The 71662-nt window shown below is 39.4% G+C and overlaps 3 protein-coding genes across 3 annotated transcripts; 2 read left to right on the plus strand and 1 right to left on the minus strand.

Moving 5' to 3' along the window:
* Window positions 1-7119: 7119 nt before the first annotated feature.
* Window positions 7120-19708, plus strand: CTSO (cathepsin O). The gene is made up of 8 exons (XM_042808376.1): window positions 7120-7424; window positions 8459-8564; window positions 11094-11227; window positions 12416-12583; window positions 14041-14162; window positions 15346-15509; window positions 15964-16056; window positions 17773-19708. Exons 1-8 carry the CDS (start codon window positions 7185-7187, stop codon window positions 17805-17807), a joined length of 1062 nt encoding a protein of 353 aa, XP_042664310.1. The 5' UTR covers window positions 7120-7184; the 3' UTR covers window positions 17808-19708.
* A 595-nt stretch (window positions 19709-20303) lies between these two features.
* On the minus strand, window positions 20304-32242 carry TDO2 (tryptophan 2,3-dioxygenase). The gene is made up of 12 exons (XM_009963170.3): window positions 32199-32242; window positions 31720-31825; window positions 30531-30621; window positions 29607-29677; window positions 27708-27835; window positions 25796-25982; window positions 24304-24411; window positions 23259-23370; window positions 23077-23134; window positions 22470-22549; window positions 21777-21867; window positions 20304-20557 (listed from the first exon to the last, which is right to left on the minus strand). Exons 1-12 carry the CDS (start codon window positions 32231-32233, stop codon window positions 20404-20406), a joined length of 1221 nt encoding a protein of 406 aa, XP_009961472.1. The 5' UTR covers window positions 32234-32242; the 3' UTR covers window positions 20304-20403.
* Window positions 32243-43105: 10863 nt separating this feature from the next.
* On the plus strand, window positions 43106-59944 carry ASIC5 (acid sensing ion channel subunit family member 5). Its single transcript, XM_009963169.2, has 10 exons — window positions 43106-43145; window positions 46796-47102; window positions 49056-49287; window positions 50447-50566; window positions 51548-51697; window positions 52255-52402; window positions 53963-54019; window positions 56151-56319; window positions 59019-59110; window positions 59745-59944. Exons 1-10 carry the CDS (start codon window positions 43106-43108, stop codon window positions 59942-59944), a joined length of 1515 nt encoding a protein of 504 aa, XP_009961471.2.
* The last annotated feature ends 11718 nt before the right edge of the window (window positions 59945-71662 follow it).

Below are 71662 nucleotides of genomic sequence, written 5' to 3' on the forward strand. Positions count from 1 at the left end.
TTCTTCTTAAATAGCAAAATCAGTTCTTACAACTGAACAGCAAATAGCCCAGAATAAGGAAGGGATTCCAGTGGAAAAAACAATCATTGAGTCAAAGAAATAAAAGCCAAGGGTCCTTATCTGTCATCCAGTTAATTTCCTTGCCCTTTAGTAAGTGAACTTTTTCCAACATATCATTTATACATATCCAGTGGGTATCTTCTTCATTAGCAGCTCCATGCTTTAACTGCATTCTATTTTAACTTAGAAAATTCATTAAGTCTTCAATATTGATTAATACTTACTGTCTGATCTGAACACGTTCATATATACAAATGCACATACACAGCCTAACCAAAGCGTGTAGAAGGCTTCATAATCAGGAAAAAAGCCAACAAGCAAACAGATACTAGAATACACAGTAATGGTTAAAATGGACAGCAGTAAAATGGATCAAAAATGTCAATAGCTCAAGCATTGCTTTTCTAATTGGACACTGCACGCAAACTGTCATGAGACAAAGATGGAAATTCCCTAGGTGTGTCTGCACCTCCATCCGGGATCAGAGGACTAAAATACCAGGACAATGACACAGCACTGATATGCTGGCTGCAGATGACAGCCATGGCAGGTTATGTGCCCCCAGTGGTAACAAAAGAGGAAAACAAGGGCACAGTCCTATTTCTCACTTTTCCCCTAAATCTGTCTTCCTGCATACTAATCCTCCCATTCCCAACAGACAGCTGGGTCCTACTTACATGAGCCACAAGACCAGCAAAGCTCTACACCTCTAGCAGCACGTATGGCAAGAGTTACAAGGCAGGGGTGAATTTCGCATAAGCAGCAGTAGGAAAGACAGGACAGTCACTCCTCTTGCATAAAAGCCTGCTGTTAGAACAAAGCCTAAAGCAACAAAAAGTTAACCTTCCACCAAAACTTTAAACTATAAAAATTGTATGTCTTCCTGCAAGAGTTGTACTTTATCCCAGACTTTAACAGCATGTGGCACATAAACAACAAAATCTAAGCAAAACTGAAGTCAGCCACTGGTGCAAAACAGACCCTGTACTTCTGTGCACAGGTTAGTCATGGACACAGACCTCATGCTTCACGTGCAAATTTGAGATTGATTTTACATTGCTGACATTCCCACAAAGAGCACTGGAAATCTACAGATATAAAGCACTATGGGGGCAAGGTATGATTTCAACAGTATTATAATCATAGCAGTAAGAGTCACAACTGATTCACATCAATGTGACTGGAAAACCAGTACTTTTAATTTCCACAGTAAAGCAAAAGTGGAAAGCATCGTATATGGAACAGAAAGAATATAAGGTTGGGATGACTCAACAGCATTTTTGAGTTATAATCACCAGTGGAGAAAGTCAGTAGCCAGATCCTCTAAAAATGAGGGAAAAAAATGTATGTAGGACAGAAATATCTGCATCCCTGACTGGTATTACTTTCTTCCATTCTGTTCCTCCTTTTTAACTTTAAATTTAAATTTGGCAAGTTCTCCTACTCTCTTGCTAGATTCCTCTACCAACAAAGTCAATGATGAATTTGTGAAGGATGTATAAATAAATTAACTGGAGGATTTACAGAAATTTGCAAAGTAGATTCTGCAAAATGGCATTACTTCTACTTATGAGCACTTTCTCCACCTCCCATAAACAAACAGTTTGATGGAAGAAATAAGAACAACTAAAGTGAATAAATGCTTATCAATGCTTCTGCCTTTAAACCAGGCTGCACCCAATGTTGCCTGAATTCTTCCTGAAAAGCTGGCTAAGAATACCTAACATCGAAGTATTACACACATTGGCAACTGGGACTGTCAGTGACGACAGAGAAAATCAGAAGTGGCACAGTCACCATCTTAAAAGCCAGTTCGCTGCTCCCTAAAACTGTCAAGACTTCTTACTTCAGTCTCACTCAGAATAGGTATTGCTCCTCACCACATCTTTCTGCATTTTCAAGTTTTGATTCACCATTTGATTTGAATTATTAGCTCGGCTCCCAGGCTACTTCATTCATAATTCACTCCCTAATGACAAGACTGAGGAAAAAAAAAAAAATTAAAAGAGCTAGAGACTTACTGGTGCTTAGGATATTCAGCTGAGATACAGAAGAGTCAGGTTTGAGAAGCAGGTCCTACAGTTATTTCATTATTTGCAACGGAAGATAGCTCTACCAGGAGAGATTTCATGGTCAACACAGGTATTTATCACAATCTAGCTAAGTCAACTCTTTGCACAGCTTGGTTATTCCTGCAAACCCAACTACTACGATGTGTAATTTTCTCTGCTTCTCACAAACTTCAAAATCTACCTTGGGGCTCTGAAAAGACAACTTCTGAATGTTAGCTACAGCAACACTGCAAATTTACCCTTGCACTGGCTTAAACAGAACCAGATTTCATCCCAAAACTCTCACTTGCTTTGCTTACATTTAGTATCTGTTACCAGTGCAACTATATCTAACTAGTAGCAAACAACATCTCTGCAAGGTCTTAAAATGAACAAACCCTTTGACTTGAAATAATTTTTCCCAACGAGTCTTTTTAAGAAAAGGCACTCAGCTCCATCTGCTGACAGATTTAGATTATTTCTCTCTGAGACTGAGGACTGCACAATACAAAGGGATTCATCTTCCATTTGTTAAGCACCTTATATGGCTGCAAAAGTCCAAACTGCCGCTATGTAGATACCTCTCAAAGTGAAATGCATCCCTCTTCCCCACAGTAACACATCTTGTTACTGCCCTTAGCAGCAGCAGTACCCATCCTTGGAAGACCCACCTCCAACTCAGAAGTGATTTATTGTATTTCGCCCTTGTTTGCTATGATAATTATAAACATAGAGGCCAAAGTGCACTGAATCTAGGCTGTCTAACAAGACTCAATTAACAATTTCAAACACCTATGCAAAAATGACTGTGAAAACAAACAAAAAAAAAAGCCAGTCTACTAAATATTGATATGCTCTCTCACTCTGAACCTGTAATCCTACAAAAATCTACCCACTAATTACACTCTTATGAGTTACAAGTAATTTTAAAAATGGGTGTTTTGCACCTGATGAGAAAAAAAAATTCTCTTAAGAAAGGAGTATTTTCTTTTAAAGAAAATATCTTACAATGAGTGTACAGGTTCTTAAATATATATTCATTATTGCTTCTTCCTTTAGTATTCATTGTTTGGGCTCATGATATACTTCTGATGAACAGCCAGAACAGTAAGGAGATATGTAAAATGCCATTAAAACATATTTAAAATAAGCATTTGCAATTATAAAACTCTAAATTGGAGTTTCTGGAAAAAAAATCTTTCAACAAAAAAGGCACATACATGCATAAAAAGATTTTAATCACCTGTCTGAGGTGACCTGTGTAACTAATATATTGCTTACCTGTGTCAATGAAGGAATAAGAATTTATCTCAATAAAATCTTATAAAAAAAACAACAAAAAACCAAACAACCCAAACACCACAAACTTTATACTCTATCCCTTTTTATAGGCCTGATTCTGATATTATTTTTACAAGTGTATTTTCTTTTATCTTAATGACGCGAAGCCAGATTTACACTGGTGTAATTCAAAACAGAGCAGGGACTGCCTGCCTGTAGACAGAGCTGTCTCTATGTACTTTGGTGGGATTTTGTTCATCCAAGCACAAGTATAAAATGCTTTAATAGCACGACAGTTTAGTGGAAAAATAAAGCATTCTGAAACACTCTGGCTATCAGTCACCTACCTTTTGCTGTTTGTTACATTTCTCTTCTCCCCAAGCCAGTCACCAGAGGAGACACTGACTTTTCTAACACTCTCTCCTCTAGAACAAGATAAATTGACACATTTACTTAGTGCACACAAGAGGACAAATCCAGGAGAAACACACTTTTTCCTCTCTCTATGGTGTACAGAATTTTTAATGCAGATCAATCTGGGATATATCTATTTTCCCAGAAGAGCAGAACATTTTTGGGCTGTTTGTTTGTTTGTTTATTTGGGGTTTATTTATTTTAATAAAAAAAATATTTAAACTGCATTGGTGGCAACTACCTTTCCAGAAGTCCTTTGCTGCCCTCATGTGCTTCACAGCAAAAGTAACTCTTGAAGTCTACATACAAAATAAAATAGCTTCTCTGAGCAAGACAACAGCTTCTTCTGTTATGAAAAAAGCATAGTACATGGAATAAATAACCGAAAAAATAACTACAAGTTTATCTCTTTCTTCTAGTAAAGGTAAGTTGACTAGTTTAGAATTGAACAATTATATATTAAAAATATGAAAATGTATGCGGTTTGAGATAATCATCATTTCCAAGCAATAGATTTCAAAGCTAGCAAGGCTAAAAAAAGCTGAACAACATTGAAAGTTGATGATGTTAGCCTGGTGGCAAATCTGAAATGCTTTATTTCAAAACTTACTTTTTATTAAAGCTAATTTCAGCATCTTTCTGCTGCTTACACTGCCTGGCAAAGCAACTTCTTTCCTGTCCCATTACACTATACAGTGCAGAATAAAATCATGCAACTGTTGCATTAAGGCTTCCATTACCCTCACAATCTGTACATCCAAAGCTACGGTTCCCGTGTCAAGCTTTTCTTCGACACTCCCACCAGCCACTGCCCTGCACTCCTCCTGATGGTCTTGCCCTGACATACACTTTTTCCCCGAGTCATGGTTTGATGGTTTTTGCACTCAGAATTTGGCTGCTGAGGGTCAGACTGTCCTTAAAAAGGTTTCACTGTTCATTTCTCATTACTGTCTTTATCCTATCCAGTCTCTATGCTGATCCCAGACCTCATTATGTCAATACAAGTTTGTAATAAGTTGTAATAACATCTCTTACGCCAATTCTGGGTTTACAATACTAAAATACATGAGAATAACCACTAAAATCTGCTCTGTTAACAAGCTCTTTCATACTCTGGCTATAAACCATAAATAGCCCTCCTGCATCAAACCTAGTGACAGTTCATCCAATCCCCTGACAGACATTCCAGGGGATGGGGAAGGCAAAAGCAGAGCTGGAACATGATCCCCACAGGTTTGTCCAACCCTGGACATTAACTATTTGGTGAGATCAGATCATAAACTTTTATTTATACTACCAGGCTGTTCCTGAACAGCCACGACTTTTATCATTAATCTAGATACCACCATGCCTTTAACCTGCCTCAACTTCTCAGTAATGGCAGCATGTTAAATTTCTCTCTTTTCTACAGAAAAATGTAGAACTCCAGGCTAGAAAGCAGAATAATTAGTTTTTCCTTCCACCAGTAAGAAAAACTACCTACATGACAAATGTTCTGCAAATAAACACAAGTGCTCCTTCATCAGTGGGGTGGACAGGAGGGGAATGTTGTCATCTCATTACTGAAGTACTGATTTTTGTTCTCTCTTACCCTGACATAACAACTCTGGGATTGTAGTCTCACTCCAGAAAATCTTTTTGCCACTGCTGTTTAGGTGCTCATTTTAACAAAACTAGAAAATGCAGCACAAGCACTGCCAACATCAAAATACTTTTGCCATTCTAGTCACAGAAAAGAGCGAAAGGCCATTTTATGTGAAGGGGGGTGTAAGTTTAAATGCTTACATGTAACACAGAGGACTCTGTAGTGCTGCTGATAAAAGTTATTTAAATCTTTGTCCAGTCCCCACTGGGGAGATGTCAGACATCAGTCAAGCACTCAAATTGCTGAAGCTACCTGTTCCTTCCCTGTCCCTCCCAAACTGGAGCTACAATCCCAGAGAGGAACACCACCTCTACAAAAAGCTGGTTGGTTCTCAGAAGTCAGCAAGCCCAGGCATTTGAACTGGGGTGACAGGGCACACAGAGGCACAGCTCACAGAGTCAGAGCCCACCAGTGGGAGACCCTGACCCACCCTCTACCCACCTCAGCTGTTAGTTTAATCCTTTGTCCTTTACTTGCCAGCTCTGCATATACCTACCGATCTAGAAATTAGCAATATACGATCTCTTGCGTTTCATACAGTATAATTTCTCCTTCAAATTCATATTAGCAGGTAAAATGCTGCATGCCACAAAAAAAAAAAAAAAAAAAGGCAAAAAAACCCCCATGCACTGTCACAGTTTTGCACCTCACCCTTCAGGAAGCACACACTTCAACACAGTTTGCTGTTACACAACCCAGTGACAGCAGCAAAACTTCGCATCCTTTAACTTAAAAATTTCAGCATGATGAAAGCCTCATGTTTCCCAAACACAAGACTGCAAGGTTTGCTACTGGTGCCATGGGACAGGACAGTTGTGCTTTCACACTGTGGTAACAAGCTGGTGAGGGAAAGAGCAACAGACACAACTGAAACATAAAGTTTAAACATAGAAATATTCTATTTACAAACAATGAGTGTGTAAAAACATCTGAGTATGGCTATTAACAAAAAAGACTGTTAACTCATACTTGCATAATGGAAAGTTTTAGATGCCAAACGCTAACCTGCTTGCTCCAGTATCAGCACAACTAGTCTCTAAGGAAATGGAGCTACGATAAGCACACAGAGGTTTGCTTCAGATATTTTCTTTCAGAATAACTTAACCACCCTGGACCCTGGCTGTGCAGCTCATGATGTCTCTTCTCTCCCCACCAACTCCTTCCCATACTAAACCCCATCAAGTGTGTTTCTGCTGCCCCAAGGAAGCAACCGCACCTTCTCTTTCCTACTCGCAGCCCCGTTTGCGGGCACCAACTAACTTTCCTCTCAGTGAAGGCCCGGCATTAACTTTTAACCTCGCCCCTTAACTGAACGCTCAGCACCTCTTCGTTCGCAGCCCGGCGGCGCACCTCCCACGCTGAAACACACCGCCTCGAACGTGGGCTTTTTTTTGGCGCTGCCGGGCACCGCGAAGCGCAGCAAAAACGGCGGCGGGACACCCGGAGGCGGAGGCAGCCGCGGCCCCGGCCCCGCCGCCGCCGCCAGCCCGCCGAGGCCCGGGCGGCCACCATTTCACGCCCCGCCTGGCCCCGGGGGGAGCCGGGCCCCGGGCCGCCCTGCCCCCAGACCCGCTGTAGCAGGAAGCGGGGGGGGGGGGGGGCAGCCGCCAGGCAGAGGCGGGAGGCAAAGGAGGTTTGAGCACCCGCTTTTCCCCACGAAAACAGCCCCCGCTCTTCCACACCAACACAGCCCACGCGGCGTGGGCGTGCGCCCCCCCAGGCCCCACCCCGCCATGACATGGCGGCGAGGGGAGGGGCGGCGGCCGGGGACCCGGCGGGGAAGCGGCCCCGCGGCGCGGCGCGGCCGGGCGATGGGGCTGCTGGCGCTGGCAGTTCTCTGCGGGCTGCTGCGGGCGGGCAGCGCCGCCCTCCCGGCGCCCGCGGGCACCCGGCCTGGGGAGAGGGGCGGCGGTGCGGGCCGCCCTCCGTGGGACGCGGGCGGCCAAGAGAAAGAAGAGGCGGCGGCCCTCCGGGTAAGCGCCCCCGCCCGCACTTACACTCGCGTCCGCACCGGGCCCCGCTGCCGCCGTGGGAGGAGGGGAGGTGGCGGGGCGCGGCTCGGCCGCCGCTGGCCGGGTGAGAGGTGGGGGAAGGCGGCGCGGCAGAGCACTTCAGCCCGGAGCACCGAAACGCGCCTCCGGCATCCTTTGCCGTTCCGTTTTCCTCGGCCCTGCCCGCTCGGCTTTCCCTCAGGTTGCCGCGGTCGGGGGCCGCGGCTTCCCTCCCCTTCCCCGCGCCTGGCGCCAGGTGTCAGCCTCGGGCCGGGGCCGGGGCCGGTGCCCAGCGCGGGGTTCGGCCTTCCCGCCCCTCCCGGCCCCGTGTGCGGCTGCCGGAGCCGCTTCCCGGGGAGACGGGGCGGCCCCCTGGCCGCGGCAGTGCCCCCCCTCCCCGGGCCGGGCCGGGCCGGGGGTGCCGGGGAGTGTTCGCAGGAAGCGCGGGAGGTGGAGTTGAGGTTTTTTTTTATTCTTCACGTCGAACTCTGTCAGCAGCAGAAGTTGGGGGGCGGGGTGTCAGATTGTCTGGCTTTTGTAGGTCAAAACCATGTTTTTCAGAGATCTAGGATTCCCGATAATTTAAAGTTAGGTTTTCTTAGTATCTTTTAGGCCATTATACTGTTCTTTTGCTTTATAAGGACGTAAAGCGAGATGAGGTTAACTCTTATCTGAAGACACTTTTACTTATCTGTGAACCACAAGGTTTGTTGTGCTGTCAAAGAAGGGCATCAGATGAGATTGGCACAGTGTGTTCTCAGCCTGCCTGTTTTGTCTGTCTCCTATCATTTCTTACCCTCTAAGCACATAACAAATGCTTTTTCAATATCTTTCTTGGAGCTGAAGTTAGTCTAATGGCTTTCATACTGGTTTGCTGGGAATCCACAATGAATCTGAGGTGAACAGTTGTCGTGTTACCTAAGTTCATGCTCACTGTTGCTAACTTTCTGCTCTTGTGATTTTGGCACTACTGCTAACTCAATAATGTCCACAATATATTTTCTTTTTTCCTTCAGGAAAGTGCTAAAAGAATTAGATTACTGAATTCACCATCAAAAGATAATACAACTGCTTTCTATGGAATAAATCAGTTTTCTCACCTGTTTCCTGAAGAGTTCAAAGGTACATTTGCTGGCTGCTGCTAATGCCTTTGCTGTTATTTTTCTTATTCTTTCCTAGAATCTTGTGTCTTTGATATTTACAGATTCTTCCAGTGCTGATAGTCAGCTAGTTTACAATGTCTGGTAACAAACTGTAAGTACTTCTGAAGGACACAACAATCTTCTTCATGTTTCTCTAGTCTTGCAAGGTTGAATAGCCTAGACCCTGAATATAATTTAGTATACAGACTTCTCTTTCGTCCTTTGCTTCTCTTTCTTTCGTCCTTTGCTTCTCTTTCTTTCGTCCTTTGCTTCTCTTTCTTTCGTCCTTTGCTTCTCTTTCTTTCCTCCTTTGCTTCTCTTTCTTTCCTCCTTTGCTTCTCTTTCTTTCCTCCTTTGCTTCTCTTTCTTTCCTCCTTTGCTTCTCTTTCTTTCCTCCTTTGCTTCTCTTTCTTTCCTCCTTTGCTTCTCTTTCTTTCCTCCTTTGCTTCTCTTTCTTTCGTCCTTTGCTTCTCTTTCTTTCGTCCTTTGCTTCTCTTTCTTTCCTCCTTTGCTTCTCTTTCTTTCGTCCTTTGCTTCTCTTTCTTTCGTCCTTTGCTTCTCTTTCTTTCGTCCTTTGCTTCTCTTTCTTTCGTCCTTTGCTTCTCTTTCTTTCGTCCTTTGCTTCTCTTTCTTTCGTCCTTTGCTTCTCTTTCTTTCGTCCTTTGCTTCTCTTTCTTTCGTCCTTTGCTTCTCTTTCTTTCGTCCTTTGCTTCTCTTTCTTTCGTCCTTTGCTTCTCTTTCTTTCGTCCTTTGCTTCTCTTTCTTTCGTCCTTTGCTTCTCTTTCTTTCGTCCTTTGCTTCTCTTTCTTTCCTCCTTTGCTTCTCTTTCTTTCCTCCTTTGCTTCTCTTTCTTTCCTCCTTTGCTTCTCTTTCTTTCCTCCTTTGCTTCTCTTTCTTTCCTCCTTTGCTTCTCTTTCTTTCCTCCTTTGCTTCTCTTTCTTTCGTCCTTTGCTTCTCTTTCTTTCGTCCTTTGCTTCTCTTTCTTTCGTCCTTTGCTTCTCTTTCTTTCGTCCTTTGCTTCTCTTTCTTTCGTCCTTTGCTTCTCTTTCTTTCGTCCTTTGCTTCTCTTTCTTTCGTCCTTTGCTTCTCTTTCTTTCGTCCTTTGCTTCTCTTTCTTTCGTCCTTTGCTTCTCTTTCTTTCGTCCTTTGCTTCTCTTTCTTTCCTCCTTTGCTTCTCTTTCTTTCCTCCTTTGCTTCTCTTTCTTTCCTCCTTTGCTTCTCTTTCTTTCCTCCTTTGCTTCTCTTTCTTTCCTCCTTTGCTTCTCTTTCTTTCCTCCTTTGCTTCTCTTTCTTTCCTCCTTTGCTTCTCTTTCTTTCGTCCTTTGCTTCTCTTTCTTTCGTCCTTTGCTTCTCTTTCTTTCGTCCTTTGCTTCTCTTTCTTTCGTCCTTTGCTTCTCTTTCTTTCCTCCTTTGCTTCTCTTTCTTTCCTCCTTTGCTTCTCTTTCTTTCCTCCTTTGCTTCTCTTTCTTTCCTCCTTTGCTTCTCTTTCTTTCCTCCTTTGCTTCTCTTTCTTTCCTCCTTTGCTTCTCTTTCTTTCCTCCTTTGCTTCTCTTTCTTTCCTCCTTTGCTTCTCTTTCTTTCCTCCTTTGCTTCTCTTTCTTTCCTCCTTTGCTTCTCTTTCTTTCCTCCTTTGCTTCTCTTTCTTTCCTCCTTTGCTTCTCTTTCTTTCGTCCTTTGCTTCTCTTTCTTTCGTCCTTTGCTTCTCTTTCTTTCCTCCTTTGCTTCTCTTTCTTTCCTCCTTTGCTTCTCTTTCTTTCCTCCTTTGCTCTCACTGGGCCTTAAAGCCTTCTTCAGTCGCAACAGTTTTAAAACTGGAAAATACACGAGGTTCTTGATTACTCTAAATTCCTATTCCCTACCCCAAGACAAAATTTATTATAATCCAAGCAGTGCTTGGAGGTCCTTGGCTGTACAATGATAGCTATGACTTTCAGGAGCAGTATGACATGCTTAATTTATTTTTTTACTAAGAAAATCTGTCTGATACCTAACCTAACTTTCCCTTCTTGCCGTTCAAGTCTACTGTTATATGTTCTACTCATTAGGGGATTTCACACCCTTTTTATGTTTGAATAATCAAGCAGCTTTTTTTAGTGAAAAACTAGCAATTTGTAGTGTTTCAGAATCTTTATATTATTCTCCTCGTATTTTCCCCCTTTTACCTGATTAAAAGTAATATTTTCTCAGTAAGTAAAATGTTGTGAAAATTTTCAAACAAAACTTGTTATATGGAGTGATTATTGAGCAGCTTTAGTAAATCTTCATGCTTTGTAGCCACATTCTCTACATGGAATGTTTCTGTTCTTTCTGGAACTGTATGAATGTTTGCATTCATTCTGAAGAATAATGATGATTTTAAAATACATCAGTTTCCTATGGATTTGAGAATGAGGTGCAATCTCATGATTGTAACTACAGATCAAAGTTACCTCTATGGTTTCTAGTAAAACAGTTGTTTGTGGGGCTTTTTTAGTTAGTAGATTTATAGATATTTGTATTCTGTGTTTAGCTATTTACTTAAGAAGCATACCTCACAAACTTCCCAGATACATAAAAGTGCCAAAGGGAAAGGAGAAACCTTTGCCGAAGAAGTTTGACTGGAGGGACAAGAAAGTAATTGCAGAAGTGAGAAATCAGCAAACAGTAAGTCCTGGTGTTTTCCTTTCCTGGTTCTCAAGCCCTGCTCAGAGACAGTTCCAGCAGGTACGTCGCAGAGCACAGTGAAGGTTTGGGAAGGGACCAGCACTGCCTCAAGACTCCTTGGAGCTCTGGCACAAGTATGACTGGCTGAACACGTGCAAAGTCACGTAGCATTTTCTGCAAATTGGGATTAGACTTAAAAGCATGAGATGTAAAAGTTGTTAATTCAGAAACCGTGCAATTATAAACCGTGTGTAGTTTTTTGATCTAGCTAACTAAACCTGCAAATATTTTGCACTGTGTGTATTTTTCTGAAGAGACTGATCTAAGTTCAGTACCAGAACTTATCTGCCCAGTTCACCTGGACGGATATAGATCCTTCACTGTTGTTTTCTTTCATGATTGAATGTCCTTGGGTAGTCAACACCCATATCTTTGCCAGTGAACACATCAGAGGATGCATTCATGATAGGAAGATAACCAGACCCACATGATTACAGTGTGTCCCAAAGTGGTTATGGTCACTGGTAGGAAACAAACAAGCTGTTAAATCCCCAATGTCTTTCCTTTCTGTGCTTCACATAGTATAACCTGGATCTTGCCTAGGGATAAATTCTGCTTCTTATTTTAAATGGCACAGTTTAAAGAGCCTAGAACTGCAGTATAGATTCTGTTACTAAGAATTTTTCTGTTACTTTTAACCTCAGTTTACTGTTTCTTAAACTGTAATTAATATATTTCTATAAAATTCTTCAGACTCTAGAAAGTGGTAGACTGTCTGCTAGAGTGCATCCTTTTTAAAAACTCACTAATATGGTTAAAAAACAATTTCATCCTGAGCCTCAATACTTGTTTAAGAAAATAGATACCTCACAGTAAAAAACATCCTCAGACCTATCTTAAAGGGCAAAAAGCAATCAGGAAGGAATCCTTAAAATAAGATAACCATAATGCATTTCTAGCTTTCAGAGTGCAGTACAGGGGAAAAAAAACAGCTCAATATTTTAAATGGCTGATTAAATTTATTTGTTATTGCCTTAAAAACGAAGTTCAAGGATCATGTAGGAAAGGAAGAGCTTTAGAAGACCCTTCTGCCTTTTTTTTTTTTTTTTTTTTTTTTTAATATTCATATCAGGCTTCAAAAACAAAGCTGACTTTGTCTTCCTCCCATTTCCCTTCTCTTTGTACCAGTGTGGAGGCTGCTGGGCTTTCAGCGTTGTGGGTGGTATAGAGTCTGCCTATGCAATTAAAGGAAATAACCTGGAAGAACTCAGCGTGCAGCAGGTTATTGACTGTTCATACAATAATTACGGCTGCAATGGGGGATCCACTGTTAGTGCTTTGAGCTGGCTGAACCAGGTTTGAAACTTTTCATAAATCTCAAACGCTTCCTTAGCTTTCATATTAACAGTGTACAGCTCATGTGATCTTTTTTTTATGTGTGTGGGCGTATATATCTATGTATATTTATTTAGACTGGAATCGAGAGAGTTGGTTCAAGCAGAATTAAAACTTGATTGGAATTTTATGGTCTGTCTATGTTCTTGTGAATGTAACAAGTCAACCCACAGAGGTTGAAAATAATGTTCCTTGAAAGCTGTAGTATTTCCACTAAACTCAACTGGAATTGTAGACATACAGTACCAGTGTAGGAGGAGCTGTTTATCCACGTGTCATTCTGTGGACTTGAGCGTCCAGTTTTAATCACCAGCATCTGGGGAAAAGGAGGAATGTTGGGATTTTCTACTTTCAAATTTCTATGGTTTCTGTTGCAAACACTGTAAAATCATGGATGAGTGTGGAGAACCTCAGAATAAAATTAGCTGCATTTACCTTTGTTTCACTTGCAACCCAAAACAATGAAAATGCAGAGATAGTTTCTACTTTAGCATAACTAACACATTTAATTCATGAAAAATACGAAATGTTTGTTAATAATATATGTAAGCAGAAACATTTTAATATCTTGGAAATAAAAAGTATTCTTAGACAACAGTTTGATTTATAAGAATGTAAGAAGAATCCCTTAGTTTTTTTAAGTTTTAAAAACCTGATTGTCCTTTTTAAGAAACTCTGTAATTCTAGCCCTGAAGATTCATGTAACCTCAGCTAATAACAGTCTAGATAACTTGTTAAAGTTTGCATTTGGAGAAGAGCAGAGGATATTCATCTGGATTCCTCTGAAGCAAAATTCCCTCTTGTTCGGCAACAGAGGGGACTACACCTGAATTAGACTGGAGAAGACACTGTCGTAGACATATTGTACTGCAGAAGATAAGAAAAGTATAAAAGGCTGATGCAATAGCTTTGTAGCTGGACTTTGAACTGTGTGGCAGCAATGATAATATATAATAATATAGTATATAATAATTAGCATGAGAACTTGATGCTAATGGCATAATTTGACTTAATTTCAGTATTTTATATAACTGTTCTTGGGATATTTGTGGTTCTTCAACTGTCCTAAGGAGAGGATCATTTTGTGTGTGTGAATGTCGTTTGAAGAGAATGAATAGCCATTCATTAAGTGAATGCATAGTCTCTGTGTCTTGAAATTGATGAGACTGCTCATGAGGCTAGTTTAAACCAGAGATACATCTTAAATTTCATTCATTATTTAAAGGCTTCTGACGGTTTCTCCACAAACAAGGAAACTAGAGGTAGTCAATACCTTATTTCCCAACATGCCATCCTTATTTCTAATCTCACCAAGAACACACTGAATTCTGAGTGAGTTCTGTGATCGTTTTCAGTGTGTTTTGAGCTGCATAGTGTTAAAGTCAAATGCATTAAATTCTCATTCATTTATCTTGCAGACTAAAGTAAAACTCGTGAGAGATTCTGAATATACTTTTAAAGCTCAAACAGGACTATGCCATTATTTTGGTCACTCAGATTTTGGAGTTTCAATAACAGGATTTGCTGCATATGACTTCAGGTAGCTGCTATTGATTCTTTTTATTTGCTGTACTTTTCCTTCTGTGTTCAGTAACTGTGGAGTGAGCTAAAGCCAATAGTGCATTGACCAGCCAAAGGTTATGAGGTTGATTGCATCAGTTCTGTAGCTGTGTACTGGATAAGAACTAATACATAAAGTTTTTGAGAGGTAAAACTTGCCACAATGAATCCATTCAACCCTGCCATTTCTACGCCTGTTCAAATTAGAAAGCTCAAGTCTGTGTCCTGAAATTAGGTCTGTTAAATTGGCTCTGTTTAAACTGGAACATTGAGTCAGTTACAATTTTTAATACATGCTAAGCAAATGTTATACTGCCTAAGTACCAGAAACGGTAAATCCTACCAATAGTAATTGGAATTTGTTGAAAAAATTAGGAAGTATTCAGTTACTTTGGTATTCATCTATTTACATACCCACCTGCATCTTCGTCCAGTCCATGGCTTTACAAACAGTGCTGTCAACTGAATTTTGTAAAGACAACTGGTAGCTTTTTAGGTTTCTGTACCAAGAAAGTTTCTAATTTTTTTTCAGTACAGCACAGCTGCGTACTGAACTTAAGAAATATAATTCTGATTAGGAATTAAATTACTGCCAGATAAGTAACTAAACAATTACAGCTTTGCCAGTCTGCGTTTGCCATTCAGTTATTGCACATACCATGCAGTGATAAAGATTTCCTGTTTCAGTGCATCACATAAGTAAAACTATATGAGGATGCTAATGGTAAATGTCTGATGGCGGTAATGTCCTGTGTTCTGGTATGTTTGAAATGTGTATTTTAGTGTATCATTGTGTATGATGTAAGAGGTACTCCTCTATGTTTGAAAAATGGGAAATAATAATACAGGCTAATGGTTTGTCCAGAGCTGGTTTTAGGAGAGCAGAGCAATGTATAAAAGGTACATAGTGCTCACCATTGCCCCCTGAGTTGACCCAGAAACCTGCTTCTTCTTAATAGCATCATGTCTTTGTATATTTTTATTACTGTGTTGTAGTATATGAAATACTTAATTATTGATGTATGTGATGTGGTGTATAGAACTCAGAGGAAACAGTTTAATTATTTGATTTTTAAATTGTACTTAAGAAGTAGATTGCCACCTCAGATTGCTTTGGTGTCCTAACTGAAGTAACCTGCCATTCTCACTCACTCCTTTCACAGCGGTCAAGAAGAAGAAATGATGAGGATGCTCGTTAACTGGGGCCCTTTGGCGGTGACAGTAGATGCAGTTAGCTGGCAGGATTATCTTGGTGGGATCATACAATATCACTGCTCCAGTGGAAGAGCAAATCATGCTGTTCTTATCACTGGTTTTGACAGAACAGGTGCGTTTCCATCAACTGAACTTCAGCCCAGTAGGTTTGGGGTTTTTTCTCTTACTTTCAACTTGACTCCTGTGGGGCAAGTGATTGAAATCCAGATCTGGGTGTTCTGTTGAGAGCTGTTTGGTTGGGTGTCTCGTCAGTTCTGGGAGTGCAGCCTGATCCCAGGAGAAAAACACTTCTTGTCTGTGCTCCTTTGGTTCTGTGGGACTTCATCTCCTTGTAAAGTGAAGAGTAAGACTATCTGTGTCTTTGTGCTAGCAGAGGATAGATCTAGTCTGTTCAACACTGGGATATTAGTTCTGTCCTCTATGTGAGTAGGTTTCACTGTTCTGTATCACCAAACCATCCGAAACTATGAGATAATAAAATGGTAACTAGCTCTATAGAGTGTTAGAAGTTTTTTAGGCTTTCCAAGTCTCATGTTGTTGTCTGTTTGTGAAAATTTCTCTTCCAGGTAGTATCCCATACTGGATCGTGCAGAACTCTTGGGGGCCTACTTGGGGAGTAGATGGCTATGTTCGTGTGAAGATAGGTGGCAACGTCTGTGGTAAGTCTGACAAAAAATAATTGAAGTTCTAAAGGCCACATGCTGGGATACATTTCTCCATGTAAGTAAAGTGATATAATGGGATCCTCAGAGAGGAAACACAAATCATTGCTATGTTTTAAAAGAGGTTAGATGAGTCCAGGTAGAAAAATAAATAAAGCAGTTGCTAGTTCAACCAAGTCATATAGTTGAATGATTGAAAAATACCATGCAAAGGTAGAGCTATATAAGGCATAACAAATAAAACATTGTTGTACCTTACCATGTAGAGGTAATGGTATCGTAAAGTATATAGTCATGTATCATGGTTCTAGGTTAGTGCCCTTGTGGTACTTACTGTAGGTAAAACAGCTGCTGTCCTTGTCTGGTGGATGCGATTATCTCTGTGCTCAGTTTAGCAAACAAATATGGAAAGTGGATCTGCCTCTGCTTGGGAATTGTGTAACCTGCTTGTGGCTTTTCTTGTACAATAGAGGCCTGTACTTTCAGTGCCACTTCCATCTGCTGGCCTCTTAACCATTTGCATGAGATTTTCCTTGGTGTTTGTGGCGGTTTTTTTGTAATGTTAAATACCCAGTTTCTTCTGAGTTGCTGGATGTGGAGGTACAGCAGGGGAAGCTCCTGTTTATCAGCAAAGATTGCTGAGCCGAATTGCTGGGATTGGACTCCTAGATAGTAAGTGCTGTATGTCCGTTGAATTTTTGTCTGTTAGATTAACACTGGAGGCCTTCTGTTGGCTTTCCCTTCCATGTGTGCTTTACAGTAGCTCTCAGTCATTGGAAAAGGCGTTAGATGATGTAAATCATCTGCAAATAAGAACAGATAATAATCAGTTTGCTTGCAGTCAGTAAAGATCGGAACATTGTATCCAATCGTAGCTTTTCCATGTTGCTGCAACTTTTGTTGTTCTATAAATGAACTATTTGGAAAGAGAAATTTAGAAGTAGTGATAATTAAAGTAAGTCAGTTGTAGAGGTGATCGGGAAGAACAGGTGTGTCTTTTCAAAGTCCATTCTCTCAAAAAGCGGGATCTTTCACATTTTTTCTGTCATGCCCCACAAGAACAATCCAGCAAAGGCCAGTAGTTGCTTTCCTTCCCCCACAGATGTTGTCTTCTCATTTAGAGGGACCCTTACTCCCTCAAAAGTGGTGTCAGAGCCATCACCCTTTGATACCTTCACAGGCTGTAGTCACATTTGGCTGTTAGTGCTGAAAGGAATACAATACAAAATGAACTGAGCACGAATAAAAGCCTAGTTTGTTCTGTGTTTGTATGTGTATGAGTGTTCAGAAATGTGTCTTGCAATGAATTTGTGCTCTCTAGTCTATTGGTGAGCTTACTAAGCTGCACAGCTTCATATTGTCTGTACATTGCTAATGCATATGATTAAAAGGGAAGAGGATATTGGGATTCAGATTGCTTTTCAGCACCCAGATGGGACCAATGCTGAATCCTCTGACAGGGTCTAAAGTTTTGAACATGAAAGCAGAGGAAGGAAGAGAGTAGATCTCCACTATAAACAGTGTGAGGCAAGGAAGAAACAAAAGGGTTGCAGATGATTCCCTGCCTCCTCGCCCCCCCCAGCAGTTCACATAGTCATGGTGTGGAAGAGAGAGGGCATTATATGAATAAGTATTTTGGGAACTTATTTTCTGGCAAGTCTCCATTTCTAATATTTATTAACAATTTTGTTGTTGTTGTTGTTTCATTTGTAGGTATAGCAGATACAGTTTCATCAGTATTCGTTTGACACTGACCGGCCAAAGACCACAAGTATCATTTGGACACACAGTGTATATGAAGATTTACTTCAAAACAACATCTTCTAAAATAAGAAGTTGCTGTAAGGGCAATTCCTGCTTTTAGGCAGTACAGGAATGGGTTGGCTGGAGTTTTTAAAAATGTTTTTATTTGGAATGTGTGTTATGCATCCAATCTGTCATGGAATAAGAAGACTCAGAATCAACTGCAGAGAACCTGAAAAAGAAGTTACAAAGATGGACTGAAACTGCGAGTGTGAGCTCTATCCAGGTGTTGACTACTACTCCACAAAGAAATCTTACAAAGAAGTGATGACAAACGACAAGGAATTTGGATCAAATAATCAATAGTATGACAGAGTAAAATTGAAATGCTTTGAAGATAAGAAGAACCATGATTAGGTCTGCTTTTATTAGGTAGGGAGGAAGGGCAGTTGGAAGAAAATTCTCTGTTTTTCTTTGATACTTGTCTTGGCTTTTCTAGCACCTCTGACAGACAGACACATTTTGTCTTCCTCCTTTTTGTGAAAACCTACTTTTTTTTTCCTGAAGTTAGAAGAATAGAGGAGGGAAATGGATAGTCAGAGTTGTTTCCTGAGCACCCCATGTCTCTGAAGTGCTGCAGTCCTTTAGTTTCAGTCTTCAGACCTTTATTGGGCAAATACAACTTCAGAGGTTTTCAGAGCAGGGAACGTGTTTTGTAAAGTGCCTGGTAGATCACAGAGTTCTGCATTCATTTGTTAGGGGGATGGAAAAGGAAGAAGTAACTGTATTTAGACAGACAGAGGCAGTTCTAGTGGTTTAACATCCTGTGTCCTGGCAGGATATATGTGTTTGCAAATCAGCCTTTCCGTGCGTTGAGAGCTGTGTCAGTTCCATGCCTTCTCTACCTCATGACTAACAGCGAAGCCAGTTGCGAAACAGAAATTAAAAACTTATTTATTACGGAAAAAATTGTGAGGGTGCGTTTTGTTAATATATACTTGCAGCCTTTAGAAAATCAGCAGTTAGGGAATACTCCAAATAGAGTGGGTGTTAAATTTCCCTATGTTAATTGAATTCATAGGTGGGACTTGCTGGGAATCAAAAAGGGGCTCCAGCTTTGCTGACCTGTAAAACTGCGGCTGGAGGTAAATGTAACTCGAATTCACACCCGAACACGTGATTCTAAGATGCTCCGAATCTTTCGCCTCGAATGCTTTACCTGTGTCTTTTATGAAGCACTACTATGAAAAAGTATTGAAGCAACTCTGTAATTTTTGCACTCAATTACTGTACCATGTTAATAGATCAGTGTATTATAACCTTTTTATGACAAATGCAATGAGTGTTCATAATTGTTTATTGTAAGTATTGCCATTTTAGTCCTTCTGAGTGTTAATATTTTAAATGGAAGACTAAGTGTGATGTTTCACTACTACAGGTTCTGGTACTTACTGAATTTACTAGCTGAAAACTTTAGATTAACAAAAGGGGAAGCCTTCTGTAGTCTTAGTCTTCTGTACTATGGCCTTCCCTTAGCAGTTTACAGACAACAAATGGCACACTTCCATAACTAGGAAACAACAGCCAAAGTTCCTAATTGGCATTGATAAGAGCTGTGTTGTTACAGTAGTATCAAACACAGATATTCCAACAGTGGTTTTGAGGTGGTGCTACCACCAGCCATAAGTACCTAAAGCACTAAGATACAGAGCAACTCACCAGAAATTAAGGCCGACAGCGTATGTGTATTTCCAAGGGAAGCATTTAAAAAGACGAGGAGAGTCCATCTAATGAGAAGATGACACAGCTTTATCAATATGCCATAGCCAAGTTTGCCTTGCTTTTATTATATATCAATTTTATCCTTATTTCAATTATATTTCAAATAAAAACCACTTTAAATGCCTGCCATGCTGTTTGGACTTTATGCTTGCTTTAGAAGACTTAACAAAAGGTGAGCTTTAATACTGCTTTATTAGAAGTGCAAAGGAAGTACTTACTTATATCTGCTATTTTTAACAGTAAGTTAAGGGATTTACATTCACATGCAACACACAGCAACATGATTCTTGATACACGTAAAAGTTCAAGATGCTTGGGTTTCTATAGATTCAGGACTTAGGGTTTTTTATATCTATCTCTTGAAACTTTTAACCCAAAATTCCTTCTGAAATTCCATTAGAGCTCAGAAACAAATACTCTTTTGAAGGTGATGAGACTAATTATGTCCTCAACTCGAAGTAAATTAAGAACAGCCATTAGGCAAACTAACCAATACAAAAATATGTACAAATCAGACAGGATTATGATAATTCTGTATAATTTGCTCCTTCTCTCTCTAGGTATAGGTTTTAAGAAGCCAAGTAAGAGTTGAATTGGGGTATCATTTTAGTCTTAATGTAAGATAACCCAATACAGATTATTTTTTTTTCTACAAAGAAGTTTCTTCTACAAGCTGATCGTACTATTCACATAGCTGTCATACATAAATACATATTTACACACCCACACTCCGTGAGAATAGCTGTTACATTTGAGGGCGAGCAGCACTTGGGTTTAAGGTCCTGAAGTTCTTTACAGCAACCAGTTTGGAAAGGCAGGCTAGTCAGAGTCATCGCTGCTAAAATACGAGCTGTCGCAGTATTCTGCCGTGTAAAGGAATTTATGAATGGTTGGGTTCATCTTTGGTATCCAGTGTCTCGGCACTAGAAACGTTGAAAGATTGAACAAATCCACAAACACCTTGTATCTGTCACTGAAAAAGACAATCAGAACAATTAACACTGGCATTGTCCCGGAAGGCTGTCATTTCAAAATCTCAGGAATCGTTCCATCTCATTTATTTAATAAGGTTTCTTCACTAACCCTCCTCCCGAATATTCCAGAGTAAGAATCCATCCTAACTGTTTCTAGGGCATAGCAGAACAGGCTTAAAAATTAAATACGGTTGCTATAGTCACATCTTTCTTCTGAAAAGGCCGAGTATGTGGGCTGTAATCTCCAGACCTCCACTTTTGTAGACATGAAATAGAATTTATCTTGGAAGAACGTTAACTGGAAGTTAAGGAAGAGTGAGAAGTCTTGCTGGTAAAGAGAGTGGACCTTTAATCTTTGAATTCAGTTTGTCTGCTTCCTATTCCCCACTCTGTTACAAAGTTTGTGATGGGAATCGTTGCCCACAGCTGCACATGGCTGGCCCCAGCTACATATGGTTTCTATTTGAAAGCAAACATCAAAAGAGGTCCTCTTAGAAGAAGATGTTCTAAATATCCTTGTACTTTTTGACATCATGTTGTTCAAGACTGTCAGGACATAGTTGCAGCTAGGCGGCCTGAATTGTCTAACTAGCTGAATCCTCAAATTTTGTGTAAAAAAATGTTCTACCCACTCAGAGAGTTCTGTGCTTAGGCCCCAACCATCCCTTTTAATTAAGTACTTTTTCTGCTTTATCCAACAGAAGGAAACACGTTTATGATTGTTGCCTGCACAGCTTGAGAGCATTAGTTACTATCAGCTGTGAGAATATATTCAATCCTAAATTGCAGTACCTTAGGTTGTATGATTAGAGGTCATGCTAAGGAATAAAGAAACCGTCATCAGCTGCACAGTTGCTGGGACTCGGTTCCAGCCTGTATTCCCTCATTAACTTGGGCTAGCTTGCTCACAAACTAAACAATGCAGAATTAATATTATTGCTCTTTTAGTAATGCCTAGCTAGATCCCTCGACTGAGAATTTTTACATGGCACTTTGCATGAGCAGTCAAAAGGACTTCTTTTTGCCCCCAAAGGCTTGGATTTTCTATATGTCAACCTGGTAAGTAAATGTACGACAGCCAGGGGGAAATGCTAGAGTCCCAAAAGAGAAACAGCAGCCCTCTGGCCTCCGATGAGCTGTCTGAAATCTGTCTCCTGGCATTAGGGTATCTACAGACTGCATTATTGCAGGTAGTGAGGGAAAACACATTATTCTTGCCTCACTGTGGAGCGCAAATATTGGTAGCCTGATGAGCCTCCGGTGCCAGCCTTGCTGCCAATCATTCTGTGCACCATGCAGACGTGGTTATCTAAGCAATACAAAAGAAGGACAGGGCATATGTTCAGTGTTAACATATAAACAAAGGGTCACATCAAGGTGCGTCACCAAAATATTAGAGAACATACAGAGATCTTTGTGGAGACACAGAACTACTAGGTCTGCAGCAGTGCAGGAGTTAATCATGCCACTCTACAGTCAACTAGTATAAAATTATTGTTAATACAGAATGAAAACACTAATTTTTATACACTATTATGCTCTGCCAATACAGCATTAATACAGTCAGTTAGGGAAGGAGCAGAAGGAATGTTTGCATATGAAGAGACATCATGATGACAGTTTGGGAGACACTGGAAAACATATACCTGCGCCTTAAAATTGTTCACCTAATTTAAAGCGTGTCATAGAAGTGATAGCAATACCTATGTATCTAATGATCACAGAAGAAGCTGTTCATCTTTGCTCTTGGCCAAACTACAAACAAACAAACAGAAAAAATGTAACTTCTAAAGGATGAACGGAGAAGCTCGGTTCTAAAACTCTGGGTATAACTTGCCTAAAAGAGGGTGAAACAGAACAATTTACTTGCATCTCAGAGAGGGAGTGTCACAGTGAAAAAGTGCAACTCACATCTCCATTTGGTCATGAGCACATCAATATCCATAAGGGAGGTAAGAAGCTGGAAGGGAACCTGAAAACGAGGCTCCTCCCTTGGAAAATGAAAGAGAAGATAGTGAGACTTCTTATGATATGCTGTATTTTTCAAAGTAGCGCTTCACCAATGCATAAGAGTGACTTAGTGCATATTTTTTCCTAAATTGCTATTGAAATGTCAGTAGATCTCCTAACAAATGCTTCTGACATGCAGGTCTCGATCTGTGCCTTTTCCCACACACTTGGAAAAATTCTCTAATCTTTCTAGGACACTTTGTAGAACAGGTCGAACAAGGCATTTGCTAGTTTCAGCCCGAGGAGAACCAGCTGGTCCAACACCAACTGGCTGCCCTGAGAGGCCGCGTAACCTCCACCCTTGAAGACATTCAAAACTCCACTGGACACAGCCCCGAGCAGCCCGATCTGACCTTCAAGTTGGAAATAACTAACCCGGGGTTTTGCGGAGGGTTGGACCACATTATTTTCCAAGGCCCCTTCCAACTGAAATAAACCTGGGCTGCTGTCCCTAACCTTCACCTCTCCTCCTGTCAGTAAGCAGTAAAGATGTATTTTCTCGTATTACCTGTAGAAGTAGATCATTAAGGCACCCTTCAGTGCTTTATAAGACAATCGTCTTTCTCCTGCAAAATACAAGTGTCCTTAGCTTGTTACTGATTCTCCCGCAAATTTGATGTTATTATGTGATTATATATGTCATATATAAAGAATAAGAAGTGCATATTGACATGGATTAATACAATCTACCTTTACTAAGCAGGTGTTCGTGGCGTTTTTCATCAAATAACGAAAGTAATACATCTTTCTGTTTTTGGAATTCAGATAATAAGTCATCTTTTTCTTCTGATTCTGGTTTGCCCTTTGGTATTTAAAACAAAAACAGGTTTTAAAATTCAATAGGGAAAATTAAGCACTCAAATGACCAATGATGTAATCTCTATTTTCATCATAAATACTCTGTAAGTTTATATCTTAAATGTAAGAACTGTTTTTTCAAGTAAAACAGATGAGTCACTGAGTCACTATCCTTTAAAGACCACAATTACTGCAAAATGTGCAATTAAATAGCTGTCAACACAATTCAGATGAATGAATGTTCAAACAAACTGTGAGCTTATCACTTTTCTTTTGGTCTAGAGGCCCTAAAAACCACTTAATCTTCATTTGTTTGAAGTCTGATTACTTTTATATTTTTTTTCAAGGCAAAAAGAAGATCTTTGCACAGCTATGGGTAAGAAAATTATAAATAAGAAGGCATAGATAGAAAGTTGTAAACAGATATTCCGAGGAAACTGATCAATTCTTATGTTATTGTGTTTTTTCCACTAAAATGTACTTAAAGCTACAGGTCTTACAATATTTGGGGATTTGCTTGAGTTTATTTGCCAGTGTAATTCAAATGATCACTTAGCAGCAAATTGCCACATACTGTTAAACAGAAATGGGCTGTTTACAGTGGTTCTCCATACTCACAGCTCAGGGGCCTAAATTTTGTGTTTACTCTGAACTGTAGATGCAAATTCTAACCAAAGCAAAAGCTGTAGTGTCAGTAAAATCAATTTCAACCCTCCCACTGACACTATCACTTTCTTTTTGGATCCCATGCTTTAAACCGTTTTAGATGTCAAATTACAAATTTATCCAGGTTTTATGAAAAATATGCGATTTTTTCTGCTTCTTGCAGACAGAGGCTGCTGAAGATTAAGTGAGTGGGCCAAAAGTACAATTTATGTCAGGATGTGATTTTGCCAGCTGTTTTTGCTTATAGCTTGATCAAGAGTACACTACATACCTGCACCAAGGCAAATTCCTCTTCTAGACCTTTTAAAACATTCACTTCAAATTGTCCCCAGAAATCAAATCCTTCTGCATCGAGTCCCGGAGTTCTTTCCAGCCATGCCTTTAATAATGATGATGATAATAACAATAACAACAACAACAACAACAACAACAACAACAATAATAATAAATAATAATGATAATAATAATAATGATAATAATAATAATAATAATAATAATAATAATAATAATAATAATAATAATAATAATAATGTGTTCAAACATTAGCAGTGCAAACACATTACCCAAGAATTACAAGTTACAGTAACATAAATTGTACTGCTACAGTTGTTGTGGTTCAATACCCCCTAGAGGTGCTTACTGCTGGAGTAAGCACGTTCAAGCAGGTGATTTATACCCACATAATGGTGCTGTGCAAACACACCCACAGGTTCCAGGTTAAATGGCCAGTGTTGGAAGACAAAAGCTGTCTTGTTCTAAGAGTATCTTTAAAATCAACTCTCTAGTAGATACAGGAAAATAATCTTATTCCACATATATAGGACAACTGTAAAGATAAATCTCAGGAGGAAGATATAGAACCATCCATACAACCAGTTTTCATCATGTCAGAAGACTGAATGCTGACCAAGCAGTCTGTCATTAATTTATACCACAATATGTGATGATACAGGACAGAAATTTCCTTGGCAGTTGGCAAAGTTTTCTCTTTAATTTCCTTTTAATAATGGGAATGAAATTGGGAGGGGAAAAAAAATTAGGAATCTTTATGGTCAAACTGCCTTTAGAGATCACTTAATTTAGGCCCTTCTCATCTGAAAGATCCAAGAGCATGAATGAAGAAAAGCTAGAGAAATTTCTTATACATTCTGTATCAGGTGTCACTAGACAAATGGATAGGACTAATAAGAGTAAATGCTTTCATTGAGGTTTATACTGCATTATTCTTTAGAAAGTTATGTTAATTTTGTGTATGAAAAGTATAAGGGATTTAGAGAAATTACTGAGTCATTCATAACTCTGAGACAAAGTCATTAAATCAAGGTAAGTAATGATGAAACATTTGTTAAACATCTTTTCTCCTTTCCATTTTGGGCTGTGATTTGTCCTTTTCTTTTTTTAACCTCTCTAATAACCATCACTGACAGTGGAAATGTTTTTACAGTTTTCTTCTAAAAAGGATTTATGGTCATGAGAAACAATGCAAATGAAAGAGTACATTTATATTCTTAGCTCATACTTCCAGAACGCAATTTACTAGTTTAACAGACTTTTCAGACAAGAGGAAATGCTGTGAAAAATCAGCTGGTTTACTAATGACTCTCTTTCATACAAAATTTGGTAAGAATCCAAAACACAACTGACTGCAAAATTGTCAGCATGCTTGATTCTCTCAAGGAAGAAGAATTTGTCTCTGACACCAATGAAGGACATTCTTGGGAGATGGGGGGAAACAAAGCAAGGTCTAAGACAGACATTGTTACCTCCACAAGTTGCAGTAGTGTTGGTTCTTGCTCTGATTTAAGCAGTAGTTCATAATCCTGTCCCTTGAAGTTATCACGATAATGCCTTCTGTTATAGGGGACTCTCAGACTTTGGGGAACACCGATTTTGTTCTCTAGCAAGCGAAACTGCAGACTCTGAAAACCTGAGGCTGGGCTTAGGTAGTATCTTTGGGAAAAGAGGAAAAGAAGATACAAAAATAAAGGATATTATTTTACAATTATGGGGTTCTCTGGTTCTGAATAAAATAAAAGAATACATAGTTCACAGTTGAAGAATATCAAGTAGATATCTGAGCATTTTTTATATGATTGCAATTAAGAAAATAAAAGAAAACTCAAGCTATTTTAATGCAACTACAACATATGTATAACATGTTCTAATTTTCTAGCTATATACTATTTGTGCATACACAGTTGGAGATACACACTTATGTTTGTACTGTGTTTCAACAAAATGGCAGCTCTGTGCGTGTGATGTACGGGAGGAAACGACAGTGAATATCTTGCCTTTCCAGACAGAAAAAGCAGCTTCACCACAAATAGATATTACAAAAATTTCCACATCATTAAAGTGCCAGTGAATGCATTTTAAATAGGCTTGTTATACAGAATAATTGCTATGTGTACAATAGAATAATGTTCAGAAATACATTTAGTGGGTTTCATTCGAGGGATTCATAAATGGGATTCTTTCAGAGTTAAATGGCATGACCACGCTGAAAAAAATTATCAAAAAATCCCACGTTACTAGTTCATTGTAATGCACCTTGAATTGCAAATATAAGACTTGACAGAAACAGATAATTGATTTGATCCCATGTTTGCTTATCAAATGACAGTATATTGTTAAAAAGCAGAAGCAAGAATGCATCAAAACAGAGCCATGGATTTCCCCTGCTGTAGTGTAATGCTAGATGACACGGTTCAAACTTCCAAGGGAAGCAAAATTGTAGTTTCATGCGCTTTTTATCTAGGGAACATTAAAAGACAGGAAGGACAAGGCACTAAAACCATGCAGAAGTGGAGGGGATGCTGGACAGCACGGAGGTCACAAGTCAGGCGGGTCAGTGACACAAGCAGAACAAGAACATGAAGGCTGGCAGTGGGTGAAGCTGTCGCACGGGGTGGTGTAGTGGAAGGGCCTACCTAAAGAGGGGGAAGAAAGAGAAATGCCATGGGAGAAGCGAAGCAAGCCACGGGATCCCAAAAAAGCCTGGGCAGAAGGCTAAAGAGCTGCCAAGCATCTGGCCCAGCAACACATTGGGCAGCTACTGGAGAGCCGAAGTTACGGGGCAGAAATAAGAAGAGACACCAATGTTTCCTTCAGCCACCTGAAGCCCCCAGCACTGCAGACCCACTGAAAACACGAAGCGAGGAGGCACTATGCAAACCGAGACGGCTGAGGGACCTGTTTGATGACCTATGGAGGGTGCGTTTCTCTCACCCAAGCACTGCTACGATTTGCCATAGAATACAGCTGCAGCTGCACCGTGGCAAGTTCCAAGTAAACTGTTAATGGAGCTGTGTGCTATTTCTACTGTTTCTGTTGTTTTACTTGTTTTTTACCTTGTTTTTTACTTTGTTTTACTTGTTGTTTTACTTTGTTTTTTGTTTTTTTTTTTTCCACTCTGAAACTATTCATCAGCGCCACACATAAACATCAACAATTCACTTGTATTTCTTTGCAGATCATGCTGGAGTCACTCTCACGCTCCACTTCTTACCCAAGCCCTGCACTTTAGTGTCAGGGCTGCCTCCCTGAGGTGTGCCCCCACCTTGCAGAGTGACGCACGCGCTGCACGCCGCCGGGGCACAGGCAACCTTCACCATCGGTTCTAAGGATGGGAATCACCAGCTCGTGGATTACTGTGGAGGAATGGTAAGTATTTACCTGAAATCAAAGAAGTCCAATGCAGTCATAGTTTCCAAAACTGAGAACTGTTCCACAAGTAACTTCAGAATCATAGAAATTCTGTTCATTCGAGTAATAACCTTCAGCATGTTCCTCTCATCTCTTACCTGTAGATAAAAATAAAGATCATAACCAAATAGAATGGTGTGCTCTTTATATCCTACCTACTTATTTAAGGTCTTTTCACTGTTGTGCATCACTATAGTTCCCAAGTCCTTTCCATGTGAAATCCATAGCAGCTGAATCTCATATTGAATAGACACCCCTGTTTGTAACCGATACTATAATTTTCAAAGATTGAAATCTTTTTTTCCTTGACTGATGATACATTACAACTAAGCCAAATATATATTATTTTTTTTTTCTTTTCTATATTTTTGGCTGAAATAGAAGTCACCGCGATAAATTAAATTCCAGACCAAAACCATTTATATCATGATCATTTCCAAAGATTACAATATGATTTTAATGCTATATGGTAAAATATGATCGTTATATTATGCTTTCTATTCTAATAACTTCTATAATAATTTCTATTATTGTGGAGGAACAAGTCATAAGGCAGATGTGGAAGGTACTTAAAAGCAGAGAAGCAGAATAATCTGAGAGGTATATCAGAAGAGCACATCTAAAAAGATGTTCATCAGAGATGTGCATTAGCAAGCGGTGAAAAATGCATTAGTAAACAGAGAAAACTGCATCTGGTGGGAAGTAGAAAAGATTAAATGGAAAACAGAGAAGCTCTCTTCTGGCTAAGTTGGACACTTTGCCTGCAGAAGAGTCTGCTGAAATTCCTATTAGTTTCGATGAGATTAAACTTATCTCTAAGACTTGAGCATGCAAGCAGGAAATAATCAAACTACAAAAATGAAAGATGATAACCATTTCCTTAATAGCCTGGCTGTGTACTTAACCTTAACACTGACATTTCAAATTCTGATTATAAGCAAAGTTTCATTTTTCACAAAAACAAATAATGAAAGATTATTCTGTTTAAGAACTGATTTTGATCAGTTATAATTTGATATAATGTTCAGCTAAAAAGCCAACATAATTATGAATGTGGAGGACAACAGAGAACATTTTAATTGGACATTATGATAAAAAGGTTCCTTCTTTCAGTCTGGCCTAGTTTCAAATTTTCTTCATATGCACATGCTTATGACGTTATTCAAGGTATTTCTCAAATTACATGCAGTCAGCCTTTTTCTGTGGATGTAGTATCAGGTCAGGAGTTTTTCTTTGTTATCTACTATTATGGGGTGTGTTTAGCTTTGGACAAATGTTTAGAGATGTTCAAAATATTCCTGTTATATCTGTAATTTTCAGATATTCTCATACAATTGTACACTGTGAGTTTGATTATTGCTTTTCTGTTGGATTTAAGAATACACAACTACCAAAAAGAGTTTTCCTTTCATATAGCAGATATTGGATGGAAGAATATAGTATGTAGACGTCAAAAAAACGAATAAAGGCAGAAGTGACTTTTCAACATTAAAGTACCTGGGGAGCCCTCTGGTTTTCAGTTTTGCCTCTGAGTATGATTTTTCTGCAGTATAATATTCCCAAGTTAAGTTTCTGCATTTATCCAGTACTAGTAGGAGAGTATGAGAACATTTTGGACAATGAAATTGGTCTTGGAGAGTGTTCTATGCAAAAGGCAGACTACGGGAGGAAGTAAGATTTTGCCAATCAAATGTTGGCACTTTCAGGACATAAGAGCCACTCACAAATTTAATTGGGTTTTTTTGGATGCTGTTTCTAAAAAAGAGCACATGTTGTTTTAGTAAACCCAAATATATCAGGCTGGAAGACAGGAGGCAAGAGAAAGACTGTGCTGCATTTTCCCAAAATTAATATTTGCTTTTAACTTACGTGGCCATTTTGAAAAATCACCCGCACAGAGTCCATTTCCCACAGAATCTGCTTAAACCAAAGTTCATAAGCTACAACAAGAAAGGCATTGTTAGAGTTAACGTCAACATTACTTTGTATTTTCCTTCATACCATTGAAGAAGTAAAATTCTTACATTTTGATTTTAAATTAATAGCTTATGTTTACCCCACTGGTGTACAAAAAGATGCTGATACACAAATGTACTACCTGTTACAGTATGCTGTCCTTTACCTAAACTATTACATGAAATAATCTAGCATCAAGAGTGTTGACAGAATTTTTTAAAGCATGTTTTACACATCAGATATTTGACGTGCAGAATACTCATTACAAAAGGAGGAAAGAGAAAAGCTAGATCTGATACTCCAGTAAAAGCTAATTCCAGAGCTGCTTACAATCTTTATGTCACCTACATGTTTCCTGTCAATGACAGGAAAATATCATCAGGCCAGTGCCTTCAAAACACATGGAGACTAGCAATTATGGAGCACCTCATCAGTATGCTGGTTTCTAGGCAGCCTCTAGATGGTTAAAATTGAAGTTTCAGAGAAGGCACAAGCCAACGTACAAAATTTGCCTGCAGTAAACTGCAGAGCAGCCTATTTCTCAGACAGGGAAAGAATTTTACCATCTTAATTTCTATAGAAACAGAGCCATCCAAATCTTGGTTTACCAAATCCAAAGGTTACACTTACGGCTTCGTAAAGACAGAGTGGATTATTGCCTTACAAATGATACAGGGATAAATACAAATATAAATGCAGATAGAAGACAGAGCAATTGTAGTGATTGGGTCTAAAATGAAAAAAAAAAAAAAATGTGTATTGTATGTTTTGGCATTGAATAATTCCCTGTGGCAAAAATGCCAGTCAACCACCACTGAACTCCACCCAACCACTTACCTTGATGCGTCACGATGAAAAGGTGCTCATCATGGATTTTCTTTCCTTTCTTCTCACTCTGAAGTTCTTGAGCGTTCAATATTTTGTTCAGCTTAAAAATAAAGACTGTTCTGTAAAGCTCTCGATTCTGCTGTTAGCAATGGTAGTCCTACTGTGTAGAGCTAATATTTAAGGGTAGTATTTTAAAAAATATAGAGACAGACCTCATATTCCAGGTGGTATGAAAAGTTAGATTAAATGGTCTCAGATGTCACTTTCACTTTTTAATTTAAAAAAACCCTTGCCTAAAATGGACCATTTGGGTACCCCAAGTAATGAAATTTAGAAAAGCATTTTAAGGGTTTTTCTAATTAAAAAAAAAAAAAAAAAAAGAAGAAAAAAAAAAAAAAAGGAGAAAATATACTGTTGTGTTCCATGAAAATGGAGTTCCTATAGTAAAATCCTGTGTAATCATGCAATAACGTTTGCACAAGAGCTCTCATTGGAGGCTGTACTAGTTATTCCTGTTCTGACATTACTAAATTTTTTACTGAATCAGATTTACAATCTAATCATAGTTGTTTTAAAATAAATCTTTGCAAGATTCCATATAGTATGTCAACAAATCAGTGTTGTGTTCACAAGCACAGAGTAATTCCACTTGCTTCTGTTCATGCTGTCACCAGAAAAAAAAAATAGTCTGGATTCTTTTATTACTTATGACATTTTATTTTTACTTATTTCTTAACTACTTCTAGTTGTTGTTTGGGTGTTTTTTATGTCCCCTTTAGTCATCATCCCATCCCCTAGATTTCTGCGATGTATTTTTCCAGCCAAATATTCTGGGCTTTCATGCAATGATTCCAGGAAGTTGCACACAGCCTGCTGATGTGGAGAAATTGCCAAGTGGTGATTGTCAGACCAAAGAAAAGCTTTTGTGGTGCACCACTTTAGAGTTTAGGTTTACCAATATAAATAATTCCCTACCAAAACACTCAAAACATCCAGCTTCCCTGCAATTTGAGAAGCCAGCCCACAGTCCACCTGCACCATCCCAGCCCGTGACTACACGTGGAGAGCTCAGGAAGAGGAAGGGCACTTGGAGACCTGTCTTACTGACTGGCTGACTGCTGGGAGAAGCATCAATCACAGGCCCTGGCTCAAGTCTTAAGAATGATCAGGACTGTAAACATGAAATCCTTAAACTTACTTGCAGGTAGTCTCCATAGACAAGTCCACCTTTGCTGGCTTTATTTATCCCTTCTTGCGATTTGTCATCTTTTTCATCTTCCAAAGATAGCTTGTTAAAATTAAATCTAAGAAGAAAATTAGGTAAATATACAAACTAATTAAAGAACTATGAATAGACCTGCCTTTTTGCTAACAGTTTCATCTACAATTCAAACAATTCTTTGTTTTGAGGAACTGAACCACTAAAGTAGGCTTTTGAGAAAAACAGTACGTGTGAAACACCTCGTCACAGTAACAGCCCGTAGCATTGCATCTAGTTCATCAGATAACAAGTGCCCGGACAAGTCCTTGTAGAATGCCTTTTCCTCCCTCTAGTGATAGCTACAGCTGTCTATTTGTCGATAATCATTGATTCCTTGCGGCGCTTTCATATTTTACATTAACATTGCATCATTTGAACCAACATTATGAAGCAAAACACAGGGACGAGGGACTCACAGGTAGTTGTTCCCCGCGAAGGGACACCCGCTCATGCTGCCAGGATCCAAACTCTCTGAGCGGCGCACCAGGGTCTATGTACTCCGTCCGTGTTCCCAAATCCACTGCAGCTGCCTTATATGTAACATTATCTCACAGCCTAGGCCAACCCCCAAATTCTCTTCCTCAGCCTTCACCCATCCCCGCTATTCAGTAATTACAGAAACTACCGTGGCACAAAGGTCAGTAAGTTCACGTGTGGCTAGCTCTTCAGGTTGGGGGTTTATTTTCAGTCAGTCAAAACAGGAACGGCTGGCACACTTGCACTGTCCTATGGCACACGCTTTTTGTGCTTTTAACTGCAAGATTTCCAGCAGGTGCTTCTTTGGAGACCAAGGATGGTGTAAGGGGCAAGTCAATGAGAGAGAGGTCTGTGTGTGAGAAAAAGGTAATATTTAATAAATTCAGGAATTGTTAAAGTAGGCTTTTAATTAGCAGGCCCTTGTATCAAGATATCAAGATAGTTTTAAGTTTAAAAAGTTAAACATGTGGAAAGGGAAGGGAAAGAAGGGAGATCATATTTCTATGGCAGTCTGAATAATGCTTGTAAGAGATTTCAAGTAATACACCTACTTTCAAAAAAGGCACACAGATTAAGCAAAGGAACTAAAAAGAATCACTTACATCTCATGCTACTTTTTCAGTGGTTTAATTCATGACAAATTCTTAATTTTATTTCCTTACACAAAATTTTCATTCTCGTTTATTGACAAATGTTACTTAATTCTGTTTAATCATCAGCTTAACACACAATGAAGTAACATGTAACCAGTGTGCACTTCTTTCCTGCCTACCAGCCTCTTCTGAAAAAAAAGTTAATGCTCAGTTTTACTGCAAACAAAGCTGCAGGGCCCCTGTGACCCTAAACCATTTGCTCTCTGCAAGACTTATTCCGCTTAGTGGTGTCTGAGTGGTGGTTTCAGCTGTTCTAGTCACTTAAGAGTAGTTGGCTCATAAAAAAAGTCATACATAGTACGTGGGTGACAGGATGTACACACTGCTCAGCCAGACGCCGTATGTCAGGCTGTACAAATATTAGCTTAGAACTAAGCTGAGCCACGAGAAAAGTAGGACTTCACTGAGGCAGCCCATTAAGCAAGGTCAAGGTGTTCCTCCTTCATGATGTAAAACCTGACAGAGGAAAATAATCTTCTCGCCACACACATCTATACAACTGCTCAGGATGCAGGCAAATAGAGATGAAAGTGAAGACTGCACACGAGCACATACATAAATGTTGGAAACTGTGCTCCTCACCATCCCATTTGCACTCAAACAGATTGTTTACAAATGTAACAATCTCTCACATTCACAGATCTCAAAGGCATGGACAAGGAAGCTTTGTCATTTCTACAAACCTTCACCTGAAACATCCAAACTGAGCCTCCACAGTGAAATCAAACTTTCTGTTACATTTTCTCATGGCACAAGCAAAGAAAGAGTGTGAAACTAGTAAAAATAAGGACAGTTGAAAAATATTGAACTCTTAACCTCACCAAAGAAGTTAGTCTGTTTTCTTGCACAGTTTTAGTTTCTTCTGTGGGACACAGAGAATAATAAACTTCCAGAGCAATGGTCTCTGACTTGCAACCTCTACATTGCCTACCCAGTAGGCAAAGGACTTTGAAGTATCAAAACCCTTTTAAACTCTGTGCTTAACAAAACATTAGCTCCCTCTTTGGGAAGTAACACTACCCTTATTCAGTTCAGGGTTACCAAACTCACTTGAAATCTTGCTGATGATGCTCTCTGAACCAAGCACTATACAAACTCCTCTTCTGATTCTGCAACAGACAAGCTTCAGTCAGTCAAATAAATCAGGCAGACTACAACAATTTAGAAAGTTATTTCCAGTACTTCCAACATGTTCTAACTCTCTGTTTAGGGACCTCATAGCTGATAGGTCCCAAAGCACCTTCACCCCAAAAAACACCAGCCTAGCAACCCTTGTGAAACTTGACAATCCAAATGAAACACATCCACGACACATTGCTCTTGCTTGATGACCGTGTTCACTTTCTCCTGTTAAACCCTCTTGCGCTGGTGCATTTAGAAATCTTGGCTAACCCCAGGACTCTCCTGCTGACAGAACATTTCCAAGTGTCCCTCAGTCCTTTATCACCAATATCTGCCTTTCCATCAGTTCCTCTTGTATTTCACTAGCAACCAAGAACCTTATGATATGTATACATGAGAGGATTCAAAAATACAATTCTCCAAATCATCAGAAAACTGCAAAGACATTGGAAAAAGGAAACATGAGCAGTTTGTTTCAGGTCCACACTTTGGCCACAAATACATTCCTCTAACCATGTTTGTGCAACATCATGCTTCGATTTAAAATAAGAATCAAAACTACTTTTTGCAGTGCTGTCAATACATGAAATGCTTATCAAAATACTCACTCAGATCCGAGGAAATCCCCAACAATTTAACAATTTCTTTCCATGGCAGAGATAACTAGAGACTATATTCTTTGCATTACATGCAAATTGATGTTTACCAGACAAAGTATATGAACTCTTAATTTTGCACATAAACCAGAAATAATGTGCTCTCTCTTTTCTATCTCTCATAGGTAACCTCAGCTGAAATAAACGTTCAACCTAAAATGTGCATAAATTCAATCAGGTTGATCTGATGCTGCAGTAATTTAACAGTCCATGTTTCATTTTGAAAACCAGAAATGTTGGAAGTGGCTTCGTGTTAATTTCTTGAGCCAAAGCTTTACCTCTCCCCTGCTCTGCCTCAAAAGCAAGAAAACAAATGGGACCGTTGTATTCATGTTTCATAGAGAGAAGCAAAAACAAGTATGTGACTTAAAGTTGGTAACTCCTACCTGCATTGTGTATATAGCCAGGGCAAGTTCTGTAGACTGACCATTTTCTGAAAAGCTGGGTAATATTGTGGATAATATTATCCTTTCAACCATTCATTTAAGGAAATTTAATTTCACACTTGCTGAGATCTGCGCTCTAACCATTTCAACTGCAACAGATGCCAAACTATCCAAGATCAATGGAAAAAGAGGCCTTAATGAGGACTTGAAAACCCCTGAAATAAAACCATAGACACTACAGAACTATCACTCATTCATCTTACTTGCTGCCTTCATCTGATCTCAGTAAGGCTTCACAAGTGTGTAATGAACTTGGTACTAAAAAAATTTTTTTAAAGTGACTGGTACTACCTGATTATGAAATTGTCTGTTGGGAGTGTAGATGATAGCACAGATTAAAAGATCCCTCAGGTTTGGATCAGCTCAGTGCCTTAAACACCTGTGTGGCTGCAGAGACCCTTAGAAATAAATGTGTTTCTGTGATGCTGCTCAAATTTGGGGCTCATTGTAGGGACCTGATTTTTGAGTGGTTTGAGTGTCTTTTATGCCCTGACAGAGATTTTATAGCTACTTTGCCATCTCTTTATACTACCATAATAATAAACAAGTCTTGATGAAAAAAGCTCTTCCACATGAATATATCTGAAAGCAAAATGTAGCATTAATTTTAATTGACGGTATTACTTTTTTCTCAAAATGCACCATCATTTCCTTTTTTTATGCAGAACACTCAGAACCACATAGAAGCAGATGTAACTGCACACACAACTTGCTGTTTGTGCTGTGGATGACTGAGCAAGGATATGAAAACCAAGAGTGTGTGTGTGTGCCCCTGAGATTTTATTTAGTTATTTGTTTATTTACTTTTAGAATCTGAAAGTTAGACAGAACGACTTCTGTTCATCCCAGAAATATATCAGAGAACTCTAACCTTCAGCAGACAGTGAGAATATTCTGTTTTGTGACTGTGCTAAATACAAGACAAACAGTTAAACACAGTAGAAAAAACCCCACAGCTTCCCAGAACTGCACTTTGTGGCCTTCAGGTGAACTGTCATGGCCTTCATGACCAAGCATCGGAATTGTTAAGCACCCTTCTTAATCCACCCACGTCCCCTTTCTGTTTACCTTCCCTTCCCCAGGTAGACATGGGGTGGCTGTGCTAGCTTTGCTTATCTCAGCTGCAAAGGGGTAGCAGAGCAGAGACAAACTGAACTCACTTGGACTGAGAGAAGGGATTCATATAGACAAAAAGAGGTCCCTGTCTAGCCTGGCCAAGAGGAGATCTGATGTAACACAGAGATGGCCCGTAGCATATTTTTTAGATACAACTGGAGCCAAGAGACTTCATGTTCTTACTGCGTGGGGCCCTATGTCTAAAACATTAAGTCTGATGAGGATAGGTAAGTAAGAGTGACCTCCTATGTGTTGTCATGAAACCAACAAGACTTCTCTCCTACGAAATTAGAAGTGAACTGTTCACCCAAGCCAAATCTTAAGTTATCTAACATGAAATCACTTATGGAGAAGAAGAAATGTACACACAAATCATTTGGACAGTGTCACCCATTCTTCTGCTCAAACTCTCATTCTGATTACAAAATCATCACAGATCAATTTGTTTTTCCAATGTTCATTAACTTGAACAAAGAACTTGGAGACCTGCTACAAAAAAGTGACGCTTGAAGCTCCCCAACATTGTTGTTCCAGAATTACCTGAGCCTTGTCTACCTGGACTTGTGCAAAGCATTGGATTGTCCCACACAACATCCTTGTCTCTAAATTGGAGAGACATTAATTTGATGGATGAACAACTCAATGGATAAGGAATTGGCTGGGCAGTCACACTCAAAGGGTTGCAGTCAATGGCTCAATGTCCAAGTGGAGAGCAGTGACGAGGGGTGTTCCTCAGGTGGGACTGGTGCTGTTTAACATCTTTGTCAGCGACACGGACAGCGGGACTGAGCGCTCCCTCAGCCAGTTTGCCGACGAGCCCGAGCTGTGCGGTGCGGCCGACAGGCGGGAGGGCAGGGATGGCATCCAGAGGGGCCGGGACAGGCTGGAGAGGGGGGGCTGTGCGAACCTCATGGAGTTCAACAAGGCCAAGGGCGAGGTCCTGCCCGGGGGTGGGGGCAATCCCAAGCACAAATCCAGGCTGGGAGAGGGGTGGGTGGAGAGCAGCCCCAAGGAGAAGGGACTTGGGGGTGTCGGTGGGTGGAAAACTGACTGTGAGCCAGCAATGGGCGCTCGCAGCCCAGAAACCACCCGTGTCCTGGGCTGCATCAAGAGCAGCGTGGGCAGCAGGACCAGGGAGGGGATTCTCCCCCTCTGCTCTGCTCTCAGGAGACCCCCCTGCAGTGCTGGGGCCAGCTCGGGGGCACCAGCGTAAGAAGGACACGGACCTGCTCGAGTGGGTCCAGAGGAGGGACACGAAGATGCTCAGGGGGCTGGAGCAGCTCCCCTGGGAGGCCAGGCTGAGAGAGTTGGGGGGGTTCAGCCTGGAGAAGAGAAGGCTCCGGGGAGACCTTATAGTGGCCTTCCAGGGCTTAAAGGGGGGACAGGAAAGCTGGGGAGGGACTCTGTGTCAGGAAATGTAGGGATGGGATGAGGGGTAACAGTTTTAAACTGAAAGAGGGTACATTTAAATTAGCTATAAAGAAGTAATTCTCCCCTGTGCGGGGGGTGAGGCGCTGGCCCAGGCTGCCCATGGAAGCTGTGGCTGCCCCCTCCCTGGAAGGGTTCAAGGCCAGGTTGGACGGGGCTGGGAGCACCCTGGGCTGGGGGAAGGGGGCCCTGCCCGGGGCAGGGGGGTGGAACTAGATGGTCTTTAAGGTCCCTCCTAGCCTAAACCACTCTATGATTCCATGAATTACAGACTAGGAATTATCCAGCCCAGATGGCTTCTACCTGCATAACAGTGGTTGCAGTGTGTTGGATAAAAGATCCAAGCAGGTCATACCATGCTGAAGACTTTCTACCAGAAAGTAGCAGATGTCTTGGGAAAAGCTATTAGAACAAAACAAACAATCAAACACTTAAAATAAAAATAATTTAAAATAAAAAGTAAGTTTACAGTGAGATGATTTTTCCAGTATATCCATCTAACTTCCCAATGATGATAGTCCAGGACTTCCTAAGATGCCTGTGTCCTTGCGTTTCATAACCCCTCTGTAAATCCACAGCCTGCAGCAATGAGTTCCATAATTGAAGTGCATATCTTGTGAAAGAGCATTTCCCTGTGCTAGTTTAAAACTTCCTGCCAAGTAATCAAGTAATTTTAATTTCCATTTGATACTAAAGCATAGCTTATGAGCTCATGAGAAATAAATGTACTATACCTTTATAGTCCCAGTCACCCTTTTCTGTGATTGTGCAGATTCTGTTGTGACCTTTTTGACATGAAACATTCAAAAGGCAAATATATTTTTGATGTATAGATGTAAGCATTGTTAGTTCCATAAGATCATAGTGAAGAAAGAACTTGTCTCTTGGACAACAAACCCACAACTATAATAGCGAAATGCAGTACAGAAACTACTGATAGGTTTTTGTTGACAAGGTGCAACTCAAATTGCACAGGTGAAGCACCCAGTAACCTAAGTCAGAACCTCACTGTGCTGGCTGCTATACAAGCACTGAACAAAAAAATCACTTCCCCGGCCAATTTAATAATATAACAAGAGATAGACATGTGAATAAAGACATGAAAGGGAGGTGAAGAGAAGAAGAAGATAAATTTGGCACCAAAACATGAGTGTTTTGTGATTTTTCAAAACTGGGCTTGTTATTTAACTAGCATTTGAAATGAAGTCAGTTTTAAGAAAAATAAGATTTGGTGACTCAAGGCTAAAACAAACAAGTTTAAAGTTGATGCAATATTAATAATCCAATCAGACATTTGTACCTGGGGGAGGAACAGAGATCAAGGTCTTGCAAACTACAAACAAAGAGAAGAGATAGTGCTGAAAGGATTTATTTATTTTTTTTTAAATATTGTATTTGTTCTACTTCTTAAACACAACTCTGTCGTCACTTCCCCGCATACCTTTAACTTCCATTTACATTTTACACGTTCCACCACAATCCCCCCGCTCCTGCCTGTCGTGTGTGGCTTGGCAGGACTGAGCAGAATCTTTCACGTTGCACAGTATCTGACCCTATTAATGCTGGTACCAAATATCCTGCCCCAAGCTGTGGTTAAAAAGGAACTCTTCTTAGATTACCACCAGTTCTTCCTACACCTGTATTTTCTAAATATACAGCACTCATGCTGACTGTGCTTTCATGGGTTGTCTGCAAGATGTACTCTGATGGTGAAGCAGCCTGCTCCCTGGATTGTCCCAGAGGAGCAATTTATCTTCCTCATGTTATGACTGATAATTATTTCCCAAGTATGGAGAAAATGTTTCTTCACTGTTATTGCCAAAACTTCCCCCTTTCATCAATGAAATGTATCAATATCAGCCAAGCTATAAACTTAGAAAAAACAACGTATCTTGAATATATGCCACAGAGTTGTCCCAAGGCAAACTTATCCCCTTCTAATGTCTGGCAGCCACATGTTATACTGGGTGTGATTCTTTAGTGCAGGGAGGCTGTTTTTTTTCCCCTCCTAAACACCTGGCTCCTGATTACCAGTCAGGTACAGTAAAGTCAAAATCTGGAACCAGAAGCTACTCCCATGCCTCCACATACCTCAATTCATGCTGCTGTTTACTCCATGGTACAGGTGGCTAGCAAGTTCAAAGGGCTGGCTTGGGACAAACGCTGATAATAATTTGCTAATCTGATGCTATTCAGTATTACCATTAATGGCTTGGAGAACGGAATAGGTTGTACACTTTTTAAACTGACAAATGAGAGCAGCCTGGAAAGCATAATAGCATGCTGGCAGATGGGGGCTAGAATTCTAAATTATCTTAATGCACTGAAATAAATAACGTGCAGCTTTAGTGACGCAAAGAGTAGTACATTTGAACTTCAGCTTTGATAAGCAAACTAGCAAAAAAGGAATTCTTTACAAATTATCTGTACATTTCAGTTATTCAAAAATAACATGTTAAGAAACAAAAGGCAAAACTGTGAAAAGAACAAATTTTATACTTTAAATTTTAAATGGAAACTTTCTACATAGCATGGAAATCCTCCTTTCCATCCAGCATCAGAAAGAATTTGTCTGTTGTATTATGTCCTGAGCACTACTTTCAAAAACAATGAAGACCGCTTAGAAAGGGCTCAGAGGAGAATGGCAAGAACAACAAACGTTTGGTGTAGAAAACATGGCCCATTAGGAGAGGTGGAAAGAATTATATTTGACCTGTATAACTAAGAGGATTGTGGGGGAAAAGTTACAAATACCTTGCTTCAAAGGGAAGAGTAATAAACAATTTTCTATATAGGAGTTACATACAGGTTTTCTATATACAGTTTAAATTATGACAAGATAATACAGACATCAGAAAACAAAAAAGAAATTTATAGTATCTATAGGGCACGAGAAAACATTGATGAGACCTCATAATTTCTCCAGTAATAGTTGATTCTGCCTCAATGCATAGACAAACCCAATGAGACCTCAAAATCTCTTTGAGCCCCTTCTCCCTCAGTGCTCCCCATCTCAATTGCTGAATCGACTGGCATAACTGCTTTGAAGGAAGGGGGAGGTCACATGCTTGCACATACAATTAGTTACCATTTTCCACATATCCCAACATTTGCCATGAAATGGCAATGACAATACATTATAACAGTCCAGATGGTGGTCACTTCCTTTTTTTATCTGCTCTATTTTGCTTATTTTTTGTATGATTTAAGTATTTGCAGTCTGCTATGTCAGCAAATGTGCTACTTGGTCTGTTTTAAAATGAGATAATATTCAAGATGCTTCTATTAAAAAAGAGAGCTAAGCAAAATATTATAAGAAGCATTAATGTCAATAAAGCATCTTTGGGGAAAAAAAAAAAAAAGTGCAACAAAACCTAAAAATGCATTGAATACATATTTGTGTATGTACTTTCTCTCAGCAGCCCATAAGTCCTACATGACATTTTGCTGCAACTGGGCGATAAAGAAATAACTTTGCAGAAACACATTATCTATTTGTCTCAGTAAATAGCTATGTAGTTTTGCTGGGGTACAGCATTTATTTATTTATTTATTTAGCACCATAAGAGAAGAATTAAACAGCACTGAGGACTGACTTCCAATAACATTTTGAGTACAAAATTTACAATATGCATGAATACAAAAAATCGCCACCACCTCTGTCATCAGCTGGTTTTCCTACTGTTTCCTGCATTAAGTATTAGGGAATGTGCTGTTTAGAAAAGCAGATACACACTGCAAGGAGTGAGTAGACAAACAAAGCTCCCTGTGACCAATTTATAATCTGAAAGCTATGAGTGCAAGCTATTTGGGAAAGATGAACAAATACAAGATGGTTGACCTTCGCCCCCTTGTGTTTGCTTAAGAATTAATGTAAAACAACCATAAAAGAAAGAAAACTTTGAAAATTAATTTCTTTTGTAAATCACAGCCAAAGAACGCAAGCCGTATTCATCTAAAATATTACATAAGCATAAAGACTCTTTGTAAGACATCAACTCACAGAAATATATTTTTTTTAAAAAGTAAGTTGAATCGTATTTGCTGTGTAGAGAGCAATTTAGTTTGTACTTCTTAATTGTATGCACATAGTGGTATAAAAGACCAGGATAATTTGCTTTAAGAACTCAAGCAACTCAAGCAAGAGCCGTTGTCTGGGTTCTGTGAATTAGAGCGGTTTGCATTAATAGGACTCAATGGATCTGCAAACAACTGCTCAGCAGTGCATTAGATGTGGTTGAGTTAGATACAGATGTTGAAAAAGAGTTTACTGTTAAGCACTTTGCTGCTTGAGTGAACGCAAGTGCTGTGCAAAGCTTGCCCCAGCAGAGAGCCTCATCGGCGAGGCAGAAGGGACAAACGGAGCTGGGATTTCCAAGAAGCTGAGTGCAGAAATCTTCTGCTTGTCACATGGGAACGACTACATGGAGTTCAGTGCTTTACCTTGCAGCTCGTAGCTTGAACAACGGGGCCAGAAAACAGCTGGCAAACAAGTAGACAGTGAGGCACTGAGGGGCCAGGCTACCACACCTGATAACCCAAGGACACCGGGGGCAATCAAACGGACCAATACTAAGAGAGTGACTGAAAGAAGCAGCAGCCATTCCCATCCCCTGCAGATCAGAGAGGGAATGTGAAGGGTTTATTTTATCATTTCCTAAGGCGTTAATTAAGCACATCCCAGGTCCGAGTTTTCTAGTATTTTTTTATTGCCTTTTATTAGATGCTCAGTTCTTTCCTTGAAACAAATTTCAAACAAGATCATGCCACACATCTAACGCAAAAGCAGGCTCTGTCCTTTTTCATAAGGAGCCACTGGAATGATCGATTCTGCATGCAATTTCTTCCTCACCCACAGGGTTAGTTCTCAGGAATAGCAACTCATTTTTGCTAAAGCCCATGAGAACATGAAATCTGGAGCTGGTAATGAAGACAGCTGTTCAAAGTGTGGATGAACTTCAACCTGCTGCTTGTGGGAACCTAGTGGCAGGCATTTATTGCCCTCCAGAGCAGGAAGAGCTCCTTATCTACTTAAAGAGAATCTATTCAGTTCTGAACAGTGCAGTATTTTAGTGAAGATAATTGGTCTTTCTAAGATAAAAGCACAAAATATGAAAGAAATTTGCGAGGTGATGCAACACACAAAACAAGCCTGTGCTTGTACTACTATTAGTATAGTATGTACTTGAAATGTATATAAATACATACCTCTGATCCTGTCATAAAACTAATCTTCTCTTTTATGTTGCAGACCATGTTATTTAAAGGCAAAACATAGCAACCCTGGCAGGTAAATTGCCCAGTGTTGTGTGTCATTGAGTATCACCTCCCATTTAGTTTTCTATAAAAGCCATTACCTAGCAATGATCCCAGTGATAAGGCAGCTTATTATCCATTCCTTCCTTACTGAGATAAGTACAGCCTCATGGACCAGCTTGGGAGATTCATTCAATCGGATGCTAAAGGTATGTGACTAGATATATTAGAGTGCTTTACCAAGAGTTTTGTTACATTTTGGTACTTTTTTCCCAGGACTGACAATCAAAATGAGAAAATCTCTCTCCTTTCTCTTGTAATCTTGTCCAAAACCAGCAGTAGCATGTATTTTCAAGATACAAAGAAGGGAGAGATGAAAAAATCTTGTAGAAAAAAATCATACACTTAGTTAATAAGTGAGGAAAAGTCTCTAGCTATTGGTCCTTTAGGCATTTAGAATAAAGTTAATACAGTTTTACCTAGGCAATTACTTCTCTGAATGATACCATACTTTAATGATTTTTAGATTAAGGCAAAGAGGAAATCACAAATCTACCTAAACTAACTAACCCTTGCACAGAGGCCACATATAACCTTCCTGAAATAACTCCTTCTAGGTAAGACCTCGGGCTGAAGATGAGCTATCTTTTAAAAAGCCATTCTTTTTTAATATGTTCATTAATGAAAATCCAATCACAACTAAACATTGGGAATACAAAAATAGAACTGTAGTACCTTATTTCTGCTATGCAAGGACTTAGCTTCCAGTTCTTCCCGATGGGTCCTGTTACATCTTTTTCCCCACTAGATCAAAGAGCTTATTACTATTATCTAACAGTTCCCTATACAAGTAGTTATAGATTGTGATCAATTACCTGCTGGCTGAAGTTATGAATCCCTTTAAATGCAATTTACATTGATTTTAAATGTACTGTGAATTTCTGAGGTATTTATACAAGCTTATAATAGTATATCCCTGGCCACGTATACCTGGTTATACATGCAGGGAAGTAATTTCTTCTTTAACAACATCGACTGGAAAATCAGGTCTATCTGACTAACCATGATGGTTCTCAGGGCTTCTCCAGTAATCAGTGTTTCCTGAGGCAAGGCATCAGCAGCCCATCCTGAACGTATGAGCTACCTTACTAGTTCTTACATGCATGTCCTATATTTGTCTCTAAACATGTGGTTTGCTCCTGGACCTGGATGCCTCTCATTTAGTTACCTCCCTGCCTTTTTACTTATCCATTCTCTCTATAAATATTGGTTTTATTAACATCTTTGACAAAATTATTTCTTATTGTAGTGCCTACATTAAATGTACTTTGTATTGCTACTAAAAGAACATAGCACTCTCAAAGTGTTATTGTCTAATATGTCCAAGGTCCTGCAAGACCTTACTGCCTATCTAGCAGCCGCTTGGATACTCTAATTCACTTACAGCTCGTTCAGCCATGTTGGTTACGCAACCTTAGTCCAGATACACACAGCCTAAGTTTTGTACAGCAGAGGATGAAGGGTTAATAATTTATAATCTCACCCCTGCTCATTATTGTGCTGTATTATTTTACTATTCATTAACTGACACATGAAATAACCGTTCCACTATTAATTATATATCACTGGAATGTATCTATTCCTCATAAACAGACCAAATTCCAAAATGAATGGCTAGTCCAAATTTACACTCTTCATATTATTTTTCCAATCCCGTGCACATAAGAAATTTCATACTAGAAATTTATCACTTGACCCTATATAGAGTAGTTAACAACCTTTTTTCCTTCTTTCTTTCTTTTTTTTTTTTTTTAATTATAGCATTTTCTAATGCAATCTGAAAGTAAGGTTTCTTAAAGACATTCACCTAGTAACGCTAATTCTTCTGGCGAAAGACAGTAATGAAAGCAGCAGTATAATATCAGATAATCTTATGCATTGACAAGCAAAACTTTCACAATCAGATTAAACATCATGTATATTTACTGTAGTAGCTATGCACAAGAGCTGAAGTGCAGTTTAGTTACAGATTTACATAGATTCCAAGTTGTACTTCTGCTGATTAAGCTAACTAACTTGTGAGTTTTGACGGCAATGGAATTTTATGTAGGTATATGTAATCATTCTCTCACCTCGCAGAGTGCGTACAGGAGGAATAAACACCCACAGCACTTTCCCTGGGGAAAAGGGTCTGACCTGCTTGTGGCCTCTTGTTGGAGTCTCTGGGCAGCAGATGCCAACACACACTAGGAATTTACTTTGCTCTGCTGTTCTTGGGGAAGCACGCAAAGTGCTTGTCCCACTGCACACGTGCTGCCGAGAGGGCAGCCTACAGCAAAACCAGAAATGCACTCCATTCCAGTGCAATGGACAAAAGCACACATGGCTGAACAGCTTTGCGATGGGATCCAGTAGGCACCAGAGCTAGGAAAGAAACTTTTGAATAATTTTCCAGGAGAAAACTGCTTGATGATAAAAATGGGTCACAGTAAATTATACCAGTATTGATCAAAGTTCTTACACAGATCTTTAAAGAACAACATAAAGAAAATTCTTTCCCTTCAGAAACATTTTGAAATCCAGCACCATCTGGGATTCCATTATCACAGTCCAGAGACAGTGCAGAGACCAAGGCAACATCTCAGAGTGCTTGTTGTGGTCACAATAGCTTGGGCAGATGACCTTTACATCCCTTTCTTCCTTCGCCCAACTGCAATAGCCTCAAGTAAATCAGTCTTATAAAGGATATATTTTCTTCCTACCATGCCTGCCACACTATTAAATCTATTTTTTGGTTAAAAAATGGAACTAGGGAATTATTTAATTGCAGTTAAACACTGACCTAAATAATGTATTTTTACATCCTAAATATTATTGTCTCACAAGATTTCTTTGATTTACTGTTCTTACGGACTTTCTTAATGACGGAATAAAATAAAAGATAGCAATCTATAAATGAAGGACTTTGAAAAGAGACTGGTCTAATTGTGACTAGATACAGGAAAGGTCTTACTAAGTTTCCCTCATTTGGATGTTTTGAGAGAGAACATTCTGTTCAAATCCATGCTCAAAAGATCATTCAGCAACAAGCGTAAGAAAATAACTACATTTCCAGGTATTGATTATATTAATTATTGTTATAGCTCTCAAACTTAGATTTAAAAATATTTTTGTTGTTGTTGTTTTGGGGTTTTTTTGTTTGTTGTTTGGGTTTTTTTGTTTGTTTTTGTTGTTTTTTTTTTTTTTATACATCAATTTGTATCATAGGGTAAATGAAAACTAAAACCAATCCTATTTCAAAGTTATGGAATCAGACAAGTACGAACCTAAAAAAAAGAAAAGTAGATTTTCTTTTGAACTTGTAGCCTTTCACGTTTTATCCAGAGACTTTTAACAGTGAAAGAATGAAATTCCCTTTCATATCATTCCATATTATTACCTTTTTACCTTATTTCTCAGAGCAGATAAGAAGGACCAGGCCTTTAATGGGATGTTACTGTAAAAATCAGATGCTTAGCTTTTTACAGTAGGTTCACAGCAACCTGTGGTTTCAGATCACTAAGATATGTCAAAATTCAATCTTTTTCACACAAGTGGAACCACTCTTTTATAATAATGTGCTTAAAAATTTGTGTGCTTAAAATATTGTCAAATAGAGTCTGTTCTCAAGCGATACTGATCTCATCTCTTAGCACACAACTGTTCCACCCTCAGAAGCAAGTTCACTACTCAGAGAGAATTTGCAACTAAAGAGAATTTTTACAACTGCTTTCCAATATCAAAATTATGTGGTTTCCTTTCTTAAGCGACATTTAAATGCTAATTTAAAAAATGTGTTTTCACTTTGTTCCATACTAAGGTATATTGGAAAAGATACGACTGTACTTAATAAAGAAGCTGCTGCCACATTTGGAAGACAGAAGGAAGTATCATCAGGAATTTGCCTCATCCACTTCATTTCATGGAGTGCATAATATTGTTCAAACGCAGAGCAAGACTCGCAAAGTGCTGTGGCTGCTGGTAGTCATGGGCTGTCTTGCCATTGTTATTTGGCAAATCTACAGTCGCTTCATCTACTACTTCAGCTGGCCAACCACAACTACAGTGGTAGTTCAGTATGTGGAAAACGTCAAATTCCCTGCTGTGACTTTTTGCAACTTGAACAGGTAAAAGTTACGTTTGTTGTTAGCTCTTGAGAGGCAACACCTCTTTATCTAAAAGCAGTCAGGTCCCACGACTTGCTTGAACAAATCACATAAGCCAAGGAAAATATGGATCTCAGGGTTGCATCTTCCACACCACCACATGAAATTTAAAAGCAGAGGAAAATACTAGAATCAAGGCTGGGAGGTTGTTTTTTAATCTTTCCCCTCCTTCAGAATAACAATTTTACTATAGATTTTTAAGTTTCAAAATATATGTTGGAATAGAAAAACCTCTATGGTGTTGTTCTATGTATGAGTGCTGCTTCTACAGTGTAACTAAGGGACAGTCATCAGTCACATCCAAGTTGAACTTAAAAGACAAGATTTTCCAACAGAGAGATTCAAATAGAAACCTCCTACCAATGTAGTAACCTTAGGCAAAGTAGATACTTTTTTTTTTTCAGAGGTGTTTAGCCTTTACAGTTCCAGCTGATATCAGTGGGACTTGCAGGAGGGAACCATTTGGTTTGTTTGGAAGTCATGTATCTAAGCAGGAATTTCACTACATATTTCTACATTTGAAAATAATGACCAAGATTCAGATGCAGCCACTTTGAAAATAATGTAATAAACCTAGGGCCTGTTTTTTAGAGCAAATATGTAATTTAGGAACAGTTTTAGAAATACAGAGTTTACCCACATTGTTTCCTCAAGAACTGTAAGTTTTCTTATCTTCTACCTTTTGCTGGCAGAATCAGCCAGAAGTCCAAGTCCCAAATACCTGGAGCCATCCCGTCTCACTATGTCTCCTTCCCATTGCCCTGCATAAAGCCATCCTGGGTTATACCTCATGACATGCACTGTGGGTAGAAGTCCCTCTTGATTACAGTGGGTTTTCTATTATAAAATCACCTCCCTTCTTGTAACTATAGCGGCAGCACACTGTAAGTAAATAGTCAGCTACTGAGCATGGCAGTTGTCCGCCTAAGCGACTGTCTGCTGCCACATCCATCTGTTGTTCATGCTGTGCTTATTCTTCACTCCTGTTTTTCTGTTGGCAGGACAAAGAAGTGCAGATCTACCCTTGCCTTTATTTTTTGACTCAAAGTCAGTTGTGAAGAGTTGTTCCTACCAATTTACCTTAGGTTGGGTCATCAAGATCTATTATACAAATACACTGACATGTTTTTAAAATAGGATTAACATAAAGGGGCAATTCTAAAGAATATGGTACTGTAGTTTACTTTGTGTTTATTCCCTTTTCAAACTTATAACTATTCTGTAAACCCTTACTTTACCTCAATAAAGGACTTCAATGCTGTACATCAGGAAAGCACCTCCAATGACTCATCATGTTTTTGAGATTTTTCAAGTGGATTCTAGCAGTGAGGATCACCCTTGGTTTATACTACTGTCACCAGCCACAGAGCTCATGGGAAGGTAGACTGTCACTACTCTGGGGTGTAGTGCCTTAGCAAAGCAAATATATGAGATTGCTGCAAATGCACTTAGAAATCAATTTTCTAAATTATGGAAGACAGATTTTTTGAAAGGAACAGCTCCTCCCAGCTAGTTTCCCACATGTAAATGCAATTGTTCAGCTTGTCAGCAGTTCTACAAATCTGGTTGTTGGCTAATGCAGATGGCTAACCTACTTGGGTTTTTTTTGTTGTTTTTGTTTTTTATCTTTTTAATAAACAACCACACACAACAGAAATGTTTCCAGTATGACTGACCAGAATAGCCATGGAAAGCTGTCCATTTTATGTTTTCAAATATGGAAAATACCATCCTAGAAATGGAGACTATATTCTTTGTTCATGTTGTAGAGATCAAAGTGCAGCGTGGTGGGTAAGAATCCCTTATAGTTTACAAACAGACAACAAAACGTCACAGATTTGGCAACAGCAGCCTTGAGATCAGCCCTATAACTCTGCAGCACTCCAAGCAATTCTTTCTCCTTTCCACTGACAGGTTTCAAGCTCATGCAGTAAACAACCTCAGAATAATTTTTTTAATTTGGAACATTGTGTCTGGAGTTCTCCAACAATTTGCTACGGAAAATAAATATTCTCAGGAGCTAAATGATTTCCTTCTTGGGAACCAGAACTTCAGCATCAAAGACTTTACAAGGAAAAATGGGTTTTATCTGAACAGCAGCACATTACTAGAATGTGAATTTTTTGGAAAGCCATGTTACCCGCAGGTAAATATGTTTATTTTATTAAAAGGGTAGTGTGGAGGGGAAGGAGATGTATTCTTACCAGTCAGCTTGAGACATCTAGCTTTGCCAGCTACTCCCTCTGTTTTCCCTCTACAGTCACCCGATGGAGAAAAAAAGTCCTTCTCTAAACCAGCCTGAGGACCCCAATTCTCCCGCTGACTGCAGAGGTAGCCTGCTGGACTCCCTGAGCTGTAAAATGGGATTTCAGTCTAAACTGCTCTCTGCCTAGTGCCACTTCTGCAGACAGCAGCCTTCAAAAGCTGTCATACCTCCAGGCTGTATCTAACAACCTTTTCCATAAGTGGCCTGTAACGAAAGTCAGTTTGAACAGAGTTTTTTGCATTACACGATTGCATAGTTTTGTTCTTGAGGTCAAAAATATAGACAGTCAGGCTAACTATATGCAGAGTACACAGGAATTTTAAATAATGAGGTGAAAATAGCCCATCGTTGGGAATTTTGGACAACAGCCAAAGAATATGCTCATCCCATTTTGTGTTAATTCTTCCATAGAGAAATTCCCAACTTCAATAGAAAATGTGAATAGAAAAGTCAGGCCTATACTCTTTCAGATTAATCTAACCTTTAGATATGCTGTAGCTTCTAAAATCAAGTGTTGGAGAGTTCCCTTAACTGAAAGACACTAGTGCTAATAACTAAAATTAAAGCAATGAGATGCAGTCATATCAAACAATGAAGCGGCTTTGGGAAAAAAATGCAAATATTGTACTTTCATGTGTAATGTGACCTTTAGTTCTGAAACAGTCTTCACTAAACATCTAGTGGAAAAATTAAACAAGTTTTTTTTGAATATGTAAATTCTATATAATGTAACAAGTATAGAAAAACAATAGGACTTCATTAAATGGTTCTGAGCAGCTCATCGGTATTAATAAACAGTGTGAAACATCTCCTTTAAACTTCATTTTCTATGGAAAGGGATTAAATCCTTTTGAATATTTTCATCAGTTACCACTTTTCTGATTGTAATAATTAGCACTGCCTTTGTGGGGGGGTGGTGGTGGTGGGGAAATCAACAAAACAACAAACCCAGTAGTCTATCTCTTGCCCTGTGCTTCACTAAGGAAACTTCAAGTGATCTTTCTTTTATTTTAGTCTTCCTTATTTTCCTTTATTGAAGGATTTTGAACATGTTTTCACTGAATACGGAAACTGCTTTACTTTTAATCATAATGATCTTCCAGCAAGAAAAGTGAGTTTGTCTGGAAGAGGCTTACATTTGCTTTTTGATGTCCAACAGGTACAGCTATCTTAATTATTATAAACACCAAATCATGTAATAACTCATAGATGAGTAAGAGGTGTTTTGTTTTCTGTCTGGTTGGTTTTACACAGATCTTCGGAACTTCATGCACAAAATTCTTTATCAAGACTATTTCTGAGAGAGAGGGTATTTTAAAGGAAAGATCTAATACAGATTTTTTTAAGTCAGAATTAATATTGACTCTGTCCCCAGCTAAAAAGTTGCAAGTGAGCATGTATATGTATATATACACAGTTCACCTACAGTTGAAACATGTCATCAGAGAAGTAAATTTATATAAGCATTTCAGGATAACATAATTTAATTTTATTAAAAACCACAGTAGGGAAGGGTAATATGGTGCCAATTTCTTAGTAGTACTGAATTTTCATTGCAGTAGCAGCAGCTGTAAGTGCTCAATGCCAGCTGAGATCTGGTCTTTGCACTGTAAATAGTTTCTGACCTTATTAGAATTGTCTTTGATGAACAAAAACAGCCAGAAAATTGAGGGACTATCACCTCGTGAGTTCAGGGAAGAAAACTAAGATCTAGAGTGATAAATTACCTAGACATTCACTTCCGTTCTCTAGGAATTACCAGACAGGAGTGACAAGTTCTGGAGAGAGTAACAGAAGGTTTGCTGAAACACAATAGGTAGTTGCAAGTAAAAGGAACAAATATCCAAGTTATGATAAATTTATAAAGTTATAAATGTTCATCTATGCCTTCTTGCTTTTGAAATTGGGAGATGACAGAAGGAATAAAAAATCTGAAAGTTTATAGCACCTGGAAGGAAAACCAGAGGTAATCAACAAAGGAAATTCAAGTCAGTTTGCTTCTATACTTTTCTGTAAATTGTCAAAAATGTGAATAGAGATACAAGACCAAATAAAAAAGCATACTATCATTTTAAATATAGCTAAAGTGTCAGATGGTAAGCAAAGCCAAAACTATTTTAAATAATTCTTTTTGTATCAGGAGCAATTCACTGATGAACCTGCTCTTGGTCATACTGATGCTGGTATAACATTTGTTATCCATTCACCCAAAGAGCTTCCACGCTTTGATGGTTTAGGTTTATTAACACCGGTCGGCATGCATGCACAGGTTGAAATCCGTCAGCTCAAGGTAAGGACTTTGTCCAACAAGAAGAAACATTGTTCTTTACTGTCTCTAATTGTCTTCTGAAGCATGACAACGTATTAGACATTTTGGAGGTTAAAATATTTATCATGCCAAATTGACTCCTAAAAATAACATTTCCTCCAGACACAAACAAAATTAATCCTATTTGGGGGGCCTATGGGGTATGTCATTGGTCTTCATAATCTGTATTTATTAAACTCAGCCTTTCTTTCTTAACATCTTATTACCTTGCTGATATATAATGATACAAGGCATTTACCCATCCACACCATTAAGGTTGTCTCGAATTCCTAGTGGAATCCAAGTGGAGTGGACTACCCTTCTGTGCAAGGCTGGCTGATCAGGATCTACTTTTGCAGTGAGAGAGAGGAGATGATTTTATAATCCCAAAAGCATGAACATTAATTGCCTCCAATTAAACCACAACGTTACTGCTCATGTCCTCAACGGGTTTCCTTCAGCACTTTAAAATGTGAGAAAATATCTAAAGTTAAAACAGAGACAAAAAAATCGTATCTTCTGTTATTATTACCCTACAGTCAATTATCCAAGAATACCCATGGGGAGAGTGCAAGCCTGATATAAAGCTTCAGTACCACAAGATTTATAGTACTAATGGATGTTTGCAGGAATGCAAAGCCCGGTACATACAGGACTGGTGTGGCTGTTTGCCATTCATTCTTCCAGGTATTTGTCCAGAATATCATCATACCATGCACTGATCATTTTGCTGGGATGCCCCAACTGTTATTGAACAGCAAAGGAGATGGGGCACATACTTAAGGGACATCTACAGCTGGGATTAATTAAAATTATATATATTTTTTTTTTTTTTTTAATTCAGAGAAAACAAGCAGGATATTTGGCCAGCTCTAGACCTATCATCTGGGTCACTGGCTATTCTTAGAATACGGACCAAAAAAACCTGAAAGAAAAAATTATGCCTCAGGGCTGTGAGATAAGTCTGTAGTCTTCAACCTGATTTCCTAAAGAGCTGGAACTAAATCCATAACAAGTCATTGATTTTAACATGTACTGCAGAAAATCTACTTTGCAGGTGGTTAGCAGCTGCAGCAGAACTGATTGTTTGAAGACAGAAAGTGAGGTCCCCCACATGAACCATGGAAAGACTCTGGCACCAGAAGAGGGCTCTGTAAAAGCCAAAAGGCTACATGGAGCCACTTAATCAACCTGAAATGCAGAGCACAGGTGTATGATGTAATACTGCCCTCAAGAATCCAGGCATCTTAATCTAGAAGTGTAAAGCAAAAACACTGAGCCCTGACCAGTCTCCTCGCTCCCACCTTTTCAGCGTTAAAACTAATGATAATACTGTCACCTCTCTGGTGGAACGCAAATCTTTATTCTCACAGCTCTTTTTTTACAATTAGTGGGCAAGAAAGCCACTGTTATGCCTGCACTTTATGACTCAACGTATTTTTAAATATCCCCAACCAAAGTAAAATGTTTTGACTAAGGGAGACCCATTAAAGGGTAATCTCTAGCCTGTTTGTTTGACAATCTCCTGGAAAGGAGTTTGGCAATCTCCTGGAAACGCTCATGGAAAGGGGTTTGAGAAGGAAATTAAGTCTAGATCTTCCATACCCAGGGTGAGACCTTTATACAGTGACAGTTAGATAAAGGAGGGCAATGCCTTCTTTAACTGTGTGCTAAACTGCTAAGTAATATTGCCCTGAAAGATGAAAAATTGGGGTGAAACCGGGACTATCTGAAAATTTTGCTGTTCACTCAGAGTGCTATCATATAACCCTTAGGTCTCTAAACAACTCTTGCATGAAGTTCAAAACTTCTGCTAAAACACATGGGGTGTAATCATATATCCCATCTACTTTACTTTGTTTTTTTCATTTCCACAAGGAAAACTAGAAATTCCTGGCTTTAGCACACTTCACAAAGACTGAGCCACAAGCAGTTTGTGCCGGCATACATAATAAAGATGTTTGCTCCAAAAGCAAGACTCCTGACTTGGTCTGTTGAGCCTCTTTTCACTAGGTACCCCTTTTGGTTTTGGCAACGGCACTGTGCCCAACTGAATTGATTTCTCAGTTGCATAATGATAAACTTGAAGTGCTGAGCAGGCTTTGATGACTTTACATTTCAGTTTAGTACAAATAGAGATAAGGGTTAGATTGTTCATTGAAGTTCCTAAAGTTTTTTTTTTGTTTGTTTGTTTGTTTGTTTGTTTGTTTTTTTTTGTTTTGTTTGTTTGTTTGTTTGTTTTTTAAGGAAATGGAACAGAATGTGATTTGCTGAAGTTTTATAACTGCGTTTATCCAGCAGTCTGTAAGTAATAACTTCTTGTTCACATTTTCTTAGCTAAATCCAAATAGTAGACAGTATCTCTCAATTAAAACAAAGTACTGAAAGTAGTACTGAAATGGAGTATATCCAAGTTCATTTAATATTCTGAAAATAGAGATCCGACAGGGCATTAAGTAGATACCAATTAAAAAACCCTAACAATTCATTTTAGTAACCAGAAATGGTTTAAAAATGGAAGAACGTTCAATTAATCTGTTTTCAGTTATCAAGCCCCTGCCTTGCATTTTTGCATCTTCATGGTATCATCCTTCTATCCCCAATGTTATATTCTTTTTGTTTGTGACAGAAAAGTGAACAGCACAGTAATAGCAGGTTTGCTAACTGATAGAAAATATTTTTCAAAATCACTGGACTCTAATGCTTTATCTTTTCAAAAGTAAAATGAATTATATATTTTCAAAGTACTTCAAATGCAATGAATTTTCATAAGCAAATAATCTGCACACAGTAGATATGAAATTTGTAAGTCAGTACAACAGATTTTCTGGAAAATACTGCAAACGGTCATCTTAGCAGTAACTTCTTATGAACTTTAGAAAGCCTCCTTTTTAATTGTTTTGGATTCTGCTATGTAACATGACTCTCCCTTCCCAAAGAAATGGATGAATAAGGTACCAACCAGATTAACAAATTGGGGGGGGGGGGAGCTTATTTCTTTTTTGATTCTGTGTGGGCAACATTCAGCCAAGATCTACTACTATGAACAATGACTATTTATTTTTTTCCTGTAGCTCTTTTGAAATAGATTCCAGTAATCTCACATTCTTACATAATCATGATTTTTGATAGCCTGTCATGGTGGAAATATGGGTATTATTTTATTTAATGGCTATTCTGTGACCAAGTTTTAAAGAAACCACTGAGCAATAAACACAAAGGACCCCTAATTCCTGTCAAGGATGGATAGGATTCAGAGCTGGACCACAAAAGGAACTGACATCACAGTGCTGCACATGGTGAACCTGGCTTGTAGGTGTCTGGTCCCCAGGCCCCCACATTAAGTGCCAGGTCTCCTTTTACAGTGCAGGAGAGGTTAGACATCTGATAACAAAACCTCAAACAACAGCACAATGATCCAGTATCTGCAAGACCCACTGGGTGGTGAGAGCATCTATTTTAGGAACTCTAAAGGCTGGCTATCCAGAATGCAACCCACCACCCCAGCATCCCTGGAGGGCTCCTCAAATCATCAGCTAACAGGCTGAGACGTCTCCTTCCCTGCGGTTTGCAAAAGCGAGAAGCCCACGTGCAGAGGGAACAGACACAGCGACCGCCACCACACCAGGCCAAAGAGAGCATCACAAGCAGGAGGTTGTGGTACTCATCTCAGGGTACCAGATAGCTTTAGGTGATGGTTTACACTTCAGGAAATATTTATGCCTTACCGTTTTTTCTTCTATTTTCTCCAGTTTCCCAGATTTTTAGAATTATTTATTTCTGTTAGAGCCTCATCAGAAGAATGGCTCCCCACTTTCATGGGCAGCCAGACCTGCAGGATTTTGTGACTTCTCTTTGGTATTTGAAGAAACAAAGCTGTCCCTAAGATCTCTTAAGCCCAATTACCTTAACCCCTGCCTGCCATTTGATGAAGTGAATTTAGCTTACCAAGATTTCTATGTAGTTACCAGATGATAGTAAACGGTAACTGGCATTGCTCTGGAAGCTGTTTACATGCACTGAAATGAGCTAGACAGACATCAAGGCATCGAGACCAAGGAATATATACCTAAGTATGTAATCAGAAAGCTAGCACAGAACGTGGAAGGACTTCTGTTGTCCTGCTGTTTAACTGTGGATGAGAAATAATAAGCATATAAATCCCTAGTGAAGGCAGAAAGACTTATAGATGCTGAATTTCTTTGGAAAAAGTGACCAAAAAGATATCAACCTTTATTATCGTGCAAGAGTTTCCCAAATACCAGTCACAAATACTTATTTGATCCTTCAAAACTGGCAAGTATCCACTTTTCTCGTGTAAACTAACCCATATATTTATCAGTCAGTTAAAAGTAATTTTGTAAGTTCCAAAAAAGTTTTTAAACTGTGTGCTGGTCTAGAAATATTATGTAAATTATTTCTCCTGAAATTTCAGATGATATAGAGATAAAAGGATTATGTACAGTAGGAACCCACAATTCCACTTGCCCTGCCCCATGTGAAGAAACAGAATATCCTACCACTGTCACCTATTCAAGTTTTGGAGGAGAAAAAGCCATAAAATACTTTTCTACAAAACTGAAGAAAAGCCCAGAATACATCAGGTAATCCTGCTTAACACCTTGTCTAATAATGAAATTACAAATTACATTTAATTGATAAGGTCAAAGAGCATATGACATAAATATGATCTTTTAAAAAGGTTTTATGTGTGCTATTAATAATGTCTGTGAGATAAAATAATCTCTTAGACAAAATTGGTTAAGATTTATACATATTCATGTGTATATATATATATAAAATATACTTAGATTTAGATACATCTAAGACTTGGGGATAACAGAAAACAGATACTGCAATTAAAAAGTAATGTTCTCATTTACCTTCTCTGTCACTGATCTCTTATAACAGGTTTGTTTTTTTTTTTTTTAGCATTTTTGCAATTAAGAATTAAGAAAGGGCAGGGTTATCCACAGTCCACGTAAGCGATCCGTCCAACAGAGTAGACAAATCATCACTTTTCCGCAACTGAAGTCAGTGAATAATCTAAATAGATTCTACATAAAATTGTTCTCTTTTCTCTCAACCCATTCCCAAAGGAAGCTTCATAAGCACTGAAGAGCTAGGTTTTATTGTAGCAATAATGTCACAAGATGATTAATCTTTTTTATTGCTAGTAGAATACACTAATCTGTTTATATTGTAAAAGTTATTTAGAAAATATATGGTACAATAGTAATTCTCATGAAGTAGCAGAAGAGTGAAATAGCATGGTTCTATCTGCATGGCTGAAAATGTTACACAGCAAAAGAAAGTAGGTCTATATCCCAAAAAGATCCTTTCTAGTGTGAAAACATGTCTCAACAGCTTTTATCCAGGCAGTAGTATTAGAACTTATGTCATGCATAGAGCTGTTGTCACTCAGTAATAGCGCTGAGCTGACATAATCTGCACACTTTTAAATTCATAGAAGAGATATCAATATAGGCTTATGCTTTAATAGAGCATACATGCCTTACTGTTACAATATAGTAAGTTGAAGCCAGATTTCCTTGCAAACACAAGCATCATATATCCAAAAATAGAATGATTACCAGATTTTTTTGCTAGAAAGATACAATCTAGTCGTCAAAGAGCATGTAATACAGTTTTATAGACTGAATTGCCTCTTACTCACAGACGTAGATGCCAGCAGTAAAAATATAAAGAACTGTAGAAAATTTGGCTAGTGAAGTATTTCATATATGGGTATTTCATCGTTTCAGTGACTTCAGTTTTCTCATTCTTGAAGCCATCAGTCTGCAAATGCTTGCGTATTATTTATACATGAATAGGAACTATATGAGTCACAGAATAATTTGTGTTGGAAGGGACCTTTAAAGGTCATCTAGTCCAACCCCCCTGCAATGAGCAGGGGACATCTTCAACTAGATCAGGTTGCTCAGAGCCCTGTCCAACCCGACCTTGAATGTTTCCAGGGATGGAGCACCTACCACCTCTGTGAGCAACCTCATCATAAAAATATGTCTTACTTAGATACAAGTCTGAAAATCTACACTCTTTTAGTTTAAAACCTTAAGCCCTTTTCATGTCGCTACAGGTCCTGTTAAAAAGTCTGTCCCCAGTGAAGATTATGAAAATTAAACCTGTTGTTATATGTTACAGATATTAATCCTTTGAGGACATTTTATCTTGATTATTTTATTGTCTGTAAACATCATGCATAACCCAGTAATTACTCAATTAAGCAAGTGAAAATACAGAACATTCCCCTGTTACCAAGCCTTGACCAATAGGAACCCTGCCCACATATTAACAGGTACATATTCTGAACTATACAACATAGAGATCTATTGATTGCTGAAAATGTAAGAGAAAAGTTAAATATTTATTGGATAGTTCTGCTAGCAACTCCATGAAGTGTTATTAATAAGATTATTTTTATTACTCAGTGCTACCTCAGTTTTAGAAATATCACCTAAAGAGATAGAAGTGATTATTTTGTATAGCAAATACTTTATTTTCATGAATATTGAGCTCATTATTACTGTCAACTCAAAAGTATGCACAGCTGTTCATGCTTCTGAAGAATAATCACTACTTTTATTCTTAAAGGTCACATGTGTGCAATCAGTTTTTACGTCTGTTTTATTCCACAAGTGTTATGTTAATATTCTGTTTAGGAGTTAGGCAGAATCTTTCTGCAAACATGTCATAAAGATAAGCTCTTTACTCGCACTGACTCATTCTGCAGGTCTTGCTCCAACTGAGATTTACCTACTCTTCTGCTTTTGCAGCAGGCAAGAATATAATTAAGTAAGCAAGGCTATTAGCATAGGACAGAACTAAACATCCGAATACAGGACAGAGGCTCTTCTGCACAAGCATGTTCATTGAAATATGCATATTTAATTAAATATGCAGTTGCACATAACTAAGAGTGGTAGACTACATTTCCAAGCACTGTATCTGCTGCAGGTCAGGATGCTTGACGCTTCCACTCCAGCTTATCTCTGTGACCCTTAAAGAAGTACAAGCTTATCTCACAGGACAGATCTAGAGATACTTTTTCAATCTAGCCTGAAGATCTACTCCTCTGATAAGCTCCTGTTATAACTGTTGTTATTAGTGCACCTTTTTTTTTTTTTTCTTCAGCCATCTAACTCACTTTGGTAACACTCACCTAAATATTATTTAAAAGACACCATCACTCTCTCCGAGCTTGGTCCATGCTGATAAATGCTGGTAGAACTGAACAACACTCCTGACAGCCTCAAGTAATACTGTGTGTATTTGTCATTAGGCAGAACCTTGTGAGTATTGACATCAAATATCATGATCTGAGCTACAAAATAACACAGCAGCAAAAGGCCTTGACTATATCTGAGTTGCTTGGTAAGTGAATGTTTAATATTTATTTATTGCTGATTAATAATTAATCTAAAAATATATATAAAAAAAAAACCACACTAACCAACCTGTTATTTCTATTCTCTCCCCTCCCGAGGCATGGCCTATATGGGCTTCCAAAGAAAAAGCAACATCTTTTATATTATAATGGTGATAACCCTGTCTGCCTCATGGTCATTTTTGATACTGTCTCCTGTAATTTCATTAAAGAACCTGCAGTATCAACAGCAACTGAGAGTAAGAATAAAGTTTGGCAGTAATTTATGGCTATATCACATGCAGGACTGTAAGAATAGTGAAGTTTCCAGGATTTGGAGGGAGAGAGGGAGAACATGGGGAAAAGAACCAAGAGAATGGTTACAAGGGCCTAGAAGTAGGAAATATTTTAAGTATCTGTTTCACAGTAGGATGTGTTGTGTTGTACTTGCTTTATTTAGAATTTTAAGAAACACATTAGTCTTCTCCAATAAACATCCTTAAGGATATTAATTCTGTTTTCTTAAGGTGATGGATTATGTATATTGAATTTATTTAACACTTGAACCCAGCAGGGTTTTGTTTGCTTGCTAGACTAAACTAAATGCTTAGGATGACATATGTTTATTTCCTTCTATTACAGCTGATGTAGGTGGCCAGCTTGGACTGTTTTGTGGTGCCAGTATGATTACAATCATAGAATTGCTCGAGTATATTTTTACTAACTTCTGTTGGATGTGCATCTTTCTTCTATTGAAAGCTCCTGAAATGCCTCAGTGGAACAATCCATCCCAGAACCAACCAACACACAAGGAAAAAAAGAAAGGAATACAAGAGTGCTAGTGGCTTTAAAAGCGTTCAGAAAAGTTTCTGTGTTTCCTTCATCTGTGGGGGTCTGTGGAGTAATAGTGGTTTAACATCTTATGTTTTTAAAGAAGATTTTGGTGATTAAATAAACTTCCAAAGATGTGCAATAGTGTAGTGTAGACACTCTCCCTCCCTCCACACACACACACTAGAGCTCATAGAACAAGAAGTGTGCACTGGAGGGGGGTGGTGTGTTCTTTTTAAGTACAACAGCTTACTAAACAGCAGAATCATTTTCAAATGTGAGAGTTAATAGGATAGGATAATTTCTCTTTATATAGTGAAATTATACAGTGTATCTTTATTACAGTTCTTTCACTAGAATAGGTCTCTGACTACAGTTCTGAAGAAATCAATGCTTGACCAAGTCTCCTGCCAGAGTCTATCAATCAAAACTTTTGATACATTTGGAGGTGTCAGACAGAGCCTGGACGGAAATCCTTTAGGAGAGGTAGACACAAAACAGCCTTTTAAAAGTTGCACCCAAGACTAATTTTAAGACTACATGCTAAAGGATTATCCTGATTTGAAGCATTGTCTTCTATACAGTTAACTACACATAGTAGTAATAGATAACTGTTTATTTGAAAACTTACAGTTGCCTAGACTTCAGACTAACACTGTACAGAATTTGCTAATCAAAACATTTTTCATTAGAAAGCTCAAAAAGGCTACAACATTATACCTTCTGAACCACTGCTCCCCAGATGGTGCCTGGGCTCTGCAACCCTCAGACTGCCCAGGATCATGCCTCTGCACTTTTAAGTACTGTCAATGCTGCACCTGAAACTCCAGGTGAGCAGCCATGGTCATGCTCTATAATTCACATTATTGTTCCATACCATCCGCTCAAATTCAGCAACCAATAATAAATTACTTTCTACAAAGAAAGTAATGTGTACTTACTAAGCAGCCAAGTCATTAAGGTTAGATACAAAGCAATGAAAATGCTATCATTTGGCCATCGTTGACAGCAGCTTCCTTTCAACATAAGCCCTAGAATGAGCAATTCAGGAAATGTTTTTGCTTTCTAGAAAGAGATGCCTTTTGATTACCCTCAGTAACTGCAGGCTTGAGAGACCTTAAGTTTAATTTACAGGTTGTTGTTCTGGTCTTTCTTACCGGTCATTTCTCCTGGGACTTTCCCCCCTTCACTATTACCAACCACATGCACACCTGGAACAGTGGCCATAGGAAAAGGTCTATCTAACCTCACCGTCTGAGGTCTGTGTTGGCCAACACAGATGAAGAATGGAAAGAACAGAGCAAATATAGTGCAATATTTCTCTAAGGATTTCTCCCAGTTTGTAGCTGTGGACTGTAGCTGTAGACCGGAGAAATTATGCTTTTGGAAGTAGGAATCAGGTATTATCTGGCTTCTGGATAAAAAGAAAAGCAGGGGAAAGATTAAACATACTGACCTAGCACACCTTGTATTTCAGAGATCAAAGTGTTTTGTAGCTATATGTCAAATGATTTTTTTTTTTTTTTTTGCTTCCACTAATAAGGGCTAAATAAAAGAAAATTAGTATTGTAAGGAATAAACAAAAGAAAACTGGTATTGTTTCTGCTGTGCCAAAAGTTTAAGGGAAATGAAGCACAGAACATGTTAAAGAATCAGCAAAAAAAAAAAAAAGCCAGTTCTCAGAAAGGGACAGTACTTGCATCTTTGATTAGTTTAACAAGATTTAAATGACTTTTACTGACTCCACTGACTTTGGACAACGACAGTTGAAATCACTGCTTGGTTACAGATTCTTCTAACACACATGGCAGATGGAGCTCTGAAGAAAGCACAAAGACTGGTGTTTTGCTCAAGGTCAAGTGACGGACTCAGATTGTGTTTTTTCAGCAGCGGCTTGTGATGGGATTATATAAAGCAATTGATTCCCCAGCACAGCTAAATATAGCATATGTGCTATGCAGCAGAGCAGGAGGAGGTGCTTTTGTGTTTTGATGTATGACCACTGTTCTATTAAGACAAAAGAATTTTTAAAAGTTTTAAGAAAATATTTAGCTTTACTGGGTAGATAAAGATGATGTATCTATAAAGGCAACAGAAGTGAGGTATTTTACAGCTGATCAGACTGTCTCCTAGTTTAGCATTAGTTTGCCGTTTACTTGTTCACTTTTCACAAGTGCGCGTCCGTGCTTCAAGTACAGGTATCTGCGAGACTTTCCCATGCTAATTGTTTGATTCTAAAACATTAATCCGAACAATTAAATTAGTTACATGATTGGGAAAGCCCCCTTGGGCTCCTTCCAAATCCTTGTCTGATGTGAACAAAGAGATGCAACACAGAATTTGGTAGCTAGAAACACATCAGCTTGAAGATGACACCCTCCAACTGGCCCAAAGTAGTAAATGTTGCACAACAAATTAAATAAAAATGGGACACATTTTTAACTGCATTCTGCAGAAGTCATTAAACTTTATTTAACACTGTAGAGAATATCATGCTGTTGCATAAAACATTTTCTGAAGAATGGGGGGAGGCAATCTGGTGGTATAGATAACAACCTGTGTTTGATTGCTCTGGATTTTATGTCTGTAGAGTACTGTTGCATTCTCTTATGCACTGCACTCATTTTCACACCCTTGGGCAGTGGATCAGAGTATCAAAGCAGCTCCCAGTACAAGGAAGAGAGTTTTATAACCTAACAGAGAACCTGCCATAATAGATTGGGGTGGGGGAAGGCTCGAGCTTGTTAAAGACTCACATCACATCTTTTGACAAGTTTCTTTAGCTTGTTTTCTTTCTTCTTCTAACTAAGATATTTCACAAGACTACTATTGCAACGTATGTGGCAGACATCTCTAAAGGAGTGTCAGAAAGCAAGGGTTTATTCAAGGAAAAATTGCAATTTTGGCTAAAGAGCTCAGGAAACAGTCCTGGCACTTGCTTATTTGGCAAAGCAAAATAAACACAGAACGGCCTATACAGGAGAAGGATTTGGATCAGACTTTTACGCAGTACATTAATTCATTGCAGTGACTTGCCAGTAGATGCCCCACTTAGCTTGTGAACAGAAGCCTCAGTTTTTTCATGTATGAAGCTGATTTCTCAGCATCTACTATGGAAGTACTCAGTATAACTTAAGTCAGATTAATTCCCTCTGATTAATGATGTATGAGCTGGGGAAATATTTCAAAGGAGCTGCTGGCAAACATGATGTTACTTAGCCTGAACTGAGTGCCTTGGCTGCACAATGTTTAGATTAATCACTGAGGTAAACAAACAAACAAAAATATACAGCCATCCCTATCCTGCATCAAAATAAGCTGATCAAAGTATTTCTTAAGGCTCTTATACAATCCAGCTGATCTACTGTTGCTTAAGAAAGCATTAGCTAAGGTAAAATAAAAATCTCCTTAATCCTCACCAACTCTTTAAACTGAAACTATACAGCAAAAAAGGAATTTCCCTGTACAATCACTAAAGTTTGAAGGTAGTTAGCTGTGTCTACCCCCTAGCCCTAATACAAGTCGTTTGCACTGTGTGTGAAGCTGGTGCTGGCAAAACTACAAGAAAACAATCTTCCTCATCCAAATACCCCATTTGCCCCATGGCAGCATGATACAGCCCCTTGGTTTCTTAAGTTCCTTTCCAGTTTAGCACTGCTCTGGGGTTGCTCTGTATTTTGGAAATCCAAGGATCACCATAGGACTCTAAAAAAATTCCAGTCCAAGATAAACCATAATGGTTCACTCATACTGCCTCTCAAAGTACACAGTATTTTAGAACTATCTGTTCCTTATTACACTATAAACATTAGTGCATCTAGTCACTGTAAGTGTATCCTGAGCTAAACACCTTCTCTCTGAGCTCATGTTGTAGTAATTACTTACTGCAATGCTGACACATGACTGGGTTATAAACGATCAGCTCTGTATGAATGGGATACTGCTGTAGATCCAGGGCTAGCATCACACCTTGTTGATACTGCTTATGGCCATCCTGGTCCTGTTAACCCTCTTGCACTGTGAGTCCCTCGATCTGCCAGAAGCTCACCTCTGCTGAATTCTCACTAGAAGCAAAGTCGACACAAGAAAAAGGGAAGCTTCTTTAGGAGAGAAAAACTCCCAAATGGTCCTTCCCACTACACACACAAATGATGTCCAAACAGGGGCTCCCTACCCATCTCCTATCTCAGGGCAGAGGCACTCAAGGTGATTTTTTTTAAAAAACAAAACAAAACAAAACAAAACCTCTTTTGGGATCAGTAGTGCTTTTACAAAAAAGAAGGGAGAGAGAGATCCACACAGGTAGCTCTTTATTCCAGACTGAGATACTAAACCCCTTCTACCTCTAGAAAACCATGTCATTTTGAAATATGAAGCCTAGTTAAGTGCATATCTCATTTTGCTTTGCTAATCATGGGGTTTACTTTCAAAGAAATGACCCTGAGACTTGGAAATTTTAGTAATACTTCCAGTACAGTGCAAGGTCCATGATGAAAAGAAGGTCTGTAGTCCACATTATAATTGTTAGGATTTCTGCTTACTTTGTGACACTTTCAAAGCTACTCTCAACCTAGCCAGTTGTTTTGAGTTAAAGTGATGAACACCTAGATTAACCCAGGGCTCAATCTAAGCACGGCATTAGGTTCCCTTATCTACTTCTACCTATTTAAGACTTGGCAAATAAGCATTCAAGGTAGGATTGATGATTGCATATTTGACCATTGCTGATGTATCCATCATATACTTAAAGGCTTCATTTTAAACTACAGATCAACTGAAGATAAGAAGTAGGAACGGTTGCAGAAAGACTTGTACACAAGCTGTGAAAAATATGGGCTTCTCAGGACTGCACATGTGCCATAGAACATGCAAAACCTGTTCATTAAAAACTAAAATTTACTTCTGGTATTGTTCAATTCAAACCATATGCCTCCCACAACAATGACTCAACTCTTGGTGCAGTTTCCATAACCGATACTCCCAATAACTTTAGCTAAAAATTTTAACGTATCTTCTTTTCCTGGGGTAACTAATAGGTTCGTGTGCAGTAGCTGCCAAAGAAAATGTATTTAGAAAGCTTGCTATGACTTCTGGCTAGCCCTGGTGCCCTGGAATATTTTCCAGTTGGCCACTTGGCCTGCTATGTTTGTAACCCTGAATGAATCCTTAACGGTTTTAGCCACCGTCTGTAGGACTAGTATTATTTGTTACAGACTTGATCCAGAGTTCAGTGGAAATTTAACAACCTAAAAATTCCAAACTTCAGACCACATGCATGTAAACTTACAGTTCACTTACAGATTGTGTATGCTCTAGTCTGGAAGTGTTACATCACATCTTGATCTTTTCCTGAAAGCTGAATAAACGGAATTTTTGGGGGTTGTTTTAGTTCAAACTTCTGAGCAATGTATGAATAAAAATGGCAAACAATGCTCCATGTGAAACAAACCAGATATGAGAAAAAAACCCAACTATTTAACTGGAGAAACATCACAAAATGTTTGTTTTACGACTAATTGTAAGAAGCTGTTCACTGTTGAAACACGAAAATCTAGCAGACAGTAACAAGTAGGACCAAAAAAAAAAAAGCAAACTGTTACTAGGAGATCTACATAATTCTAAAAAAACCTGAGGGAAAAAAGAAACAAACTCACATCCTGCAGTACAGCATCATATTTTAGTGACTTAGTTTTTCCTGAAGAGTAAGTTGCTAGTTGGTTTTTTATTTTCCAGCATCCCAGTTCAGGTGAGGACTCCACCGTGCGGAGTACTTCACAAAATGTGGACCCCGTTCCAAAGGTCCTTCAGCCTTAGAAAACTGTAAAGCACCTGTCTCATCCCTCAATCAAAGCACTGAATTCGAAGTGACAAAGTGTTTTGGGATGCCACTTTAAATGGTCAGATATGAAAGCGGGATAGGTGGGCAATGGCTGTTACCCGTTTCCTCATTCCTACTACTTGTAGAGAAAGCTTACATGTCTTAACATAAAACAAATGGCCTAAACAATGACTACACAACAGCAGTGGCACTGCCACAGTGATGGGCACAGCTCTCACCATGCCTCCCTTCTGAAGGGAGACATGTTATGGGCCTGGTCTGTGAAGAAGGGGAAGGGGTGGTGGGGGGCACCAATGTTTTTGAATAGTGTTGAGCATCCCAGCTTCCTGCCACCCAGTCACTTTGAAGACATCTTTGAGTTTGCTCCAGCAAATACCCACTTGGGGCACTAGGAAATACTGGATTATGAGGTTTATATCTACATTTGGAAACAGTTTATTCATTCTTTATCGCTGATACATGACTGAATTCTCCCTAGTTGGCTTTGCCAGTTTCTGCATATCCCATGAGAATTTTTCAGTACAAAAAGCTGATAAGAAACTTTTGGCAGAAAATTCTGTCTGGAAATCAAGAATACTATATGCAAAATAATAACTGTATTCAATCCCAAAGATTCACCCTATGGGGGAAACGATATATTTGGGGAGGAGAAAGGTGTAGTTTCCAACAGAAGAACAGAGCATTTCTTGTGACACTTGGGAGGTATGGTTCATCTTTGAGGAAAATCAGAATGGCTGAGGATCCAAACAGTTCCCTTGCTAAGGAAAACCCTAGAGAGTTGCCATCTTTCTTAGCCTCTGTAACACCAAACAGGAAACACACCTTCTAAACACAGAACCTGCTACTGAGTTTGCCCTCAGCAATGGAGTTAGGCTTGTTAATTAGACTGTGCTGGTTTTGGCTGGGATAGAGTTAACTTTCTTCACAGCATCTAGTATGGAGCTATGTTTTGGATTTGTGCTGGAAACAGTGTTGATAATACAGAGATGTTTTTGTTGCTGCTGATCAGGGCTTACAGAGGGTCAGGGACTTTTCTGCTCCTTACCCCACCCCACCAGCGAGCAGTCTGGGGGGCACAAGGAGTTGGGAGGGGGCACAGCCAGGACAGCCGACCCCAACTGACCCCAGGGATATCCCACACCATATGATGCCATGCTCAGCATAAAAATCTGGGGGAAGGAGGAAAAGGGGGGACATTTGAAGTGATGGTGTTTGTCTTCCCAAGTCACTGTTATGCATGGTGGAGCCCAGCTGTCCTGGAGTTTGCCGAGCCCCTCCCTGCTGAGGGGAAAGGGTGAATTAATCCCTTGCTTTGCTTTGCTTGCATGGCTTTTGCTTTACCTCTTAAACTGTTTTTATCTCAACCCATAAATTTTCTCACTTTTACCCTCCGATTCTCTCCCCCATCCCACAAACGGGGTGGGGGGGAGTGAGTGAGCAGCTGCGTGGTGCTTAGTTGCTGGCTGGGGTTAAACCACAACAAAACCCTAAGAGGCGCTTTCATCTCACTCTTGCAATTTAAAGTCAGCAAATATATTTCAGAATTCAACTGCACAATTCTGATATAGTTCTCTCAACAGAGCAAAGGATATAAACACATCCACAAACTGATTAGCCACTTACGTGATTTCACGACCAGCCCTAGGGTTCCCTGTAAGGAAAATATGTAACAGTTGCTTATCAGTATGGATTTCATTAACAACAAAATCCTATGAAACAGTGGTTAAAGCTAGCCAAATTCTAGAGGTTACATCAAGGATAAATTCTACTTTTTTTTCCAGTCTCTCTGTCTGGATTTAGAAACACTGGGTTACGCAAGGGCTCTCTACTTTCAAGTAATCAGCCGAAAGATGTCGAGCGTAGTTTTTGAGATTGTTCAGCAATCAGCCATCAGGACAGAACAGCTGCCCTGCTAAGAAAGCTACAAGAGGAATGGATTTTTATCATGTATTCTGACTGTATGCTTTTGGCTATCTATTACTAACAACAGATTAATGAAATAAAACCTATATAGGACTCATTAATTAAAATGAAGATATAGTTCACGTGCATCAACAGATGATTATTTGCCCTATGGAGCGTGAAGGACAGCAGAGCAGACAACAGATGCCATACAGCTCTCAGACTCACAAAACAAAGCAATTCTTTTAGCCATACTTACAGAATTGGTTAGCGCCCAACTTCTGTCCACCTTTTTCTTGTTAAAAGTGAAAAAGCAGCATCACAACTTTAGTACTGTTTCTTTAGGTGCTGATGGGACAAAAGTCCTTGGCAGGGACTAGAGCCTCTGGCCCCTTGCACGCCAGCCCCCCCTGCCCCCACAGAGCCACCCTCCCTCAGCTACAGGGCAAGGCAAGCGGGTCCCACACAGGGCTGCTCCTGCAAGCACCCAGACAACGAGAGGGGCCCAAACAAGGCCCTAATTCTCCGGAAGCATCAAGTCTGCTTTGCCCTGCAGCCTCCTGATTATTGGTTCCACCTGCCCCTGAGGGGTGGAAACAGGCATCAATGAAAAAGCCACAGCAGTGCTTAAAGGTTTTCCCCGCTTGAGCTGTGTGCTGGTGGGTGGGGGCTGTTCCTTTCATCACCTAATTTCCACCTCAGGCCCCTATTCCCTGATTGCTACTGAACTTTTTTTGCACCAAGCCATGCCCTGATAGAATTCACCCACTTGCATATCAGCCAGAAGAAAGCTGCTTTTTGTTTTTCCATGGGCAGGGAGTTTTCCAGCATGTGCTTGTTGTTTAAGAGCAGAAGATGTTCCAACCTGACCCAGCTACTGCAGTTAGTAACACTAACGACTTACGGATGTTTTGAAGTACAGTGAGCAAGTAAAACAATTCTGATAAATGCAACCTGAAGTTCATATCTGTGTTATTGGGATACATACAAGTGAAAGGGAATTGTTACAGAAACAGATGATGGAAAGAACCAAAGACTCTTTAGCATTAGTCCATTCAGTTTATCTGCATCCTCAAAATTAAAGATTGTGTAGTTGTTTGACGATGGCAGAATTGTAGAACAGAACAGAAGCATTAGACTTAGGGGATTTTGGCATACACCAGTTATGAGCAACAGTCTGGAAAAAACATGATATTAATTTTTCCTTTTTTGCAAGTATTTTCAATCCCGTCTCCAATTCAGAGACACCTTCTTATTTTAATAGAAGTTTTTCTGTATATTCCCCAGTGGGCTGTGGTCAAAATGAACATAAGGCACAGAAATAGATGTGTCAAATGGACTACCCTGCACTGGGAGTGATACTGTTGGTCAATAGCAACTGGAAGCTCTTAGCAGAGAAGTGAGCGCTCCACAACAGAAGTCACTCCTGAAGTGCTGACGAGCTCTTTCAAACAACTAATTCCATTAACAGACCAAATAAATGCCTTATGGTAATGCCCTAATAGAACATATGTCGTGCAGCGATGTTGCAGTTGCCACAAGTCTCCAGGTTCATGGGGGCAATAGAATCGGCCACTCTGCAGACGGAAATGACACAAAAATTATTCTATGAGAAACTATCCACAAAATATGAAATGAAATGCTTAGAAAGATGTGGTAGTATAGCACCTTTGGCTTGTAAGTCCCAAACAATGAAGACAATTATCTCTTAAAATAGGATCTGCTTTGTCACAAGCTTTGGTTGCTTCTGGGACACTTTTCTTCCAAGAGCTTCCTGTAAAGGTAGTTATGGGAATACTGTGTGCTGCTTGGGAAAAGTTTAACTCATTTATCCTGAATTGGGGATATTACATAAGACTGTTGTTACATAATCCTTACCAAAAAAGTTACCAAAGGTCAATGGCATTTTAACCATTTCTTATGTAGATACTGGAATATTTTATCTTCATTTAAAATAGCAGGTTATGTTACATCCTTTTACACATGACAGATGTTACAATGCGAAGTATCGACACATCCCTCAGAGGCAAAAGATCTGGTTTGTATATTCCTGAAGTAAAATGTAATGAACCTGTCGTGGTTTAGGCCTGGTTGGCAGCCAACCACAATGCAGCACCTCTCTCTCCCTTCCCCTCCGGCAATGAGAAGGGACAGAGAGCCAGGCTTGGGGTTCGAGATAGGACAGGGATGGGGAAAAATCCCCCTTTATGATCACGAGCAAAAGGCAGACTTGTTAGGGGAAGAAAAAAAAAGAACATACATTTATTACAGACACTAACAACACATAACAGAGTAGGACAGTGAGAAGCATTGCCACATCTTGAGAACACCCTCCCCCCACCCCTCCCTTCTTCCCGGGCTCAGTTCTGCTCCCGATATCTCTACCTCCTCCCCCAGTGGCGCAGGGGCAGGGAATGGGGGGTGCAGTCAGTGCTGCCACTTTCTTCATCTTCCGTGAGGGGAGTGTCCAAAACTTGTTCCTCCTGCTCCATCGTGGTCCCCCTCTCACAAGAGACAGTCCTCCACAAACTTTCTCCGACTTGAATTCCTCCCATGGGCCGCAGCGTTCCCCACACTGCTCCGTCATGGGTCACTAACTTCCTCCGACTGGATTCCCTCCCACGGCTGCAGCCCTTCCCGAGCTGCTCCGGCGTGGGACTCCCCCGCATGCTGCAATCCTCCCAGCACTGAATTACAGCAGCGGGGCTGCCTTTTCCCATGAGACCCCGCCTTCTTCGGGAACAGAACCTTGATCAATCAAGCAGAAGCCACAGGCCATAAATCAATGTCTGCTCCACCGTAGATCTCCATGGGTGGCAGGGGGGGCCGCCCTGCTGTCTCACCACAGGATACAGGGGGGTCTCTGCTCCAGCACACCTCCCCCCTCCTTTCTTCCTCCATTCCTCCACTGACCTTGGTGTTCATGCAGCTGCAGCAACTCCTCCTCACCAGTCCCACTGCCCGTCACCACGTCCCTTCTTAAATACATTATCACAGAGGCGCAGCCGATTGGCTCAATTTCCCAAACAGAAGTGGAGCTGACGTGGAGCTGGGGGAGCTTCGAGAAGCTTCTCACAGGGGGCCGCCCCGATAGCCCCCTCCCCTGCCACCAAAAAACTCCACCACTCACTCAACCCAGGACAGAACCACATTGTGTATGTTTTTTAAATAACATTAATACTGCCAGTATTAGAGGAACCAACCGCAAACATTAAACTGATATCTGAAGTCCAAGGCAGAGTTAAAAGAAGTCCAGAGGGGAAAGGCTTGTGATTTTCTTAGAGGTGGTGGGGGCAGGCAGGGATGAGATAAGAATTCAGCAATTACTAAAAACAAAGCAAATGAACCAAAAGGATGGACAGTGTCCCTCGGCAGGTATGCATCATAGTTGGGGGACCGTGTACCCAGGAAATAAAGTTCAAGTGAAAATTGAGGTTGAGCCTCCCACAGAGGTAGAGAACTGATTGTTAAACCAGCATTTTTGTCCAGACAGCCTCTCTTTTCAGCCTTATAAAATGAGCAGTGGAAATTAATGTATCTAATTCTGTACTTTGACAAATCTTTATGTATTAAAGGAAGCAACTGCTTTCAAAAATAAATATTTTCCTGTGCAACAAAATTGACCTTTCTTTTCTTCCCATGACCAAAGCGAAGTAGCTGTTATTTCCGTGGTCCTCCTTAGGAGGAGAATTGAGTACCTCAATTCTTCCAACAGCTGCTGACTTTAGATTTTGCAGTCTGTATGCCACTCTTGCTACTCTATGCAAGGGTGTACAGTACACAAGTGGGTGCACAGTCAAAGGCGCCTGTTTGGTCAGTGATTATTAATTCCTCATCTTTTAAACAGGAGTACTGCAGGCACCGCAGAGCACTAACTGCTTGCTAGTCAGGAGAAAGCCAACAACTAAGTGCTGCCTCCCTAAAAAATTCCTTCCCTAAGCAAATACCTCCTGCTACCTCCAACCAAAAGCAAGCCTCTAGCACCCAA

This window comes from Tyto alba, unplaced genomic scaffold, assembly GCF_018691265.1.
Source record: "Tyto alba isolate M040663 unplaced genomic scaffold, T.alba_DEE_v4.0 Super-Scaffold_6, whole genome shotgun sequence".
Lineage (NCBI taxonomy): Eukaryota > Metazoa > Chordata > Aves > Strigiformes > Tytonidae > Tyto > Tyto alba.

Excerpts from the sequence above, each read along its gene's own strand:
- CTSO (XM_042808376.1), top strand. The coding sequence starts at position 7,185 with ATGACATGGCGGCGAGGGGAGGGGCGGCGGCCGGGGACCCGGCGGGGA. Across the intron at positions 12,584-14,040 it reads CTTTGAGCTGGCTGAACCAG|ACTAAAGTAAAACTCGTGAG; the intron begins GTTTGAAACTTT and ends TTTATCTTGCAG. Across the intron at positions 16,057-17,772 it reads GATAGGTGGCAACGTCTGTG|GTATAGCAGATACAGTTTCA; the intron begins GTAAGTCTGACA and ends TTTCATTTGTAG.
- TDO2 (XM_009963170.3), bottom strand. The coding sequence starts at position 32,233 with ATGAGCGGGTGTCCCTTCGCGGGGAACAACTACCT. Across the intron at positions 30,622-31,719 it reads TCTATGGAGACTACCTGCAA|CTGAACAAAATATTGAACGC; the intron begins GTAAGTTTAAGG and ends TTTATTTTTAAG. Across the intron at positions 27,836-29,606 it reads TGATTTTTCAAAATGGCCAC|GTAAGAGATGAGAGGAACAT; the intron begins GTAAGTTAAAAG and ends TTTTATCTACAG.
- ASIC5 (XM_009963169.2), top strand. The coding sequence starts at position 43,106 with ATGGACCAGCTTGGGAGATTCATTCAATCGGATGCTAAAG. Across the intron at positions 49,288-50,446 it reads GAAAGCCATGTTACCCGCAG|GATTTTGAACATGTTTTCAC; the intron begins GTAAATATGTTT and ends CCTTTATTGAAG. Across the intron at positions 50,567-51,547 it reads TGCTTTTTGATGTCCAACAG|GAGCAATTCACTGATGAACC; the intron begins GTACAGCTATCT and ends TTTTTGTATCAG.